The sequence below is a fragment of the Coregonus lavaretus genome, assembly GCF_964263955.1.
Source record: "Coregonus lavaretus genome assembly, chromosome: 19".
Lineage (NCBI taxonomy): Eukaryota > Metazoa > Chordata > Actinopteri > Salmoniformes > Salmonidae > Coregonus > Coregonus lavaretus.
In genome coordinates this window covers 17,788,011-17,860,099 of record NC_140006.1, presented here as the reverse complement: position 1 = coordinate 17,860,099, position 72,089 = coordinate 17,788,011, and the positions used below count along the sequence as shown (strand labels likewise).

At 42.6% G+C, this 72,089-nt stretch overlaps 2 protein-coding genes across 2 annotated transcripts in view; one reads left to right on the top strand and one right to left on the bottom strand.

The window, feature by feature from the left end:
- The window catches only part of wnt3a (wingless-type MMTV integration site family, member 3A), a gene marked incomplete at both ends in the record, with an annotated part of 30,108 nt that extends 25,697 nt beyond the window's left edge, over positions 1–4,411 (bottom strand). The window contains one exon of the mRNA XM_084182737.1: positions 4,317–4,411. Within this exon, the coding sequence (XP_084038863.1) occupies positions 4,317–4,411 (95 nt within the window). The remainder of the gene's footprint in view (positions 1–4,316) is intronic.
- A 13,512-nt stretch (positions 4,412–17,923) lies between these two features.
- wnt9a (wingless-type MMTV integration site family, member 9A) lies at positions 17,924–52,764 on the top strand. Its single transcript, XM_084182715.1, has 4 exons — positions 17,924–18,065; positions 47,912–48,171; positions 48,445–48,707; positions 51,312–52,764. Exons 1-4 carry the CDS (start codon positions 17,974–17,976, stop codon positions 51,798–51,800), a joined length of 1,104 nt encoding a protein of 367 aa, XP_084038841.1. The 5' UTR covers positions 17,924–17,973; the 3' UTR covers positions 51,801–52,764.
- Positions 52,765–72,089: the final 19,325 nt, after the last annotated feature.

The following is a 72,089-nucleotide window of genomic DNA, read 5'->3' as shown; positions in this document are numbered from 1 at the left end:
TCAGGGAACAACCCTCTCTGTCAGCATTGTATTAGACCAGTGCAAACCTCTCCTTAAGTAGCCACAGCCAGTTTTACTTACAGTGCCTTCAGAAAATATTCACACCTCTTAACTTTTTCCACATTTTGTTGTGTTACAGCCTCAATTTAAAATGGATTCAATTGAGATGTTTTGTCACTGGCCTACACACGATACCCCATAATGTTAAAGTGGATGTGTTTTTCTAAATTTTTACAAATGAAAAATAATTGGGAAGCTGAAATGTCTGGAGTCAAAAAGGATTCGGCCCCTTTGTTATGGCAAGCCTAAATAAGTTCATAATATTGTTTAATATGATTTTTAAATGACTACCTCATCTGTGTACCCCACACATACAATTCATTATCTGTAAGGTCCCTCTGTCGAGCAGTGAATTTCAAACACAGATTCAACCACAAAGACCAGGGAGGTATTCCAATGCCTCGCAAAGAAGGGCACCTATAGAACAAAGCAGGCATTGAATATCCCTTTGAGTATGGTGAAGTTATTAATTACACTTTGGATTATGTATCAGTACACCCAGTCACTACAAAGATACAGGCGTCCTTCCTAAGAGTTGCTCAAGAGGAAGGAACCCACTCAGGGATTTCACCATGAGGCCAATGATGACTTTAAAAACAGTTGCAGAGTTTCATGGCTGTGATAAGAGAAAACTGAGGATGGATCAACAACATTGTAGTTACTCCACAATACTAACCTAATTCACAGAGTGAAAAGAAGGAAGCCTGTACAGAATAAAAAATATTCCAAAACATGTGTCCTTTTTGCAACAAGGCATTAAAGTGATACTGCAAAAAATGTGGCAAAGCAATTTACTTTTTGTCCTGAATAGAAAGTATTATGTTTGGGGCAAATCCAATACAACACATTAATGAGTACCACTCTTCATATTTTCAAGCATAAGTGTGGCTGCATCATGTTATGGGTATGCTTGTAATCTTTTGAGGATAAAAATGAAACGCAATGGAGCTAAGCAAAGGCAAAATCCTAGAGGAAAACCTGGTTCAGTCTGCTTTCCACCAAACACTGGGAGATGAATTCACCTTTCAGCAGGACAATAACCTAAAACACAAGGCCAAATCGACCCTGGTGTTCCTTACCAAGAGACAGTGAATGTTCCTGAGTGGCTGAGTTACAGTTTTGACTTAAATCTACTTTAAAATATTTGGCAAGACCTGAAAATGGTTCTCTAGCAATGATCTTCAACCAGCTTGAAGAATTTTGAAAAGAATAATGGGCAAATGTTGCACAATCCAGGTGTGGAAAGCTCTTAGAGACTTACCCAGAAAGAATCATAGCTGTAAGCGCTGCCAAAGGTGCTTCTACAAAGTATTGACTCAGGGGTGTGAATACTTATGCAATTTAGATATTTCTGTATTGTATTTTAAATAAATGTGCAAACATTTCTAAAAATATGTTTTCACTTTGTCATTATTGTGTGTAGATGAGTGAGAACAAACAACAACAATTTAATCCATTTTTAATTCAGGCTGTAACACAACAAAATATGGAATAAGTCAAGTGGTATGATTACTTTCTGAAGGCACAGTAAAGGTCCAGTGCAGTCAAAAACTAGACTTTCCTGTGTTTTATATATATTTCCACACTATGAGGTTGGAATAATACTGTGGAATTGTGAAAATTATGATAATGCCCTTTTAGTGTAAGAGCTGTTTGAAAGGACAGCCTGAAATTTCCCCCTGTTTTGGTGGGATGGTGTTTTGGCCTTCCATGGTGACATCACTATGTGGTAAATTAGTTAATAGACCAATAAGAAAGGTATTTCCAAACCTCACTGCCAATAACAGCTAATTTTCAGTTTTCCCCTCCCCACTCAGACCACTCCCAGACAATCCTATCAAAAATCTTGTTTGAGAAATTGCCCTTTGCTAAAAAGCTATTTTTGTTTATTTTTGACAATTTTAATTGAAAACGATCACTATACAGAACTTAATTGTTACCCAGAAATGATTTGACATTGAGACAAAAACGGCTGCATTGGACCTTTAATTGATCTATTCTACTAGGCCACCTTGATTCAACCGATCAATGGCTTGATGATTATCAACAGTTGAATTGGGTACTAGTACTGGTATAGATCAAATAGGGGAACGTCTGGGGGATACTCAAAGAGAGGTTTGCGAAACACAGAAGTAGAACATTAGGTTTCTCCCCACAGAATGAACCCATCCTGATTTTGGCCAGTCTTTCCCAGCCCTGGGTCTAAGAGTAGGAGTGCTGATCTAGGACTAGAGAGCCTGCACTGTTTATGATGGATTTTTGTCCAGCTGAGCATGTAATTAGATTCTCATCAGTATTACCACCAGGAGACCTATTAGCTGAATTAAGTGCAGGACACAGCATCTTTAATATTTCATAGGAAAACATTGATTTGTTGAAGGATGCGGTGTGTGATTGGTGAAATGTAAATCTGTAGTGAATTTCTTGGGGCCGAGGATCTCTGATCTAGGACTGTGTCCATACTGTAGCATCCCCTATCCTCTGGCTATAATGCCTCTGAGCTGCAGAATTTGACAAATGTCTGCCCTCTCAAGGGAAGATCAGTTGTTCTACAAGAGGGTTCCACAAGCCTTTCTACGAAATCCATCCGAAAGATGAATGAATGGAATTCATATTCATTCAATTTTCCATCCTTTTTCAACCCACTGCCACTCATTAATTCCTCTCCAACTGCACCCTTCCATTATTTATTCTTTCTCAGTTTGATCAGCTGACTCAAACAGTCCACCCAATGCCCAATTGGCTCAAATCCCACTCTTTTCTTTCATCAATTTTTCCCTTTTTTTCCCCAACAGAAATCAATAATTTATAAATTAAAGCTCCTCTCATGGCCTAAGTCAGTCCATCTAATTCAATTCAAAATGTCACTTCAATCATGATAATATTATAGCATGCAATAGGCCTACTCAATAACTCAGAAAACAGTTAATATTTTGTCAAGAGATGACACCAGACAGCTCTTACCTTTAAAATAAGACATTCGGTCAATTATGGATTATTTACAATCAAATTCCAGTTGAAAATCTTCCACCCTAATTTCCACTGTCTGTGAATGGGCAATTGGGTTTCATTCATTTTTCAACTGACCCCCAACTCAAGGCTTAAAATCATCCCTCATTCTCCTTAGGCCTACTGTTTAACACAATAAGATTTCAAAGGGAATTGGACTGTTTGGGAAATTATCAACAACAGTGCTATAAGAAGACTAATAAATTACCTTTGGTTATGTGGCTATGGAGACCACCAAACAACTTATGCTAGGCTGTAGTTTATGAAGCATCGTTGAAAGTGGATGAATCAGTGGCTGGCTATATCCAAATTATTGTAGTGTAGCCTATCTCATGGGGTTACACAACTGCATTGGATAACATAACTGATAGGCCAATTTCAATTGAATAATTGGGAAATAATCTATATTCTTAATAGTGAAATCCGTTTATTAAATTTGTGTATAAAGGATTCATTACATGATATCGAATAAATCGTTGAGATTACTAGGTAATTTACATTTTGGGTTGACATTTTCTGATTAATGGGAAGGAAAGTAAACTGCACATATTATAATGGGAAGGAAAGTAAACTGCACGTATTTTATTGAATGATGATTCCACATTATTATATTATTTGATATTAGTCTCATTAAAATAATAACCTAATTCATTTTGATTGCCAAAAATGTACCGTTCCCTTTTCCCAGTGCCTCTCTCATAAACGAATGTATTCTGCACCTGCCATTAGGCCTATGTCTATCATCGAATATTTCATCAAGCAGAATGCAGCATGACCTCTTTTTAAGGTAATCAAATCAAGCTGAAACTAGTTTACACAAAAATCTCTTCAAATGTTTTTTTTTGCTTAACCAGTCTGTGTCGGTATTATACCCTTGTTTCCGCACTGTACGCATTTTGAAATCAATAGTGTCATTGACTCACGTGCTATTTTTTTTCTTCATACAATTTCACTTGACTAGCTTTGTAACCCATCTTCACGATTCGGTCTCAGTTGGTTAACGTCGATATCAAATGTCCGTTGACAGGGTCAATTAGACCGATATGATAGGCTACAACTTAATTGCCAGGGTGCCAAGCATTGGAAACCACATGCTGATATTAGCCTATCCTTTCAAACAAACGAACTGAAAGCAACAATAAATTAACATAAAGTACTGTATATTGTTGAAATAATAGGTAGGCATAACTATCATATGATATTGCAGAATTTGTTTAAGTTAAAAGTTGAGTGAAAAGTAAACTTACCACCAGATAGGGTAACTTGGTATGGCATGCGTAAGCCCACAAAGAAACAGGAAACATCCAAGGTATATCATCCTTAAAAAAGTTTCGCTAAACATCTTCACCAGATACACGCGCGCTCATACGCGCACACTCGTTTTTCAATGAGAGAAAAACTAAACAATCTGCGCTGCTTACCAAAACGTCTCACCTTGTCCTAAAACTAGTGATAGGCTAGAGAAACAGTATTTTGCGACTAGTCATGGCAGAACACAGGAGCCAAATATTAAAAGTTAAAACCAGCTTGCTTTTAGGACCCAATCAGCAGGTATTGCCAAAGGGGAAATTCTGGTGATAGCTGTTCGTTCCCTTGCGCGCGCTCTACGGCTGAGTCAGTTAGGCTGAACGCAAACACAAGAATGAGCCCATTTTAAGAAGATAATGTTTTAGTGCTCATTAAGACTTGGTCGCATTGGCATGCTGTGTGTGATATATAATGTTGTTTAAAGGAGAAGAGGGAGGGTCCGAGGTCTTTTAAATAGACATCGGAACCCCCGTGGATTGGGTAGCTATAACAACCTGTCCGGATTTCACTCCCTGGTTTGAAGCTGCTAAAATGCAGAAATAAATATGTGTGAATTGCTTGAGCCCCGCTATTCAGTTTTCTAATCCTTCATTTGTCCCCTGTATGTCATTATGAATGCATCTACATACACCTGAGAAGTTGTTTTGTAAGTGATGAGCTGAGTAGTAAAAACGTGGAACTTTAACTTGCAGATGTAGTTATATCATTACTCCTAATTTAGTAGCCCAAAGCATATTTGCATTATCCTTATAATGTTCCTGATAATATTATACCCATTCAGATAGCCTAGGTTATAGAAAAAATAATGTAACGAATTTGGGTTATTTTTGAAAGATGGAATATGTAATTATATCCATCAATGATCCATTTGATATGTCATTTTCTGCTGCATTTGACAACATGCTTACTTTTTACATTGTGATATCTGTTGAAATTACGATGTAAGGTTTGCTTGAAAGAATTTGGTTCTTATTGATTCACTTTCACATAATTTATCTAATTTATAATGACAAAAGTATAGACCTACAAGAGAGAAATTCATGCCAGGTGTACAAATACTATCATAAAATATCTGCAAATGAGGAAAAATCTAATCTGGAATCGAATATTGTTCACTTGACAGATTATAATATGATTTTACAAAATTAACTATTTTTTTTATGAACTGTCCATACGCTCATGCCGGGCTATCTATGTACTTAATGTCTTTGCAACATGAAGTACATATGGTTACCCGTCCCTAGCTTAAATGGCATGGTGTTGTATTTCCTCTCTCTCAATGTCAAGTGGCTGTTGATATGTGATCTAATAGGAAGTGGACAAGTCCTCACTCTCGATTGATATGCACTCACTGTTGCATATCTTCGTTCTAACTATATTCTTGCGGTGATTGTTTAAATTAATAGCCTACCATCGATCTATAGTTGCACGGACTGTCATGTTAAAGTAAATTCACACTGAAATAAGCTTTGCATTATCGAGAAAGGGAAACCAAGTTGTAGTAGGCTACAGCTGGCTAAGATGCCAAGCAAATAGATTAAACTCAAGTCCAATGTCACCCATTTAAATGACATATTTCCTGCAGCAGTTTTATACCGTTTTACACATTTTCTATACCCAATAAACACTCTGACATTTTTGAAACCCCTATAAGAAACAACATTTTTTTTGTGAATCCAACATGAATGACTTAAATGACGGACTTTATTCTTGTTCATCAATATAGTTTTTTATGGATGTATTGCATTATAAACATGTATGTAGTTTAATGTAATGTGATACCCAATCACATTCATCAATCAGTTGATTCATGAATTCATTAACTCCACCCCTCACTCACAAAATTATTTCATTATGATTTCAAAAGCCCCTAAAGCCCTAGCCATCATAAGTAGGATGAGAGTGGACTGAAGAAGCACTGCCCCCAGCTACGTTACATTCTCAGCGTGAAACGTTTGATTCTATCGCCATCTTGTGGACATTGAGCGTGCTATGAACTCAGCGCTTTTTTATAAGCAGCAGGAGGGGCACAACCACTCAGCAGACATACAGGGGACCAAATGGATCAACATCTTCTATCAGGAAGATAATGTCACTGTAGTAGGACCTCCAGACATACACTGCTTAGAACGGGCTGCATAAACGTTTGTCTTCTCAATGATTGCTCTTGTATGGATCCTAAACTGTCTTTATCCAGGACACTACAGTTGTCCACTTGATTGACATAGAATGCTTTGTTGTTCAGTTCTGATGAGGCAATGGGGTCTTGTTGATAGACAAGACAATAGGCCACAATTTATTCACAGGAAAGTCATTCCTTCCTTTACTACTATGTATCAAGACAATATAATTAATGTTGAAAAGTGTCGTTCTTGTTCTTGGCGAGTTATATTTAAATAAAAATACGTGATCAAACACTAGATTTCTGACTTAATACTTTGCAATACATCTATAAATAGTCTAACTCTGGAAATGTGGATCGGAGCCAAGGTGTTCAGCAGCTGCAGCTAGAGAGGGCTACAGGTGCGGAGAGAACCAGGTGCCAGAACTGCCTAGTATAATCTGGAAACAGGCAGAAGGAAGGGGGTACTGACCATATGTCAATGGGTACTGGCAGGGAGGAAGTGTGAACAATGCCTTTTTTCCAACTGCCGTCAGCATTGGCATGCGGGCAAAGTCGGGGGTGGTGAGGAAAACACATGTCTGCTCAGTTTACAGTAATAGTATGGCATGGCATGTGAATGTCTGTGCAGTGTTTATGCCCAGCCAGGAGGTGACGATCACACCATTTCTGTTCATGAAGTCTGTGTGATATGATTTGGCCATTATTCATCTTTAAGAATCGGCTTGCATACAAGCACAGCTAAATGTCAGATTGATGTCATGGTTGAAGTGTTGAACCCTTCAAGTCCTAGCTGCCTCTCAGCTTTACTAAAGAAAGATGATTGTTTCCTGAGTTGAAATAACAGATCAAATCATGTTTCAGATTACTGGTAGTTCTTAGTATAGTTAGCTACTATGTAGTTACTTTTTAATTACACCAATACACACAAATATACATAAACAGTATCTGTGCAAGTTGTTTGAAAGTGTGACCCTGTCCTCTCTTCCGAGGGTGTTACGTCCGTCTTTGCGGCTACTTCTCCGGCAGCAGCAGTGTTAGCCCATTCAGTTTTTCCTCAGAGAGGAACAGAGGGACATTGTGTCAGTTGGCCATTATGGCACCTCTACAGTGAGGGAAAGATGTATTTGATCCCCTGCTGATTTTGTACGTTTGCCCACTGACAAAGAAATGATCAGTCTATAATTTTAATGGTAGGTTTATTTGAACAGTGAGAGACAGAATGACAACAAAAAAATCCAGAAAAACACATGTTTTTTCTCTGAGGGAGATTGACAGTTCTTTTGTGTTTCTTCCATTTGCGAATAATCGCACCAACTGTTGTCACCTTCTCACCAAGCTGCTTGGCGATGGTCTTGTAGCCCATTCCAGCCTTGTGTAGGTCTACAATCTTGTCCCTGACATCCTTGGAGAGCTCTTTGGTCTTGGCCATGGTGGAGAGTTTGGAATCTGATTGATTGATTGCTTCTGTGGACAGGTGTCTTTTATACAGGTAACAAGCTGAGATTAGGAGCACTCCCTTTAAGAGTGTGCTCCTAATCTCAGCTCGTTACCTGTAAAAAAGACACCTGGGAGCCAGAAATCTTTCTGATTGAGGGGGTCAAATACTTATTTCCCTCATTCAAATGCAAATCAATTTATAAAATGTTGACATGCGTTTTTCTGGATTTTTTGTTGTTGTTATTCTGTCTCTCACTGTTCAAATAAACCTACCAAATTATAGACTGATCATTTCTTTGTCAGTGGGCAAATGTACAAAATCAGCAGGGGATCAAATACTTTTTTCCCTCACTGTATGTGGCCAGGGTGACCTCACTGCCATGATGATGTCATCCAGCATGATGTTAAGGCCAAGCCAGGTCCAGAGCAGTGAGTGACCCTGGCCAGCCAGCCCTGTATGTATCCCTGGTTGCACATGCCTCATTCAGCCTCTCGTTGACAAAAGACAGCAGCGCACACTATAATGACATGACTTTCGAAAAATCGAATCAATCATACTTTTTATTTTCATTACTAATGGAGAGTTAGACGTGTGTTAGTTGATTCCAATGACATACTGTACATATGTTTATATACATCATTGGTTTATTCTAACAACATGATTCTTTGCATTCATTCAGAGTGCCTACAGTCATTCAGTTATGCATTTACAGAACAGTGACATTCCACTGTTATTTAACTATAACTCAAAGTGTACAAATTTAAAATCATTGCAGTGAGGACATTTTTCTTTCTTTTCCCGGTTTTCATTTCTCTTTGCAGTTTGACGGTCTAATAATTTTAATGTTTTAGTCTACATTGACTCATAGACTGGAATATCTGCTTTACTTGCTATCCAGAGAAAATAACCCAATAGCTGGGTGGGCGATCTGGGTATTTTTGTAGTGTGCTTGAATAAGATTAATTGCGCAAGTATGTCAACCACTAGATGTCAGCATTGTGTAATGAAATTATAGTTTTACTTTTCATTGACAATTGTTCTGTTGTGTTTTCTTGTCTCAGGTTATATAGACTATGCTTAGATTACTGTCAACAATTATCACACATAAAACAAACAGATCTGACAATCAATAGTGGCTAATTCATTATTTGCTCATTTCCTGAAAGAGTATGTTTTCTCTAAGAAAGTGATAATAAAGTATATTTATTTTACAGACAAGATTACAAAACAAAAGGTCAAGCTACAAGTCTAGCCAAACTCCATGTCAATCACCAACTCCCAAAAATATGTTTCAGGTTCAGTTACAAAACCATGCTTATTCAAAATCAGCATTCAAACAATAACATTGACAACTACAACAGCAATTGACCAAGATGTGGTACTGTGCATTACAGAGTCCCATCTGACCTGTATCGGCACGGTCAAATGTTTCTTGTCTGGAACACAATCCCACTGTGTCCTGACTATGAGTGAGTTCAAATGCAGTCAACAGCAACACATAGCAGCGGGCCAGGCCAGGGAGACACAACCTATTGATTAAACACAGCCAGCTATTCCTCCAGCGCTGCTGCTCTGTTTACATTACAAAGTTCCCTATGAAAAGAGAGGAGGGAGTTAGCTGTGCCTTGATAAGTGTCAGTCTAAGTCAGGACATACCCCAGGAGAAGCTCAGCTCACACCTGGAAACTACCCATCAATTTCCCCTTCCCTTTCACAGCTCCAATAGAACTTGAAGACATGGGAAACGCTGTTCCTTATCGCAGGATAGGCACTGCCATTGGTGTTGACACCACTATGTCTCCCTCTGAGGGCCGGCCCTAGCCTTTTGGGGGTCCTAGGCGAGATTTGGTTGGGGGGCCCCTCTACCTTGCGGGCCAAACATTTTAGTGGCTACCCTCTTAATGGAGGAGAGAAACATTTTGCTATGGGGCGTAGAGAAAATGTTGCAGTTGTAAAGCAAGTGTTCGGCAAGTCTACACATTTTGCCATGGGGCCGAGAGAAAATGGTGCAATTTTATAACTAATTTTAGGCAATTCTACACATTTTGCCATGACTTATGCCATGTTAACAATGATATCTGAGTGAGATTGACTAATAAAATCAATGGGTGGCCCCTGGAGGTCAGGGCCTCTGGGTACGTGCCCTTCATGCCCGGTCGGTAATTCGGCCATAATTAAAGTTTAGATAGCTGGGTAGACTCATTTACTAATCTACATTTTTTTTTAGCTGACAAGGCCTAATTGAGTGACTGTCAGTGACTGACATAATATTAATGACACATCATTGAAGGTGACCTCCACTCTGGACACATCCTCTCTGGACAGTCTCTAGGACAGTGGAGTCACCAACATCTGTGGACTGGGTGTGTATGACATCATGCTATGTCAAGACGGATGGACAAGGTTGTGGCCATTGTACTTCCAGTTTCTGAGGACTAAGGACACAAATTGACAGGCAGGTGTGTGTGTGTGCGCATGCATGTGTGTATGTGTCAGGATGAGCTATGATCCAGATGGGTGGGAAGGGAGAGAAGCTCTAGGTAGCCTGTATAGCCTCACTCAACCCATTGCTGTGCCCTTCCGCTGCAACTGGCCTTAACCCATCGCTATGCCCTTTATCTGCATGTGTCGCCTTAGCCCTGGCCTTTGATCACTGGGCTCTTCCTCCAAGGCACTTGGACAGTTGTGTCAGAGCTGAGGTCACAGTTAAAGCAGTGGAGTGTCTGAACAGGAGAGTCAGTCAGTGGAAGTTTTGACATTACAGGAACACCCTCCCTGTCAACTCAGGACAGAATGGCTTTCATCAACTGCAGCTTGGCAGGATGGAGACAGGGAGCAGGGACACAGGGATCTCTCCTTCACATATTCTACCTCCATCTCTCTCTCTCTCTCTCTCTCTCTCTCTCTCTCTCTCTCTCTCTCTCTCTCTCTCTCTCTCTCTCTCTCTCTCTCTCTCTCTCTCTCTCTCTCTCTCTCTCTCTCTCTCTCTCTCTCTCTCTCTCTCTCTCTCCCTCTCTCCCTCTCTCCCTCTCTCCCTGCAGACAATGACACTATCTCCGGGTCATCCCAAGTCATAATTTCTGACTAAGAGAGACACACCAATGACCACAGCTGTTAGCAGATCTTACTTTTGTTATCCAAAAAGGAAAAATAAAACATCATCATGTCAACACCATAACCCATTCCAATGGATACACATTAACTCTATAAAATAAAATAAAATGACTTACTGTTTAACATCCCGTAATGTTCAATGCTTTTTCCTGTTTAAAAATGTACTTGGGTGCTCAAGTAGTAAAGGCAAATAGCGGATCCTGAAGATTTGTCACACTGTATACATGGTTTACCCTGAGTGTTCACTGTTTGCTTGGCAACCACTGGACTGATCATATCTTGTGGTTTTGGTGCATAATTGAATCATATCTAAGTCTGCTGGGGGTCAATGCAAATGACATACTGCACGTTGTGGGTTTATAATGCACAAAGAGTAACACCTGCTTGAAACTGAAGGTAGTCAATTGAGTGAATTGTCCATTTAAACAAAGACAAACATTGAGATATAGTGTTTTGTTAATAAATAGACCTTTGAAATCTGAGATCAACTTGTCAAATATACCTTGTGGTTGTGCTTCCTAGGCTAACCCGCATACAGTGTAATTCTCTATTGTCTACGATAATGTACAGAAATATGGAATTTGTTGAACTAAGATCAAACTTTACTATCATGAGGAAATGTTTAATCTTTTAATGTTGATTTTCTTATTATTTGCCTTGGAAGAATTACAAGGCAAAGAAAGGCAAGCACTTTCAGTTGAACTCAACCCTCACTCAACAACATTGCAGTACTCCATTAGTGAAGACTCCATAGCAAAGTGTCATTTAAACATAGATTTTCGAGAATGGACATGCCACTACATGCACTTACAATTTGGCTCAAGTATGTCATAACATTTCACTAGAAAATGTGCATGGACCATAAATTACATGTCACAAATGAAGTCTTGGGATTAAGTTCTACTAAGGTATTCTTTGGGACTGGAGAGCTCCCACTTTATGCTGCCATATAACCTACTGTATTATCTTAAAATCTATAGACAATCTATATACTATATATATATTTATATACACACTGAACAAAAATATTATTGCAACATTCAACAATTTCAAAGATATACAGTTCATACAAGGAAACCAGTCAATTGAAATGAATTAGGGATCTTTTATTTCAGCTCATGAAACATGGGACCAACACTTTACATGTTGCATTTATATTTTTGTTTAGTATATATATATACTACATGACCAGAAGTATGTGGACACTTGCTCATCAAAAATCTAATTCCAATATCATGGACATTAATTTGGAGTTGGTCCCCCCTTTGCTGCTATAATAGCCTCCACTCTTCTGGGAAGGCTTTCCACTAGATGTTGGAACATTGCTGCAGGGACTTGCTTCCATTCAGCCACAAGAGCATTAGTGAGGTCGGGCACTGATGTTGGGTGATTAGGCCTGGCTCGCAGTCGGCGTTCCAATTCATCCCAAATGTGTTAGATGGGGTTGAGGTCAGAGTTCTGTGCAGGCCAGTCAAGTTCTTCCACACCAATGTCAACAAACTATTTCTGTATGGACCTTGCTTTGTGCACGGGGCCATTGTCATGCTGAAACAGGAAAGGGCCTTCCCCAAACTGTTGCCACAAAGTTGGAAGCACAGAATCATCTAGAATGTCATTGTATGCTGTAGCGTTAAGATTTCCCTTGACTGGAACTAAGGGGCCTAGCCCGAACCATGAAAAACAGCCCCAGACCATTATTCCTCCTCCACCAACTTTACAGTTGGCACTATGCATTGGAGCAGGTAGCGTTCTCCTGGCATCCGCCAAACCCAGATAAGTCCGTCGGACTGCCAGATGGTGATTCATTACTCCAGAGAACGCGTTTCCACTGCTCCAGAGTCCAATGATGGCAAGCTTTAGACCACTCCAGCCAATGCTTGGCATTGGTCATGGTGATCTTAGGCTTGTGTGCAGCTGCTAGGCCATGGAAAGCCCATTTCATGAAGCTCCCGACGAACAGTTATTGTGCTGACGTTGCTTCCAGAGGCAGTTTGGAACTCGGTAGTGAGTGTTGCAAACGAGGACAGACGATATTTACACGCTACGTGCTTCAGCACTAGGCGGTCCCGTTCTGTGAGCTTCTGTGGCCTACCACTTCGCGGCTGAGCCGTTGTTGCTCCTAGACGTTTCCACTTTACAATAACAGCACTTACACTTGACCGGGGCAGCTCTATCAAGGCAGAAATTTAACGAACTGACTTGTTGGAAAGGTGACATCCTATGACGGTGGCACGTTGAAAGTCACTGAGCTCTTCAGTAAGGCCATTCTACTGCCAATGTTTGTCTATGGAGGTTGCATGGCTGTGTGCTCGATTTTATACACATGTCAACAATGGGTGTGGCTGAAATAGCCAAATCCACTAATTTAAAGGGAGTGTCCACATACTTATATATATATATATATATATATATATATATATATATATATATATATATATATATATATATATATATAAGCACTTTGTGACAACTGCTGATGTAAAAAGGGCTATATAAAATAAATGTGATAGAATTTGATTAATATACAGATGATACAGTACTGTCCCTTTTTGAAAAATATCAACAAAGACCTCAGCATACTCAGTATACTACATGTATAGTGAGCTACAGCTCTGACATTATTTCCAGTATTTGTTATTGTAAGATTTCCTTTTTACCTTTATTTCATGATGTAATACATGCCAGAAACCTGTACTGTGAATAAGTACATCATTGGGGAGTTGAGATGATGAGGTGAAGTTGCATGTGGGAGATCCTGGTGATTTCACTAATTAACAACAGAACTAAATACCTGTTGCCTGGCTGCACTACTCCAAATCCAGGCCACCTAGATTGATTACAGTATTTGTTATGATATTCAATCAAGTCTGCAGGTCTGTGGTTAAATAATGTGTAATTAACAGAGTTTATGAGGGTATCTCCCCTCCCCGACATAGTTACCTCACTTCTGCTCAGTTAGCAGTGTTGGGTAAGTAGGTGAGTTATGTCATTTAGAGTGTACCCAGGGACACAATCCAAACAATCCAGGGATTGACAGTGCATGTATTGCCGTTTCAAAAACAACAGTTACTTCTCCCGTTCCGAAGGAGGAGTGACTGGCTGGCTGGTCCTGAGAACTGCACAGTGCAAATGGTGCGACCCGAACAACCCGATGCCTGAAACAGCAGAGCAGTGAGCACAGACGCACCGTCAGCCTCCATCCCAAGCCACAAATTATGCCTGGGGCATGGAAAATATAATATGGGTCGGCCGGGCAGAGTAGGGGTGGTGAGAGCAAGATAGGAGGTTGGTGGCAGTGGTAGCAGAGCCGGATTGGACGGATACGGTATCAAGACAAGGTCAGAGCAAGGCTAATACGCAAAAGACTGGAAGTACTGTAGTAGTACTAGGACTCTATGTTAGAACTTCTCTGGCGTGTCCTGAGCTCACTGTTTCAGTCACAGGACTGACAAAGGACAAACTGTTGAGGGCATCTACTGTGGGCATCAATTATGTCTACAAAGGTGCATGTAGTCTATACATGTTAAGATATCTGGGACCATACATACATTGGCCATTGGGTTTAGGTTTAGCTTGTGCTGACGGAAATACCTAGAACTTCATCAACATCCTACTGCACATTCCAGCTCATTTGAACAGTCTGTGCTCAGAAGTGCTCCTAACCTCAATGCCCAGAGGAAACTCATTGTAATTGCAAAGAAATGCAACACTGCAGGCTAGCTCCTAATCCTGTCTGAGTATTGTAGTCACGCTATGAGTTGAGACCAGGTTGGCTTTTTCACAAGAAAAGACAGATACACCCGCATTTAGTTACGGATACCTTTCACGTGATATTTGATATTTCGACATACAAAATCATTTATATATTATTCACATACTAGGCATAACAAATTGATGAAAAAATTCAGTCAGGCATCATATCCGCCATATCAGAGGTGTGTGTGTGTGTGTGTGAGAGAGAATAAAGTCAAGAAGAGAAAAGAACAGAGGAGTAGGGTAGGGTAGTAGCAACACGTTTAAGGGAATGGTACTGACACACACACATGAACACACACCAGAGAATGACTGTTTTCCTGGTTTCTCAGCCTGGTGTAATGAGAAGGGTGAGCGTTTAACTTAAGCAGGGTGTGGGAATCAATTACCCCACTCACCAGACATGCAGGACCAGTGGGTATGCCTGCCAGGATTACTGTTCATTCTTGTCATGTAGCTGACAAACCCTCCAGCTGATCTCCTTTAAACCAGGTGATAATAAGAAGCAGACCAGGGACCTCTCTCTTACTGGGGTGCAGATTCAGAACTGAAGTGTATATTCACTGTAACACTGTAAAATGAATTCCTCTAAAGTGGGATGCAAGTGGACACCTGTATGGAGATTCGTTTTTAATATCCTGGAATAATGATGTGCTTCATTATAAAAGGTGCACAGTACTTTACCATATATGAGGGATGGGATTCAACAAATGTAATCATACCAAGCATCATACCAAACACTTCCGTGGACTAATTTATGTTTGTTGTCTGACAAATGTGCAACAACTAAAATGGTGACCAATTCTTACACATGTACAGTACTGTACAGCCCTTGAGCCTCACAGTAATCTATTCCATCTCTCAGGTGAACACAGCACAAATGATCTCATGTCACATTGGGCAACCCTCAGTCACTACATAATGATTTATGAAGCACAGTCACATACAGTAGGCCTCTAGATCACATGGATGATGCGGAACTCCTGTCTTCAGCATGATGCTGATCTTTGGTAATTCCTTTTCTCATTCACTCTTATCCCCTATTTGTGATGCTGTCTATCTAGCAGAACTGGCCATTCGGTAAACAGAAACTTGGCAGAAGCTTGGCTGTTCCTGGTACATGTGTGAATGTTGCTGTGATCTTTGTGATGAATGGGGATTTATTGTTTAATATGGGGGATGAATAGACTTCATCTTTGGTTCTGGCATGAGTTCTCCCCAGGTGTAGGCTATGAGAAGAAAGCTGGATCCTTCCCAAGTCCAGATCCATATCTATCTTTTACTCAATGCTTCATAGAGTAAGGTGTGCGAGCACAAGATGTCAGGTAGGAGGTTACTGTTAAAAATTCAAAAATTATCTTAATGTGTCTGAAAATCATGTAATGTATAGATTATATGTGTAAAATTATGACCATAAATGTTTATATTATGCAACTGAATACTATAGATCAGAATAGTAGTACCAGAACAAGCATAGACAATCTTTTCCTAAGCAGGCTTGCCAAAATCCTATTGATTTATGGCTTTGAGTATGAATTTGTGCTTACTAATAAAAGGTTCCATCTTCAGCTCTTGCAAAATATTAGCCTAAATAAATATGCTTCGCACATGCAGTTGTGAACTCCAAATGAACCGTACTTAGTTCAGTTCGTACTTAGTTCAGTTTTCTCTTGTGAGAAATACTGAAAAGGATATCCCACAAATGCTATAGGCACATACACTGATCTTTGACATATATTTAACCGAAATTAATGAATAATGGTTACACTGTCTGTGATATATTATGTTTTCGCTATACATATGCAGGCCAGCTGCAGGCTTCTGCAGGTGATCGAAACAGTGTTTCTCTCCATGTAGACAATACATTCACTTTTGGGAGCAGAGCAACATGGGGGATTATTTTTGTCCATAATGTCTTTTTGACAGATTTTCCCAGCACCAGAACACATTTTGGATGAGCATATAGTGCCAACTGAGTATACAAAACATTAAGAACACCTGCTCTTTCCATGACATAGACTGACCAGGTGAATCCAGGTGAAAGCTATGATCCCTTGTTTGATGTCACTTGTTAAATCCACTTCAATCAGTGTAGATGAAGGGGAGGAGACAGGTTAAAGAAGGATCTTTAAGCCTTGAGACAATTGAGACATGGATTGTGTATGTGTTCCATTCAGAGGGTGAATGGGCAAGACAAAGATTTAAGTGCCTTTGAACGGGGTATGGTAGTAGGTGCCAGGCGCTCCAGTTTGTGTCAAGAACTGCAGCGCTGCTGGTTTTTTCACGCTCAACAGTTTCCCGTGTGTATCAAGAAGGTGTTCCTAATGTTTGGTATCCTCAGTGTAGTCACTGCTACACAGAATACTGTAGCAATAGAAGTGATGATTCAGTGAAAAATAGGTAATGCATAAACTTTTCCAAGCCAAGCCATTTAGTAGTGTAGGCTACATGCAACTATTGCACAACCCCTAGCCCCTAAAGGCTAGCTTGCCATTCCAGAAATGACATGTCATTGACCAATTGGCAGTAAAAACAAAGGATATAGCAGGCTGACACCTCTGCTCAGCTGACCTCAGTTAGCATGCTGCACAACGACTACTGGACACCTTCCAACACAGAGGGACAGCTCATAAATGTCAAAATCAGCTGACTTCACTAGCCTATACTTCAAATGTCCTAAACATGCTCTTGACAAGATCACCCAGTTTCACAGAGTTCATTAGGCCCTACTGTCTTTCTGCAAGGAAATTACTCCATAAAAATAATATTGTTGGGTTATAATAAATACTTTTAAATTAGCAGGTCTATTGTCAGACTGTAAAGTAAGGCTGTGTTTGTGTGTGCGCACTCGTGCCTGCGCGCATTTGGCAACATTTGACAACATCATTAATATAAAAATATTTCATAATGTCAAATATTGAATATTGAAAATAATGTATATTTATAATCTCTAACAATCAGCTTCAGAAAACAAGCGCTCTTTCTCTTGCTCTCTCTTTCTCTGTATCGCTCTCTTTCCCACTCTCTCTCCCTCACTCAGACTTGCTCTCTGCTAATGGGAGGAGCGCAAAATTCCTCTCTGTATAAGAAGTGCCGAACGTACAACAAGGGATTTTACACAGCTACTCAGTAGAAACGAAATGATCTGCCTTGGAGCCGCAGCAAAATGCTGGATGGACACCTACTCCTGGGATGGTTATCGTTCACAGTTATAGTGTACCTTTTCAACTTGCCGGGACCGACCACAGCGTATTTCGGGTAGGCACTAGATCCATGCACATGTTCATGACACTGTCATTGATTTTAGTTTGTTACGAGATATGTCACGCGATTTTAGATCAACTTTGATAGAGCGGATAAATTACGTTACTCATATTAGCCTACCGTTCATTCAAATGTTTCAACTTTCGTATCGCGTAGTCCTAAATATGGCAGAAAATAATAAATAGCCAATGGCTCTCACGTTCATCACTGTTGATGTTTTCTCTAATATCAATGCGGTGCAAATGAATGAGATACTGGTGTCCTTGTAGCTATATTGTGATTTGTTTCAAGTAGCTGCAACATTGTTGCAAAGAACTGTCAGTTCAGCGGCAGTTGTGTAGCGCGGTAGTCTGTCACAACCGGTGGTGAGAGCAGGTTGACGTGAGATGATTCCGTCGCGTTGACGGACCAGTGACCAGTGTAATAGGTCAGGCTACCGAAAGTTTTTTTTTCTTGTCTTTGGGTTATATGCTGAAGCAGATTTTTAAGAGGATAGGGAGGGGTTAGGGGTTCTCTACACTCTTAGAATTAGTGGTGGCTGGAGGAACCCTGGAGATCCTCAAGGCACCCCTGGAGTTCCTTAAGGAACAATAGCTAGTCAGTGGTTCATATTTGCATCTTCGATTAGTTGAGGGGTTCTTGGAGGAACCTTAAATGTTTTAATGTAGCAAAGGGTGTTCCTGGAGGAACCCTGGACTGGATGCGTGCCTTAGTAGGGGTGTGGCTTTCAGATAGATCTATTTTGGCCACCCGTTAGAGTAAATGTCATTCCTGTTCTGTTGTATTGTCATTACATGTTAATGTTGAACACTGACGGTTTTGTAGCTTCAACATGATGCTTACAGCGGTATATGTCATTACATGTTGATGTTGAACACTGACAGTTTTGTATCTTCAACATGATGCTTACAGAGGTGTATGAGTTCCTATGCAAATCCCAAAGTTGGAATGGTTAATACTTTATTACTATGTAATCAGCATTGTTAATATTATATTAGAATATGTCATATGCATTAATATTCAAGGAACATTTAAATTTGCAATGTACAAACTTAACATGATGAACAGGAATTACATTCACTCTAATGGATGGCCAAGAATAACTATCTGAAAGCCACACCTCAAATAAGCCATGGTTCCAATCTTCTGATAGGCTGCCACCTCTACAATATATTATTAAAAAGGTTCAAAATTGAACCCCACCCATCACAAAAAGGTTCCGGTTTGAACCTTTACACAGGGGTTCCTCGAAGACCCTTTTCAGAGGGGTTCCTCGAGGCTAGTTTTGACAACCCATTTAGGCCCTAAGTGTTGTTCAACAGAAAGGTGATCCCGAAAGCGAGAGTGACAGGTACGCTCAGACATTGATACCAGGCATATTTAAATGACTGGTAGCAGACATCTGTGTGAATATTTGGTTGAAACACTTGTAATACTATTGTAAGTCGGCTCTGAAAACAGACATGGAGCGAAAGGTGAGTGTAGGCTTCAGTCGCAACAGCTGGTAACAATAAAGCAATGCAGCTCAACCGGTGGCTGAAACGTCTCTTCAGCTTGCAGAGAAAATTCCCCATCCAGCATAAACATCGGGATAGAGAGAATTCTGGTGTAGGGTTCACACACCCACTAAGTTTAAAAACAGTTTAAAACACACGTGAAAGAATGTGTCCAGAATGTACAGTTTGTTTCCAAATCTTATGAGATAATGTCATATCAAGGACAGTTTTTTATTCATTTAATGAGCAGTTAAAAACATTATTCCCACGGAACACCTTGTTTTTTTAGGTGTAGCCTGCATCTCAATATATCGAGGCTACTGGCAGCCTTTGTCCTTTCTGATGAATTCCATTCATTATGATTCAGACTTCTTTGGAAGACTACTAACCTGTCAAAAGATTGCTCTAATTAATGCAACATCAACAGGACCTTCAAAGCTCTTGTGTGAAGGATACAAGTAGCCTACAGCAGGCATGTTATAGCTTCGAGATGTTATAACAGAAGTCTCCTTCCCAGGTTGTGTTCTCTTTTCAGTGGCACCTGCAATCTCACAGCAACTATGAGAGAGTTCAGTCAGAATCTTGATATTCTTTTTAGGGATCCTTTATTCTACCATGAACACAGATATCATTCCCACATTCTGTCATACAGTATGCAGACAATAGATTGTTGATGCCGGAAGTAATCGATACCCCCTTGTGTTGCAAACAATACTTGTTATGAAGTTGAGGTGAGTCAAGCACACAAACACATTTGGACTACTGGCAGCACTGAAATATTGTAGCTGCTTTAATTGTAGAGTGAGTGATGCAGTAGTTCCATGGGTATTAGGCGATAAGGACATCATTTAGTTGTGAACCAGTGGGGGAATACAGGGACGGGAGGGGCCCCCCAGGACCTGTTGGACATTATGAAGCTGTAAACTGGTTTGATAGGCCTCCGGGGCAGCTGAATTGGATCTAGCCTTCTCTCAGATCTCATATAAGGAAACCAATAAATTAGGGAGGACTGGACAAAACGGACTAGGGTGGAAGGAATAGTGCTATTTGGAAATAATTACTTTTTGGATAACGTTAATGGTTTGAGTTGCCAGAAATTGTGTGATATGATAGGAATGTCCATTTAGTCCTAATGTGTCACTTCTCAAAAGTTATGTCCCCTGACAGGTACAGTATGTTGTTAGAGGAAGTTATTGTCACCATAAATCAGACATGTTATTACAGATAATAAACATAAGTCACCTCTTAATTTTAGGGTAACTGTCATTACTTAGTGTTTTTACTTTTCACTGTAGTGTTCAGACCTATTCTAGTTTTGACTGAAGGATCTGGACTGTTATGCTGTTTTGATGCGTGAAAATGATATGAGAGTGGTTCAGCAGCCCAGTACCATAGAAACCCCATCATCTCTAAGTCACACGTTATTCTGGAGCCTCTCTCTCTATCTCTCTCTCTCTCTCTCTCTCTCTCTCTCACCTCTCCCCCCCCCCCCCCCCCCACTCTCTCTCTCTCTCTCTCTCACCCCCCCCTCTCTCTCTCTCTCTCTCTCTCTCTCTCTCTCTCTCTCTCTCTCTCTCCTCTCTCTCTCTCTCTCTCTCTCTCTCCCTCCCCCCCTCTCTCTCTCTCTCTCCCCCCCCCCCCCCCCCCTCTCTCTCTCTCTCTCTCTCTCTCTCTCTCTCTCTCTCTCTCTCTCTCTCTCTCTCTCTCTCTCTCTCTCTCTCTCTCTCTCTCTCTCTCTCTCTCTCTCTCTCTCGCTCTCTCTCTCTCTCTCTCTCTCTCTCTCTCTCTCTCTCTCTCTCTCTCTCTCTCTCATCTTAGTGATAGTGGTAGATCATAGTGATAGTGGTAGATCATAACCATCCAGCAACATTACCATTGGCCTTCAATAACTAACCAGTTGCATACAATTAAGAAGTGCAAAACTGGCACTCCGTTTAAAGCATATCTACTTATTCAGTTAGTGCTTTCCAATTCCTTCTAATCAATCTGATCTGTGTCTGTGGCCTTTGAAGTGCAAAGGGTCATCTGGTATGAGGATACAAGTCCAGAGTTATGTCCTGAGGACAGAGGGAGAATATGATGGAGATGAGTGTCAGTGAATGATTTAGCCCTTTAAGCCAAAGATCATGAGACAAACAGAGAGACCCGGCCCAGGTCACATAGATACATGCAAAATGCTGATACTTCCCCAAAGCCAGAAACCGGACACCATTGACACAGTGCAACACACACACACACACAAACACATACACACACACACACACACACACACACACACACACACACACACACACACACACACACACACACACACACACACACACACACACACACACACACACACACACACACACACCACACACGCAGCCCTGGGCTGGCTGACATTGAGTGAAGTATACATACTAACACACACTTGTTCAAATAAATATCTGCCATGAGCACGAGGACAGCACATCCTCCGGCCCTCTTCCTGGGTACTGATTTACTCAGAATAGATGGTCGATGTTGCATACCCAATTTCCAGAGTGCGGTGGAGCGTAAGTGTAACATAAACACCGTCTCTGTTGCCCGTAGTCTGCAGCGGCAGAAGGCGGGGCGGGATTCCTAGTGTAGTCAAGCACCCGCTCAAATTGTCATCCTTTGCCACAAGAATGTGAGCACTCATTTACTTTCCCCTGTTTAGCCTGTTGTGGCAGGTGCTGCTTCTCACTCACAACCCAGTATCATTAGGCTTACCATTGGGAAGTTTGCTGCAGTTTCATTCTTAGGCTTTGACAAAACTGTAACTTGAGGGAATATTCTTTGTTGGGTGGTATTTTCAAGAAGGAAGGGAAAGAGTGAGATTGTTCACTTAGCTGACCCCGACTGAAGGGTTCAAGTTAAGGAGTTTCAGCAAGATGCTGTTAAACAAGCGAACTCCATTCATTTATATGCTACTTTTGGCCCATATACAGTGGGGGAAAAAAGTATTTAGTCAGCCACCAATTGTGGAAGTTCTCCCACTTAAAAAGATGAGAGAGGCCTGTAATTTTCATCATAGGTACACGTCAACTATGACAGACAAAATGAGAAAATAAAATCCAGAAAATCACATTGTAGGATTTTTTATGAATTTATTTGCAAATTATGGTGGAAAATAAGTATTTGGTCAATAACAAAAGTTTCTCAATACTTTGAAAACAAGGTTTTCACACACTGTTGCTGGTATTTTGGCCCATTCCTCCATGCAGATCTCCTCTAGAGCAGTGATGTTTTGGGGCTGTCGCTGGGCAACACGGACTTTCAACTCCCTCCAAAGATTTTCTATGGGGTTGAGATCTGGAGACTGGCTAGGCCACTCCAGGACCTTGAAATGCTTCTTACGAAGCCACTCCTTCGTTGCCCGGGCGGTGTGTTTGGGATCATTGTCATGCTGAAAGACCCAGCCACGTTCCATCTTCAATGCCCTTGCTGATGGAAGGAGGTTTTCACTCAAAATCTCACGATACATGGCCCCATTCATTCTTTCCTTTACACGGATCAGTCGTCCTGGTCCCTTTGCAGAAAAACAGCCCCAAAGCATGATGTTTCCACCCCCATGCTTCACAGTAGGTATGGTGTTCTTTGGATGCAACTCAGCATTCTTTGTTCTCCAAACATGACAAGTTGAGTTTTTACCAAAAAGTTCTATTTTGGTTTCATCTGACCATATGACATTCTCCCAATCCTCTTCTGGATCATCCAAATGTACTCTAGCAAACTTCAGACGGGCCTGGACATGTACTGGCTTAAGCAGGGGGACACGTCTGGCACTGCAGGATTTGAGTCCCTGGCGGCGTAGTGTGTTACTGATGGTAGGCTTTGTTACTTTGGTCCCAGCTCTCTGCAGGTCATTCACTAGGTCCCCCTGTGTGGTTCTGGGATTTTTGCTCACCGTTCTTGTGATCATTTTGACCCCACGGGGTGAGAGATTGCGTGGAGCCCCAGATCGAGGGAGATTATCAGTGGTCTTGTATGTCTTCCATTTCCTAATAATTGCTCCCACAGTTGATTTCTTCAAACCAAGCTGCTTACCTATTGCAGATTCAGTCTTCCCAGCCTGGTCTACAATTTTGTTTCTGGTGTCCTTTGACAGCTCTTTGGTCTTGGCCATAGTGGAGTTTGGAGTGTGACTGTTTGAGGTTGTGGACAGGTGTCTTTTATACTGATAACAAGTTCAAACAGGTGCCATTAATACAGGTAACGAGTGGAGGACAGAGGAGCCTCTTAAAGAAGAAGTTACAGGTCTGTGAGAGCCAGAAATCTTGCTTGTTTGTAGGTGACCAAATACTTATTTTCCACCATAATTTGCAAATAAATTCATAAAAAATCCTACAATGTGATTATCTGGATTTTTTTTTCTCAATTTGTCTGTCATAGTTGACTTGTACCTATGATGAAAATTACAGGCCTCTCTCATCTTTTTAAGTGGGAGAACTTGCACAATTGGTGGCTGACTAAATATTTTTTTCCCCCACTGTAAAGGCATTTTGTGGTCTTGTTAACTGCATTCAATGCAAGCCTTAAACTGACTAAAACAGACATTGCTTTTATTTAGTTCACATGCTGCGGCATATACAGGAATCCTACCTACAGCTATGCTATGTATGGTGAATCACCAATCACTATGGCATCAAAACTAGTGTTAATAGTGTTGTTTATTTCTGCAACAACTTCATGTGCCCTGCCCTCAGTTCAAGCTACAAAAGGTTATGTCCACCTATAGTTTTCAGCGTCAGTATTAAGACAGTGGTAATATGCCTAATACAATGTGATAAAACAGATTCATTCATAGCCTGCAATAGATTCACTGTGCTGCTTCTCTACAGTCTCCAGTGTTCAATCCTAGGCTTTAGCTCAGCGCGCTAACACAGTTGTGGTGGGCGGAAGACCCGGGTTCAAACCCTAGTAGGGTCGGTTTTAAGTGTTGTATGGAGATGAAACAAGAGGTTATAGGCTACTCAACAGCCAGTCTCCATTTAAACATTTCCCGCCTGCTCCCACCCCAGGCTGATGGTTAATGTGTGTGCTGCTGCTAGTATCCCAGTGCTTTATGGAGAGATGCCGGGTGATTACCAGTAATTAAGAGTGAGTGTGGGCTCAGGGCTGGCGTTGGCGTGGGGCTGGCAGACAGTGGTGGCGGGCTTCTCATTACAGATGCCTTAAGCACTGATTAGCCCTGACGCTAGGCTAGCTCACAGGCAGGGCGCAGGCAGGCAGGGTGGGGAGCGGCTCCCTGCCGGGGATAGAGGGATTTCCCAACATCAGAGGATATCCTGTGGCTGCAGCCACACCTCAAAGGGTATCACTTTACTGTGAGCCAAGAAGATAGGATTCTCTCTCACCGCTGGCTGCCTGGGGTTAGCTGTGATCACATGGAGTCTGGCTGGTGGTGAGATCACACCCCTCAAAACCTGCTGGAGGCTTAGCTAAAAGCCTTTGTGTTATGCCCTTTGTGAATACAGAGAGAGGGAGCTTTGTTATCTTTGTGTTTCTGTCCGTCCTGATATATTTGGCACAGTATTGTTTCAAGCTTGTCTTATGAGTTAGAGTTTGCACTGTGTAGTGTTAGGTCTTTGTCCTCTCAGGCAGCATCTGGTGAAAGGAGTGGTAGCTGCCACAAGGTGGTGCAGCCTCTTTGTGGAGCCCAGGATGGGTCTCAATCAGCACTTTATAACCGCTCTGTGTAACCTTAGGAGAGTGGGAAATGAGATGTGAAAACAGCCAAATCTAAAGGCACCGGACAATGTGCAAATACAAATTCAGGAAAAAATGGTATTTTTGTGTATGCTTAGTTGTGGTCAAAATGCATTATTTGATCCACTTCGATGTCCGATGTCTTAGAAGGGCTTTCATAGAAGCGCACTCATAGAAGGGCTTTGCTGTATTGTGCTGTGAAAGGAATAATTCATTTCACTCCACGATTTCTCCTTGAATAGCAGGTTAAGGCAGTTTGCCATGGAAATGGTTCCTCTACCAAATGTTGCCTGTTGGAGTGAGATTATATACAGTGAGGGAAAAAAGTATTTGTTTCCCTGCTGATTTTGTACGTTTGCCTCCTGACAAAGAAATGATCAGTCTATAATTTTAATGGTAGGTTTATTTGAACAGTGCGAGACAGAATAACAACAAAAGAATCCAGAAAAACGCATGTCAAAAATCGTATAAATTGATTTGCATTTTAATGAGGGAAATAAGTATTTGACCCCCCCCTCAATCAGAAAGATTTCTGGCTCCCAGGTGTCTTTTATACAGGTAACGAGCTGAGATTAGGAGCAAACTCTTTAAAGGGAGTGCTCCTAATTTCAGTTTGTTACCTGTATAAAAGACACCTGTCCAAAGAATCAATCAATCAATCAGATTCCAAACTCTCCACCATGGCCAAGACCAAAGAGCTCTCCAAGGATGTCAGGGGAAAGATTGTAGACCTACACAAGGCTGGAATGGGCTACAAGACCATCGCCAAGCAGCTTGGTGAGAAGGTGACAACAGTTGGTGCGATTATTCGCAAATGGAAGAAACACAAAAGAACTGTCAATATCCCTCGGCCTGGGGCTCCATGCAAGATCTCACCTCGTGGAGTTGCAATGATCATGAGAACGGTGAGGAATCAGCCCAGAACTACGCGGGAGGATCTTGTCCATGATCTCAAGGCAGCTGGAACCATAGTCACCAAGAAAACAATTGGTAACACACTACGCCGTGAAGGACTGAAATCCTGCAGTGCCCGCAAGGTCCCCCTGCTCTAGAAAGCACAATGAACATCTGAATGATTCAGAGGAGAACTGGGTGAAAGTGTTGTGGTCAGATGAGACCAAAATCGAGCTCTTTGGCATTATCTCAACTCGCTGTGTTTGGAGGAGGAGGAATGTTGCCTATGACCCCAAGAACACCATCCTCACCGTCAAACATGGAGGTGGAAACATTATGCTTTGGGGGTGTTTTTCTGCTAAGGGGACAGGACAACTTCAAAGCATCAAAGGGACGATGGACGGGGCCATGTACCGTCAAATCTTGTCGTGGATGGGTATTCCAGCATGACAATGACCCAAAACACTCAGCCATGGCAACAAAGGAGTGGCTCAAGAAGAAGCACATTAAGGTCCTGGAGTGGCCTAGCCAGTCTCCAGACCTTAATCCCATAGAACATCTGTGGAGGGAGCTGAAGGTTCGAGTTGCCAAACGTCAGCCTCGAAACTTTAATGACTTGGAGAAGATCTGCAAAGAGCAGTGGGACAAAATCCCTCCTGAGATGTGTGCAAACCTGGTGGCCAATGACAAGAAACGTCTGATCTCTGTGATTGCCAACAAGGGTTTTTTGGTTACTACATGATTCTATATGTGTTATTTCATAGATGTCTTCACTATCATTCTACAATGTAAAAAATAGTAAAAATTAAGAAAAACCCTTGAATGAGTAGGTGTGTCCAAACTTTTGACTGGTATTTTTAGAGATGATTAATTTGGAGGTTTATATACCCACACACCTTTGTTGTGAAGGTTTTAATGGATGGTGTCTGCAGTGGCTTGTGTGGTGGATAGTCTGGATACACACTGTGCAGTATAATGATATGGTTCCACTGTATATGTTGAAGATTACATTGTTATTGCATTTGGGAAGGTCTTTAAAATGTGTGTTGGCCCACTCACATCCGAAGGGCTTAAGGTTCTGGTATCGTCAGCATGTCGAGACCGACCACAGTTAAGAAATATTGGCTTTTAAAAGGAGGGAGCGGCTCCTGCTCCTATCCAGCCCTTACCAGTCAGCTGTGTACTTCATGGCTGGGTAGTCCGCAGATATGGAACGGAAATAAATGATCATTGGTAAGAGAAGGTATACAGAGTTAGACACATGATGTTCTTTACAGATGGGACTTGGGACATTGCCTCGACAAGGATAATTTGTAAAACAGGAAAGCCAATATAGAATCATAATACTTTTATTGGTCTGAGATTGCTCAGCTGGTAGAGCATGGCGCTTGTAACGCCAGGGTAGTGGGTTCGATCCCCGGGACCACCTATACACAAAAATGTATGCATGCATGACTGTAAGTCGCTTTGGATAAAAGCTTCTGCTAAATGGCATATTAATAATTAGCGGGTTTGCCATGTCATATGTTGTCCGTCCTTAACCGTAGGCCAATTTCCTCCTTTACCCTAGTCTGTGGGAGCATGCTGGTGTGTGTGTGTGTGTGTGTGATACATGAAGTCTTGCCATGCAGGCAGACAGCACAGAGGAAATTTATATTTTATTGGGTGTGTGATGATTCTTACCCATATGGAACACCATAAGAATCTCATTATGACTAGATTGAATGCAGGCGGATGTATGTAAGGTGAGCCAAAATTACATCTCTTCCAGGTGTAACCAAGAGTTACTACCTTGATGTTATACCCAGTGTGTAGCTACATGATGGTAGTTTATCACCTTAATTCATTCATTCATGTTTCTACTAAGACTATTATTTGCAGTGCAAATAATATACTGTACCACTACCACCCTTGGTGGCGTTACAGCTTGAGTATTGATTTTCCCTTCTGCTGTCTTTTCAGCCATTCTAATTTGAATTCGCCGAGTGAGAGAAGAAAGGAAACCTTGTAATCTTTCAGTAGCAACTGTAAATAACCATTAATAATATGACTAAACTTAGCCACTTGCAGTTACTAATGCATGGTTGAAAACAGCTACTGTTTTTTTGATAGTGGTTTGACTTTAAGTGCTTGGATTACCCCTGGGAAGTGCTCACTGTACAATAAGAGTAAATTAATAAATGTGTGCGTTACAAATCTAAAATCTACCATAACCAATTTATTGTTGTTCAGAGTATGTAAGTACACTTTTAAAGTACACTTTTAAAATACACGGGTTCCCTTTCTTTCTTACCAAATAGCGGTGGTCTGATTCTCATGGCTCGTGTGTGTGTGCGCGTGTTTGTGTGACTGGGGTGTGTGTGTCTGAATGGGGTGTGTGTGTCTGAATGGGGTGGGTGTGTATGAATGTGTGCCGTGGCTGAACGTGTTTGGTGCATCGGTCGGTCAGTCGGTGTGCTGGTACAGGGGTGCTCTGCGCTGCTCTGTGCCATGGCGTAGGCTAGAACAGGGGAGTCATGTGGACACTGTTGCGGCGCGCCCAATCTGTGCCAGTCACACAGTGACTACAACTGAGCCGCTGACCCTAGGAGACTTGAGTTCTCACATTGTAGTTAAACCTCTTACCAAGCTCCATGCTCCCATTCCCCAACCAACCCTTTATTCGTACAGTACCGACCGCTCAATGGCTAGGGTCTACAGTGCAGTCAGCACTCAGCATTGCACGTTGAACAGAGCCAACATTTCAGATCAGGGTAGCATTTTGAATAAATGTTTGGGAAAGAATACTCTGCTGATGTCTAGAAAAAGGTGATGTATTTAATTTGCTGGATTAAAAAGTATAGTTTTGGTTCTTAATGACTCTCTGGTAGGGGGGAGTGTCCTGACTGCTGTACAGATGTATGATCTTCATTTGAGCCAGTTTGCTACAGCAGGAAAAGAATCCTGCAGCAACAGGAAGTGTGAATTATTATGGGGATTATAATGAATTAGCATTTGTTTTTAGGTGTTGATAAATTTTCCATCAGGGTAAATAAAGTCTGACATTTTAAAGTGGAAATTACAAACTTTAGAAGCCTTTTTAAACCTTGAATACACTGCAAGTTTGCATTTGCTGCCGTGCGGAATAATTTTCAGCATTAAAAGAGTGATCAAAAAGAGTGATCTAAACAGATCCTACATCTGTATAGAGGGATGGGAAGGCCAGTGCAGTGCAGTGCTACGCCCTGTTGAGAATGGAGATATATGGCCTTCTTTCGCCAACCTTAGTGACACTGTTTCCATTTCACATATAATTTCAGCCAGAAATGGGGGAAAGAGTAAATGGTTATTGTGAAGGTAAAGCTAAGATTAGCCATTGGTTGAGAGAGGATTGAGTGATATGGTTATAGCCTGAGATTGATACTGTACACTTACAGGACACATGACAGATCCTCTCTGTGCCAAAACAGACCAATATAACTTTTACATTTCAGTAAGTCATTATCGTTTGAGTAATGAAACTTCCCGAATGGGGAAGATACTGTATGATGCATAGTCTGTTAACACTACACAATCTTGGGGTGGAAGTCCCCTATCTTCAACAGCTGACCCATAAAGGATGTGACCAAGCATGATGTCATCTCTGACCCTCTGGTCACTTTCCTTAATGGGACATGTCAGAACTGTGACTCAACTTGGACATAATGAGGCAAAGTATGATGACAACAATTACAAAGTAATGTTAATTGGTGGAGTTGGTAAAGATGTAACGAACCATGTGTAGTTAATCTCCACCAGTACAGATCAAATGTGGACCTAAACATTTTCAATGACCTGGATGCCACAGTCAAAACGTAGGTTTTTCCCGCTATTACTCAAGCTTCAGTTCAGTCAGTAGTAGTACATAGCCTAGGCAGCAGCCTTGGCTTCAGGCTGGGCCAGAGGGAGTATACCACGCTGACATTCCTACTACCTCTGGCAGGGCCTGTGAGACACCAGATGGGACGAGGGCTTGGGCAGGGTGGTCTGAAGTAAATCCAAAACCTTCTTTCTGAGGAGAGGAGGACACTTTTTTCCTGTAGGGAGCATTTAGCTAGAGCGTACTGTGGAGGAGGGAAAGGAAAACCAAGCAGGGGAATGGTAGGAGGGAAGGAGGGAGGAAGGGAAGGAAAAAACAGGCACACACATGGATCAGGGCAAGGTCACACCCAGCCCAGATTTTCTTTGCAAAACCCCTTATATCTTTGCAATAGCCTGGCTACCACCATAGGGTTTGACAACATTTCAACGTTTCTGAGGTGAGCATGGTGGTTTGTCCCTAACAGACAGGGGAGAAAGGTAAACTAACCCAAGACTTGTATTTACAAAGAGGAGTGCTGATATAGGATCAGTTTGGCCTTTTTGATCATATTGAATAAGATTATATGGACAGGGGGAGTGCTTAAATACGGGCCCTGGTTGTGTCTGCTAGCCTTGCACACTTTTCACACGTCTGTCTGGCTGGCTGCCGTTGTTTTGGGTTACCTTTAGTTAGACAGCTGGGTAGTTCGCTTTGTCTGGGAACAGGCTTTGTTTTGAGTCAACAGCTGGAGGGAATGATTGGCATTTGTTTAGAGTAAATTGGCCTGTGGGGGTAGGTAGGGAGGAGGAGGGGAGGAGGAGGGGGCAGGCAGCTCCGTGGGGGGGGGGAGTGATAGGGGAAGGAAGGAGATGGGAGAGCAGAGGGGGACGCAGAGTGAAAGAGAGAAGGGGGGAGATAGGAGGGTTAGGGGGGTAGTGAAGGAGAGGGAGACAGGGAGGGAGAGAGGGGGGAGGGAGTTGACCTTAGAGACACCAGCAAGTTGAGACTAGGCTTGGGCGGTATACCGTTTATACCGTGTACCAGGGTATTTTGAAAAAAAATAGTTGGGGGCACCACCGCTGCGTGGGAGTGCGTGCTACGCCACTGCTTATAGCTATAAGTGACGTATAACAATAAGAAATCTAAGATGTGTCAAATAAATTATATCCAGCTCAGGGCTCCATCTCTGCATTTGGTTTGCTAGCTTGCTAGCTATATGGCTAGATGTCAAGATCAAGCTTCTTGGTTAAAGCAGAAACATTTAATCCCCTCCTGGATCAACGTCCCTGTTGCCTAAATTGTTTTATAAGCCCCCTACCCCCCCAAAAAACAAAAAACGAATATACACTGCTCAAAAAAATAAAGGGAACACTTAAACAACACAATGTAACTCCAAGTCAATCACACTTCTGTGAAATCAAACTGTCCACGTAGGAAGCAACACTGATTGACAATAAATTTCACATGCTGTTGTGCAAATGGAATAGACAACAGGTGGAAATTATAGGCAATTAGCAAGACACCCCCAATAAAGGACAGTTTTGCAGGTGGTGACCACAGACCACTTCTCAGTTCCTATGCTTCCTGGCTGATGTTTTGGTCACTTTTGAATGCTGGTGGTGCTTTCACTCTAGTGGTAGCATGAGACTGAGTCTACAACCCACACAAGTGGCTCAGGTAGTGCAGCTCATCCAGGATGGCACATCAATGCGAGCTGTGGCAAGAAGGTTTGCTGTGTCTGTCAGCGTAGTGTCCAGAGCATGGAGGCGCTACTAGGAGACAGACCAGTACATCAGGAGACGTGGAGGAGGCCGTAGGAGGGCAACAACCCAGCAGCAGGACTGCTACCTCCGCCTTTATGCAAGGAGGTGCAGGAGGAGCACTGCCAAAGCCCTGCAAAATGACCTCCAGCAGGCCACAAATGTGCATGTGTCTGCTCAAACGGTCAGAAACAGACTCCATGAGGGTGGTATGAGGGCCCGACACCGTGCAGGACGTTTGGCATTTGCCAGAGAACACCAAGATTGGCAAATTCGCCACTGGCGCCCTGTGCTCTTCACAGATGAAAGCAGGTTCACACTGAGCACGTGACAGACGTGACAGAGTCTGGAGATGCAGTGGAGAACGTTCTGCTGCCTGCAACATCCTCCAGCATGACCGGTTTGGCATTGGGTCAGTCATGGTGTGGGGTGGCATTTCTTTGGGGGGCCGCACAGCCCTCCATGTGCTCGCCAGAGGTAGCCTGACTGCCATTAGGTACCGAGATGAGATCCTCAGACCCCTTGTGAGACCATATGCTGGTGCGGTTGGCCCTGGGTTCCTCCTAATGCAAGACAATGCTAGACCTCATGTGGCTGGAGTGTGTCAGCAGTTCCTGCAAGAGGAAGGCATTGATGCTATGGACTGGCCCGCCCGTTCCCCAGACCTGAATCCAATTGAGCACATCTGGGACGTCATGTCTCCCTCCATCCACCAATGCCACGTTGCACCACAGACTGTCCAGGAGTTGGCGAATGCTTTAGTCCAGGTCTGGGAGGAGATCCCTCAGGAGACCATCAGCCACCTCATCAGGAGCATGCCCAGGCGTTGTATGGAGGTCATACAGGCACGTGGAGGCCACACACACTACTGAGCCTCATTTTGACTTACATCAAAGTTGGATCAGCCTGTAGTGTGGTTTTCCACTTTAATTTTGAGGGTGACTCCAAATCCAGACCTCCATGGGTTGATACATTTGATTTCCATTGATAATTTTTGTGTGATTTTGTTGTCAGCACATTCAACTATGTAAAGAAAAAAGTATTTAATAAGATTATTTCATTCATTCAGATCTAGGATGTGTTTTTTTAGTGTTCCCTTAATTTTTTTGAGCAGTGTATATCTTTTTTAGAAATAACACCCCTTGTGTGCACATTCTGTAATACCGTATACCTCGGTATGGTACAGAAACGGTATGACAGTATGAAAATCTGGATAACGATTGAGAAACTGTTTCTTGATTTTGCTGATTGGGTGGGTTCCACTAGGGTTGAATCTTGACTTATTGGTATTGACTTTAGGTAGCAGCACATGCACCCACACCGACACAGACACACATAATGCAGACAAATGTACAATTGCTGCACACATGCGTGGCGCACACATACACATACAAACACAGACATGCACTCACATGTACACGCACACACACACACACACACACACACACACACACACACACACACACACACACACACACACACACACACACACACACACACACACACACACACACACACAGCACCTGTTGGTCAAGTGGGGTGGAGATGGTGAAAGGGTACACACTAGCTGCACATTTGTCAAACATTCAGTAGCCTATGTTTGATATATAGAAGCTGTTGTGAGCCTGACCTCAACTATGAAAAGCAGTGGAGTATCAAAGTACAAAAGATAAGCACAATGATTAAGAACAAACCTTTAACATACAGTATATGCCCCAGTTCATATTTGCTATTGTGCTCCTCACAAAACGAACTCCCACACACGTACATGTAGAAATGTGTTTATTGTATGGTCTGACATGTCAGCTTTGTTACAAAACATTCAACCAATGTTGCTGACCAACCAGTGCAACCAGAATAACCATGCATGTAGCCTAATTTTACAGTCAAGTGTAATTTGTAATCCCTTGTTCCAATCTCTATTGGAACTCTCAAAACAACGAATAGTGTGGAGTCTAGAAAAGCACTGATCTGATTGGAGTAGGGGGGTCAGTTATCATGTTTGTCTCTCAGCATCATTGTATGCCAATCAAAGCCAACAAAGCCTGACACTGATACTGAACAATCTGGAGATCTAAATAGCAATAGTCATTGTTATTGTCTCACGTTCATCAGTCATCATGTAGTTCACAACAGAAAGAGCATATTTGTTACAGAGCAATCAGTTTGTTGCACAGCAGCTCTCTCTGTCACAGCATGTGTTTTTTGTTAGTCCCGTGTGACTGTGTCAGAATTTGCACTGAGCTGCCCTTTTGACATGCTGATGTTGTGAAGTGTGAATGACAAGCCAAAATCTATGCATGAGTTTGCATATGTTTATAATGAATGAGTGATTACTAGGGCTGTCAAATAATTTAAAAAAATAATTGCGATAATTAATTTTGGCTCTAAAGAAAGATTTTTCCATTTAAAAAGCAGTGCATTGAGTTACAGGCATACTTTGATTGTAAGGGACGGAAACACAAAAGTATCCATATTAGAATGTTTTAATAGCGTTTTCACCATGAACGACACAAAAGTCACTGCAACATACAGCTATTAATGCTCCCAATGTTTAAGTAGGCCTACTCCCTCTTATCAATGTTCTTGAAGTTTAACACTTGCGCACAGAACACTCACTCACTCACTCACTCACTCACTCACTCACTCACTCACTCACTCACTCACTCACTCACTCACTCACTCACTCACTCACTCACTCACTCACTCACTCACTCACTCACTCACTCACTCACTCACTCACTCACTCACTCACACACACACACACACACACACACACACACACACACACACACACACACACACACACACACACACACACACACACACACACACACACACACATACCCTCTCTCTCTGTCGCGTTCTCTCTCTCTCTCTCTCTCTCTCACACACGCACACACACACACACACACACACACACACACACACACACACACACACACACCGTTTTAAGTACTGTTAAAGCTTCAGGCATTCTAAATGAGTAACTATAGGAAAAAATAACTGACTCTATGGACGTATACACTGACTTGGTGACTGGGTTCATCAGAAAGTGCTTAGAGGATGTTGTTCCCACAGTGACGATTAGAACTTATCCAAACCAAAAACCGTGGATAGATGGCATCATTTGCGCCAAACTGAAAGCGCAAACCACCGCATTTACCCGTGGCAAGGTGACTGGGAACATGGACGTGTACAAACAGACCTCCGTATGGCAATCAAAGAGGCAAAACGACAGTACAGGGACAAAGTGAAGTCACAATTAAAAGGCGTACAGAGACGTTCTGTACGTGGCAGGGACTCCAGACAATCATGGATTATAAAGGGAAAGCCAGCCACGTCGCGGACACCGACGCCTCGCTCCCGGATAAACTAAACACCTTCTTTGCCCGCTTCGAGGAAAACTACATCGAGCCTCCGACGTGGGCCCCCTCCACACACGAGCCTCCGACGTGGGCCCCCTCCACACACCAGAACTGTGTGCGTTATTTCTCTGTGGCCGACGTGAGTCATTTAAGTGTGTTAACCCTCGCAAGGCTGCCGGCACAGACGCCATCCCAAGCCACGTCTTCAGAGCATGTGCAGACCAGCTGGCTGGAATGTTTACGGACATATTAAATCTCTCCATATCCCAGTCTGTTGTTCCCACTTGCTTCAAGATGCCCATCATTGTTCCTCTACCCCAAAATAGCGAAGGTAAGTGAACTAAATGACTATCGCCCCGTAGTTCTCACGTCTGTCATCATGAAGTGCTTTAAGAGGCTAGTTAAGGACCATATCACTTCCACCTTACCTGTGGGCCCCGTGTAGCTCAGTTGGTAGAGCATGGCGCTTGCAACGCCAGGGTTGTGGGTTCGATTCCCACGGGGGGCCAGTATGCACTCACTAACTATAAGTCACTCTGGATAAGAGCGTCTGCTAACTGACTAAAATGTAACACCTAGACCCACTACAATTTGCATACCGCCCCAACAGATCCATGGACAGTGCAATCGCCATTGGACTGAACACTGCTCTATCCCACCTGGACAAGAGAAATACCGATGTAAGAATGCGGTTCATCGACTACAGCTCAGCCTTCAACACCATAGTGCCCCCCAAGCGACAAAACAGTGGTAGGCCTGATTACCAACAATGATGAGACAACCTACAGGGAGGAGGTGAGAGCCCTGGCGGAGTGGTGCCAGGAAAATAACCTCTCCCTTAACATTAACTAAATGAAGGAGCTGATCATGGACTACAGTAGAGAGAGCACGACCCCATCCACATCGACAGGGCCGCAATGGAGAGGGTCAAAAGCTTCAAGTTCCTGGGTGTGCACATCACTGACAACCTGAAATGGTTCCTTCATGCAGACAGTGTGGTGAAGAAGGCGCAACAGCACCTCTTCAACCTCAGGAGGCTGAAGAAATGTTGCTTGGCCCTTAAGACCCTCACAAATTTCTTCAGATGCACCATTAAGAGCATCTTGTCGGGCCGTATCACCGCCTGGTACGGCAATTGCACCGTCCGCAACCACAGGGCTCTCCAGAGGGTGGCATCACTGCCTGCCCTCCAGGACATCTACAGCACCCGGTGTCAAAGGAAGGCCAAGAAGATCATCAAGGACCTCAGCCATCCGAGCCACGGCCTGTTCACCCCGATACCATCTAGAAGGAGGAGACGGTACAGGTGCATCAAAGCTGGGACCGAGAGACTGATAAACAGCTTCTATCTCAAGGCCATCAGACTGTTAAACAGTCACCAATAGCCGGCCTCCGCCAAGTACCCTGCCCTGAACCTTAGTCACTGTTACTAGCTGGCTACCACCCGGTACGCTACCCTGCACGTTAGACACTGCTTTATCTTATGTACATAGTCATTGAACACTGGTCACTTTAATAAAGTTTACGTACTGTTTACCCACTTTATATGTATATACTGTATTCTAGTCATGGCTCATGCTATATAACTACTGCTGTACACACCTTTTATTTTCATATACTGTCCATACAAGGCACACCATTTATTTATATATACTATATACACTGTATACTGAACAAAAATATAAACGCAACATGCAACAATTTAAAAGATTTGACTGAGTTACAGTTCATATAAGAAAATCAGTCGATTGAAATACATTAATTAGGCGATAATATATGGATTTCAAATGACTGGGCAGGGGTGCATAGGCCCACCCACTTGGCAACCAGGTCCACCCACTGGGGAGCCATGTCCAGCCAATAAGAATGATTTTTCCTACACAAAAGCGCTTTATTACAGACTGGAAAACTCCTCAGCACCCCCGCCCTCCCTGTGTAATGATCATGCTGTTTAATTAGCTTTTTGATATGCCACACCTATCAGGTGTCAGGTGCACAACATTTGAGAGAAATACGCTTTTTGTGTGTATGCAAAATGTCTGGGATTTTTATTTCAGGTCATGAAACATGGGACCAACACTTCACATGTTGTGTTTATATTTTTGTTCAGTGTATATACTGTACATATACACACTGAGTATACAAAATATTAAGAACACCTGGCTTTTCCATGACATACACTGAACAGGTGAATCTAGGTGAAAGCTATGATCCCTTATTGATGTCACTTGTTAAATCCACTTAAATCAGTGTAGATGGGGAGGAGACAGGTTAAAGAAGGATTTTTAATTGAGACATAGATTGTGTATGCGTGCCATTCAGAAGGTAAATGGGCAAGACAAAATATGTAAGTCCTTTTGAACAGGGTATGGTTGTAGGTGCCAGGTGCACCAGTTTGTGTGAAGAACTACAACGTTGCTGGGTTTTTTACGCTCAATAGTTCCCTGTGTGTATTAATTTGGTCCACCACCCAAAGGACATCCAACCAACTTGACACAACTGTGGGAAGCATAGGAGTCAAAATGGGCAAGCATCCCTCTTCGAAAGCTTTTGTTATCTTGTAGAGTCCATGCCCCGACGAATTGAGGCTGTTCTGAGGGCAAATGGGGCAGGGGGAGTGCAACTCAATATTAGGAAGGTGTTCCTGATGTTTGGTATACTCAATATACAGTTGAAGTCGGAGATTTACATACACCTTAGCCAAATACATTTAAACTCAGTTTTTCACAATTCCTGACATTTAATCCTAGTAATAATTCCCTGTCTTAGGTCAGTTAGGATCACCACTTTATTTAAAAAATGTGAAATGTCAGAATAATAGTAGAGAGAATTATTTATTTCAGCTTTTATTTCTTTAATCATATTCCCAGTGGGACAGAAGTTTACATACACTCAATTAGTATTTGGTAGCATTGCCTTTAAGTTGTTTAACTTGGGTCAAACGTTTCGGGTAGCCATCCACAAGCTTCCCACATTAAGTTGGGTGAATTTTGGCCCATTCCTCCTGACAGAGCTGGTGTAACTGAGTCAGGTTTGTAGGCCTCCTTGCTCGCACACACTTTTTCAGTTCTGCCCACAAATGTTCTATAGGATTGAGGTCAGGGCTTTGTGATGGCCATTCCAATACCTTGACTTTGTTGTCCTTAAGCCATTTTGCCACAACTTTGGAAGTATGCTTGGGGTCATTGTCCATTTGGAAGACCCATTTGCGACCAAGCTTTAACTTCCTGACTGATGTCTTGAGATGTTGCTTCAATATATCCACATATTTTTCCTTCCTCATGATGCCATCTATTTTGTGAAGTGCACCATATCCTCCTGCAGCAAAGCACCCCCACAGCATGATGCTGCCACCCCCGTGCTTCACGGTTGGGATGGTGTTCTGCGGCTTGCAAGGTACCCCCTTTTTCCTCCAAACATAACAATTGCCATTATGGCCAAACAGTTCTATTTTTGTTTTATCAGACCAGAGGACATTTCTCCAAAAAGTATGATCTTTGTCCCCATGTGCAGTTGCAAACTGTAGTCTGGCTTTTTTATGGCAGTTTTGGAGCAGTGGCTTCTTCCTTGCTGAGCGGCCTTTCAGGTTATGCGATATAGGACTCATTTTACAGTGGATATAGATACGTTTGTACCTGTTTCCTCCAGCATCTTCACAAGGTTCTTTGCTGTTGTTCTGGAATGGATTTGCACTTTTCGCATCAAAGTACGTTCATCTCTAGTAGACAGAACGCGTCTCCTTCCTGAGCGGAATGACGGCTGCGTGGTCCCATGGTGTTTATACTTGCGTACTATTGTTTGTACAGATGAACGTGCTACCTTCAGGCTTTTGGAAATTACTCCCAAGGACGAATAAGACTTGTAGAGGTCTACACATTTTTTTTTAGGTCTTGGCTGATTTCTTTTGATTTTCCCATGATGTCAAGCAAAGAGGCACTGAGTTTGAAGGTAGGCCTTGAAATACATCCACAGGTACACCTCCAATTGACTCAAATGATGTCAATTAGCCTATCAGAAGCTTCTAAAGCCATGACATCATTTTCTGGAATTTTCCAAGCTGTTTAAAGGCACAGTCAACTTAGTGTACGTAAACTTCTGACCCACTGGAATTGTGATACAGTGAATTATAAGTGAAATAATCTGTCTGTAAACAATTGTTGGAAAAATTACTTGTGTCATGTACAAAGTACAGTGGGGAAAAAAAGTTTTTAGTCAGCCACCAATTGTGCAAGTTCTCCCACTTAAAAATATGAGAGAGGCCTGTAATTTTCATCATAGGTACACGTCAACTATGACAGACAAATTGAGGAAAAAAAATCCAGAAAATCACATTGTAGGATTTTTAATGAATTTATTTGCAAATTATGGTGGAAAATAAGTATTTGGTCACCTACAAACAAGCAATATTTCTGGCTCTCACAGACCTGTAACTTCTTCTTTAAGAGCCTCCTCTGTCCTCCACTCGTTACCTGTATTAATGGCACCTGTTTGAACTTGTTATCAGTATAAAAGACACCTGTCCACAACCTCAAACAGTCACACTCCAAACTCCACTATGGCCAAGACCAAAGAGCTGTCAAAGGACACCAGAAACAAAATTGTAGACCTGCACCAGGCTGGGAAGACTGAATCTGCAATAGGTAAGGAGCTTGGTTTGAAGAAATCAACTGTGGGAGCAATTATTAGGAAATGGAAGACATACCAGACCACTGATAATCTCCCTCGATCTGGGGCTCCACGCAAGATCTCACCCCGTGGGGTCAAAATGATCACAAGAACGGTGAACAAAAATCCCAGAACCACACAGGGGGACCTAGTGAATGACCTGCAGAGAGCTGGGACCAAAGTAACAACGCCTACCATCAGTAACACACTACGCCGTCAGGGACTCAAATCCTGCAGTGCAAGACGTGTCCCCCTGCTTAAGCCAGTACATGTCCAGGCCCGTCTGAAGTTTGCTAGAGTGCATTTGGTTGATCCAGAAGAGGATTGGGAGAATGTCATATGGTCAGATGAAACCAAAATAGTAAAAACTCAACTCGTCGTGTTTGGAGGACAAAGAATGCTGAGTTGCATCCAAAGAACACCATACCTACTGTGAAGCATGGGGGTGGAAACATCATGCTTTGGGGCTGTTTTTCTGCAAAGGGACCAGGACGACTGATCTGTGTAAAGGAAAGAATGAATGGGGCCATGTATCGTGAGATTTTGAGTGAAAACCTCCTTCCATCAGCAAGGGCATTGAAGATGAAACTTGGCTGGGTCTTTCAGCATGACAATGATCCCAAACACACCGCCCGGGCAATGAAGGAGTGGCTTCGCAAGAAGCATTTCAAGGTCCTGGAGTGGCCTAGCCAGTCTCCAGATCTCAACCCCATAGAAAATCTTTGGAGGGAGTTGAAAGTCTGTGTTGCCCAGCGACAGCCCCAAAACATCACTGCTCTAGAGGAGATCTGCATGGAGGAATGGGCCAAAATACCAGCAACAGTGTGTGAAAACCTTGTGAAGACATACAGAAAACGTTTGACCTGTGTCATTGCCAACAAAGGGTATATAACAAAGTATTGAGAAACTTTTGTTATTGACCAAATACTTATTTTCCACTATAATTTGCAAATAAATTCATAAAAAATCCTACAATGTGATTTTCTGGATTATTTTTTCTCAATTTGTCTGTCATAGTTGACGTGTACCTATGATGAAAATGACAGGTCTCTCTCATCTTTTTAAGTGGGAGAACTTGCACAATTGGTGGCTGACTAAATACTTTTTTTCCCCACTGTATATGTCCTAACCGACTTGCCAAAACTATAGTTTGGCAAGTCATTTGTGGAGTGGTTGAAAAATGATTTTTAATGACTCCAACCTAAGTGTATGTAAACTTTCGACTTCAACTGTATATCTATATATACACTACCAGTCAAAAGTTTGGACACACCCACTCATTCAAGGTTTTCCTTTCTTTATACTATGTTTTACATTGTAGAATAATAGTGAAGACATCAAAACTATTAAATAACACATATGGAATCATGTAGTAAACAAAAAAGTGTTAAACAAATCATAGTATATTTTATATTTGAGAATCTTCAAATATCCACCCTTTGCCTTGATGACAGCTTTGCACACTCTTGGCATTGTGCATGGTGATCTTAGGCTTGTGTGTGGCTGCTCGGCCATGGAAACCCATTTCATGAAGCTCCCAACGAACAGTTCTTGTGCTGACGTTGATTCCAGAGGCAGTTTGGAACTCGGTAGTGAGTGTTGCAACCGAGGACAGACGATTTTTAAGCGGTACGCGCTTCAGCACTCGGCGGTCCCGTTCTGTGAGATTGTGAATCTATCACTTCGCGGCTGAGCTGTTGTTGCTCCTAGAAGTTTCCACTTCACAATAACAGCACTTACAGTTGACTGGAGCAGCTCTAGCAGGGCATACATTTGACAAACGGAGTTGTTGGAAAGGTGGCATTCTAATGACAGTGGCAAGTTGAAAGTCACTGTGCTCTTCAGTAAGGCCATTCTACTGCCAATGTTTGTCTATGGAGATTGCAATGGCGGTGTGCATACTTTTGTATATCTGGTGTATGTATATTTGAATTCCGGACTCTGACATTGCTCTTTCTGATATTTCTGAATTTCTTGATAATGTACGTATTGTTTTGTATTGCTAGGTATTATTACTACACTATTGGAGCATTCCACTGCACCTGCGATAACGTCTGCAAATCTGTGTACGCGACCAATAAGCTTTTATTTGATTTGATGATTTGAGTCGTTTACACTCAGCCATCCTGTGCATTGAAACATTTATATAAAGTAAATGTCCCGGGCAATGGGAAGTGTTGACAGGTGGCGAGAAATGCGTAAACAAACTCCACCATTCGTTTACCCAGTGAAAGGTGCATGCAGGGAGGGAAAAGGCAAGGTAATGAGTGAGATTATTCTCGTTTGAAGTCTCGGTCGATGATGTCTGTGCGTGAGTGAGGAGTGTGTGAGTGTGTGAGTGAGTGAGTTTAAAAAGCAAAGCTGAGCAAACAGCAGTAAGAATCCTACCTCACGTAGGATAATAGTGAACTTTATTATGTCTCTGTTGGTGTTATGTTCCATGTGTGTTGCTGTGCCAACACCTCAAACAAAAACAACCTCCGAAAACGGTTCATGATAGAAAAACACAGGTCTACATGCTCTTACATTCTAATTTGCTCCCTACACTGCAACCTATACTCCCTTTAGTTCATATGCCTTACATTGTCAACATGTACACACTGTAGTTTGTACATGTTTCAGGACCATAGAGATTAAGGCATTGTGGTTAGGCTTTCCATTATTCCTCCTCAGAAGCTATGAGGTCCTGTGTCCAAAAAAGGATTTAGAATAAAGGCTTTTTGACCAAAGATGTGCACTGTACTCTCCTTTTGACTCCATCATCTGCTTTAAGTGAGTTTAATTAGTTCGCTCTGCAGAAGCCAGCAGTGCTCCTATTGAGTGTGTGACACTTGGTTCTGCTCAGCATTGTCTGAGTGGGTGTGACGTTGGGTTTCTTTTGGGTCACATTATGGAGGTAAGCTGATCTTTAGGGACCCAGTACCAGCTAGCTAGTTTACCTGTATGGTTTTGTGTTCACCTTCTTCGTCTAACACAATGTGCTTGTTAGGAAATATGCAGGAGCACAATTCATGAAAGCACTATAACCACCATTGTGCATGTTTAGGATAGTTTTAAGAAGTAAAATATCCATTTCCATCAGTGTTTTAAAACCAAAAAAATACAGCCTCCCTTCAGCTAGATATAAGAAATCCTTTAGAAGACGGGGAAACTGAAATTAAAGCACATCTGTGATACCATTTGACTATACACTAGGTCTGCCACAGAGTGGAAACATGCACAAGAGTGGAGCCACATTAGCTTCTTCTCCCGAGACCTGAAGAAGTGTTTCTCCATTCTCTCAAATTTCTCCTCCCATCCACACTTTGCCCCCCAGCCTTCTTGGTAACTGGCAAAAAATATGCCTTTGTGTGGAAGTCAGTAACAGCTAGGCAGGCAGATCAGTAGTCCAAAGGATTTGTGTTGTCTCTGGCCTCCCTCCAGCTTCAGAGTATATTTTTGTCTCAGACAGACAGATGTCACAGCACAAAGACGCTTTTGGGAAATGGCATTTTATTTTACTCTTGTTTTCGAGGGCCAGGCAGGCAGGCAGGCAGCCATCTGTGCTCTATGGAGATATAACACTAAGGAGACTGTGATAGTGACAGTAATGGTTGAGGAATGTAACACGTCATGGTGATAGGATTCTGAAAATTAAGACAACCTTTTTGTCTGTGGAGTTGCACCACTGTTGTTATTAATAATAATGGCACACCCATGTATATTTAGTGCATCAGGTAGTAAACATTCTAGAGTTATGCCATTAGCAACCATTGTACCTAACATAATTTAATTACTGTCTACTATACATTACATAGGCTATTTATCAGCACCCGGTTGCTGTTTCTTTTACTCTTACATACTTCAGAAGCATGATGCATAAAACTGTAAAATCTCTAGAAATTGTAAAATCAAAAAAAATAAACTGATGCTTAATTTACTGTGGCTGCCAAGCTTCATGAATAATCTGTTCCACTTTGCATATCCTGGGTAACATTGCTGATTTCATTTCTCCAGTGATATCTATGTTCAGTAAAGTTTGTATATTATTACATTTCCGGCATATATCATATGACTTGTTGAGTGATGGCTGGAGTTTACATTCTCTTGGCTCTCCTGATGACATGTAGAAATGAATTAGCCATGTACTCTAAATGGTGTTTCAATCATTCAAATATTGAGCCTCAGCCCACAGCAGAAATGTTGTGGAAATGTTGTCAATCACGATTACAACAGTTTGTCAACTGGTACAATTTGCTCTTGAGTTCCTTATTTTTCTCCTCACGGTGTTGTAGACATAGTGGATACACATAGTATCAAAAGGAATAACAATTAAGATGGATATATATAGCATTTGTATGTTTGGAGTATCTCTACAGTGCAGAATGGGACACAGTCAGGCCAGAGTACCCTACTACGTACTTTAGCTCTTTTCCTCCCTAAAGCCAGCAAGGAGAACCATTTCTGTCAAGACACAGCTTGCCAGGTTTCCATTTTAAAAAATCCATAGTGGTCAGACAAGTTAGGAGACTCCGGGAGACCTGTAATGTTACACATTGATCTTCCCTCGCTGATGGCGATGTACCCCGAAAACATATCTACCAGCCCTCTGGATTACCTATTTCCGAGAAACTTTTCCCTTCACCGAAGACAAATCTATAATCCGGAATGCCTTACCAGTCATTTCCGGCTATACGATGTGTGAAAATAAATGTAAATATCCAACTTTTCCCGAATTGACCGAATTCACACAATATCTCCCTGGTACGCTGCCATCTGAGATCAGGGGAAACACTTCACAATCAGTTATTATCAGTTCTGAAACATTTCTCTCTCTGTAACATGACCTCTGTGACCTCTTCATTGAGGCCATTTGGATCTGAATGGTGACAGAAGACAAATTAGGTAAAAGTGAACATGTAGCACCATTGACTGGAGAAGTACTCGCTGTTGGCTGGGCTCCCTGCCTGTGCCATTAAACCCCTACAACTTATCCAGAACGCTGCAGCCCGTCTGGTGTTCGACCTTCCCAAGTTCTCTCATGTCACCCCGCTCCTCCGCACACTCCACTGGCTTCCAGTTGAGGCTCGCATCTACTACAAGACCATGGTGCTTGCCTACGGAGCTGTGAGGGGAACGGCACCTCCTTACCTTCAGGCTCTGATCAGACCCTACACCCAAACGAGGGCACTACGTTCATCCACCTCTGGCCTGCTAGCTCCCCTACCTCTACGGAAGCACAGTTCCCGCTCAGCCCATTCAAAGCTATTTGCTGCTCTGGCACCCCAATAGTGGAACAAGCTCCCCCACGACGCCAGGACAGCGGATTCACTGACCACCTTCCGGAGACACTTGAAACCCTACCTCTTTAAGGAATACCTGGAATAGTATAAAGTAATCCTTCTACCCCTAGTATCTAAGTCGCTCTGGATAAGAGCGTCTGCTAAATGATGTAAATGTAATGTAAATTTAATGTAAATGTACACAGACGGGAGAAGTACACAGTAACTCTCTTGAGGTACAGACAGTGAATCAATCAGCATTGACATTCACTGCAACACGGTCTATGTCTGGGACATCTGGAAGGAAGCTCTATGGCTGTGATTTGGTTAATAGTTGTACCCAAATGACTCATGGGTTAGAAATGGAATTGAATAGGTTTCTGGTTCATTGGCAGCAGTAACATGCTAGCTAAATGCTAATCGTGTCTGACTGTCTGGCTGTGTCTTGCTCACTCTCTCTCTCATTAGCTTGTGTACTACTCTTACAGACCAGGCCTGAATCCTTCCTCACTGAAAAGTTACTGTACGGTTCATAGTTACTCATTAGACTAGCTATCACTTCCTGTTCTGCCCATGTGATTGGTGATGTCTGCATGGGCCTCTCATTGTACATGGCATAATCAGTGCATTGTTTTGTGAATGAGACACACCAGATTCACTTGGATATGACAATTAAACTAAAATAGGATCCTCTCCTCAGATTTTTGTCTGGTAACATGCTAAAGCAATTAGACAAAATAAACCTCTGCTGTTTTATTAAGATTGATGGACGGGAAGTTCACTAAAGCTCAACAGCATAAATGTCAAGATGTTTATGGCAGAGGCCAGAGACAGGTCACAGTGTGGCACTGAGCAGAGCAGTTAAGTTATATTGAGGAGAGAAGAAGAAACAACCAATCGTTATCACCTCCAGAATAAATCTAATATGTTTATCCCTTGTTTATGGTTGTTGTATGAAAATGTATGCACTCACTAACTGTAAGTCGCTCTGGATAAGAGCGTCTGCTAAATGACTAAAATGTAAATGTTGTCAGGACAACCTCAGATTGTTGTCAAGTATTAGCAGGTGTTAATATTAGCAGGGAAACGTTGACATTTAAAAGGCATCAAACTCTTTCAGTAATGGCATTATGTGCCCGGGCCCGTTGCAGGAATGTGTTTGTGAGTTCTTCTGTAAATCCATTTATTCTTCTCTTTTACTTTAACAGTGTAAAAGAGGCCCTGAAATTGCACATAATGAACAACTACTCTGCCAATCCTGTCAGATGGTGTGACCAAAATGGTCACAGGCTGACAGTCATGTCCCCTGCGTGTTTTTGAGAAAGTAATGCTTCTGCTTTCCCAATCCATCGCAACCTCAGAACGCTAGTCGGTCAGGGAGGGTTTTGCCAGCTATGTGGCAGACCCGGGGCTAGCTTGTGTGTTTTATATATGCTTCCTTTAAATAAGCTGACAAAAGGAGTCAACTCTACCACATGTTCTCCTATACCGTGTTTAGAAACTAAGCTTAGACTCATTATATTTCAAATGAATTGCAGCTTTAGGGTCCTGAATACTGGAAGTTTGTATGGGGATTCTACAACGAGTGTAAAGCCCGATGTGTGGTCATGTTTAAATCTATACACCGCTGGTCTCCGTGAGGGACAGTCACTAGTCCCCGGGATATATCAATATTAAGCAATGTATCTGTTGGTTGGCTACTATTTAGCATGCCTGTGGTGTGACGGTCAAATTGAATGTGTGGGACCATTGTTTTCAATCTCAACCCTACTCCGCCAGAGCGTCCAGTGTCCGCTCTGAACACTCCGAGAGCGAAACGCGCTGAATTTACTAACGGACAATCTGACAACATTCTGAATTTACACTCCTGAGTGAATTTACAAACGCACCCTTAATGTCCTATAACCAACCTGCGTCAATCTAGCTAGATGGCTAGCCAGTGATGCTATGACGAGCAACCTTATTGGTAGCTACCCTAAAAGAGACAAATCAGCACAGAATGCTCTTCAGCTGCTGAGAATGTGCTATATACACAGCATATCCTTTATTTATTTTTTTACTTTTACGTTATATCCAATTGGTAGTTACAGTCTTGTCCCATCGCTGCAACTCCCCTATGGACTCGGGAGAGGCGAAGGTCGAGAGCCATGCGTCCTCCGAAACACAACCCTGCCAAGTCGCACTGCTTCTTGACACACTGCTCGCTTAACCAGCCACACCAATGTGTCGGAGGAAAGCCCGGCCCGCCACAAGGCGTCGCTAGAGCATGATGGGACAAGTAAATCCCTGCCGGTCAAACCCTCCCCTAACCCAGACAACGCTGGGCCAATTGTGTACCACCTCATGGGTCTCCCTGTCACGGCTGGCTGTGACACAGCCTGGTCTGTAGTGACGCCTCAAGCACTGCGATGCAGTGCCTTAGACCGCTGCGCCACTCGGGAGGCCCAAACACGCCTATCCGATGGGGATTGTTGATCTCAATCTCTAGAAAGCGTTGCATTCAACTGCACATTAACCATTAAGTCAATTGCAACCTTCAAACAATTGCAGCCAAATTCCCTTGAATATTAACCAGCTCTGACTTAGACCATAAAGGTCAGCATTCTATATTTGGGACTTAGCATACCACTTCCTCATATTTCCAGTCCACTGTACTGACTGAGTGTTCCCATAAATTATTTTTCATTCTCCGAACCCTCCAAACAGTGTGTTACAGTACAACATCTCCCTCTCTCAGCCCCAGATTGACAGGTAATGCCTGTAATAAGCCTTAGGAAGACCTTTGGGTCGAAATGTTGCTGGAAGGAGCACAGCAGCAGCACCTGACAGTATCTAAGGGGTGTCTATTTCTCTCTCCCCAGATTGACAGGTAATGAACCCCTGTCCATCCTACCGCTGAGCTCTCAACCTGAGGAGAACGTGGGAAGGGCCCACTACAAGCTGTGTGACCGGCTCAAACTGGAGAAGAAGCAGCGGCGGATGTGTCGACGAGACCCGGGCGTGGCCGAGACCCTCATGGAGGCCATAAGCATGAGCGCCCTGGAGTGCCAGTACCAGTTCCGCTTTGAGAGGTGGAACTGCACCTTAGAGGGACGCTACAGAGCCAACATTTTAAAGAGAGGTAGGGAAAGAAAAGCATCCGAACTTCATATAGAAGTAATATGTTTTCAACTGACAGATAACTGGTTTCTGACTTTCATGGTTGGAGGTGGAAATACATTTTTGTAATTCCATAGGAGATATTACAGTAGAGAGAGGCCATAGTAGATGGCACAGTAGAAAGTTGTAGGGTATTTTCCCAATAATGACAACTTTCAATTGCTCATTTTGAGTGTCTAGTAGGAAGCTGGTAGCTTATATCTGATCCTTCCTCTTGCTCCACATCGCTCTCTAGGTTTTAAGGAGACAGCCTTCCTGTATGCTGTCTCCTCAGCAGGCCTGACTCATGCCATGGCCAAGGCATGCAGCGCCGGGCGGATGGAGCGTTGCACCTGCGATGAAGCCCCAGACCTGGAGAACCGTAAGGCCTGGCAGTGGGGCGGCTGTGGTGACAACCTCAAGTACAGCAACAAGTTTGTCAAGGACTTCCTTGGCAAACGCTCCAACAAGGACCTGCGTGCCCGCGTGGACATGCACAACACTAACGTGGGCATGAAGGTGAGTGTGGAGTGGAGCCATGTTGGATGACGCAGTACATTTAATCTTGTTGATTCATGGGATACACTAATAATTAGACCTTTGTCACAACTTTTGCTGTAAAAATAACTATGAATATTTTGGGGTTGGCTGGTTGATTGATTGATTGACTGACAGTGTAGTTTGCTATACCTGGGCCCTGTACAGCTAAGTATGTAGGCCTTTAAGTATGTAGGCCTTTAAGTATGTAGGCCTATGTTGTCCTCTCTTGAGATGGTTAAGCTCCGTGGGTGTATTCTAGGGTGAATATACTCTGAATCTCCTACAGACAACTATATAATTTAAGGTTGGTAAAATATTGTTATCTAAATGTACCTGTCTAAAGACACAGCAAAATGACCAGAACCAGTGAAAATGACCGGAGAGGAATTTAATGTGACCATGAGAGGAATAACAATAACATAATTTTTACAGCTACATTCCCCATGGTCGACAGAGAATCGTTTACCCACATGCTGTGGTTATTAAACAAATAATATAGATCCTCAAGCATCCCACTTAATGGTCAGATAAAAAACCAGCCTAAATCACTTAAATTGACTGCTTCATTCAATCAAATCAGAGGCCACACATCAATCAACCTTTGGTTTCCCCTCTAAAATTAGAGAGTTAATTGCCTTTTTTTGTGCCTTAGCGAGATTCAACATTTGTTTGTGGTGAGGGAGTGAGGGTGTTTTTTTCAGCTTGGACGTGATTTTAAAAGAAAAGAGAATGCTCTTAAACTGTCAAGCCAAAGCAAACTCAGAGAGCTTCAAGTTCCTTGGTGTCCACATCACCAACAAACTAACATGGTCCAAGCACACCAAGACAGTCGTGAAGACAGCACGACAAAACAATCTCGCTATTGTTATTTTTACTGCTGATCTTTAATTATTTGTTACTTTTATTTCGTATTCTTTTATAATGTATTTTTTTGTGTGATTTTTTTTGGTATTCTTTCTTAAAACTGCATTGTTGGTTAAAGGCTTGTAAACATTTCACTGTAAGGTCTACACCTGTTGTATACGGCGCATGTGACAAATACAATTTGATTTGATTTGATCTGCTACCTTTACTCAGATTTGTTCATATTGTAGCCATTTTCATTTTAGTATGAATATAAATCATAGCAGAAGCACACTTCCCCAAATGTTAGCAGACACAAACCTCTCCCCGAAGACCTGTGGTGTGCTCTTCCTTTTCAGCTTGGCTCTCCAAATCCATTCTCTCAGGTTATTTTATTTGTGATAAAAGATTTACAACACTGTTTTCGTCCAGGTTTTTTCTTATTTGCAGATTTAGTGAGGTGTACCACGTCCCATATGGAGCACAAATCTTGGAATGTGCCAGCCTCTGCATCCCTAGAACATTTTAAAGCTGACATTTTCCTGAACTAAACTGCAAGTGTGATGAATATGCAGCACTTCTTTCTTATTCCACGATCTGTTTCCCAGTGTGTGAGAACAGAACCGGAGAGAGACTGTCTGTCCACTCCATGCCTCCTCTGGAGAATATGCGTTATGGATTTTAACACAAAACCTTTTAACGTTGTGGTCGGTTGCTGCTGACTGAGCTGTACACAAATGAACCATTGCCTGCCACAGACAGTTCAAGCAATGTCGCAACGTGTACTATTCAAGGAGCCTTAAACGCACCCATTCACCCCCCAAAGTTAAAAGTTGTCGAACATTAATGGTCAGAGGTGTTCTCTCAAGTTCAACTGAGTCCATATTCCATGTCATCTGTTGAGTAGATCCCGTTATATGCATTATGAGAAATCTTCAGGCCTCAACATATTTTACGTAAAATTGATTAGTTTAGCGTTACAGTTGCTAGCCTAAGGTTTCCCCCCTACTGAATCAAAACTGTAGTGTTATGAAGTTGGCCTGGTGAAAGAGATTTACCTTGGGTTTTTTGTCTTCCACATACCTTAAAACAAACCAAGAACAGGGGCCAGGTTCTGAGTATTCTGTCTCCTTCTTTCCCATAGCCGAGGAACTCAATGGATCTTTTCTTCAGGAAAAGTGCCTCTCAGAGTATCCTCAACTTGCTATTAGTAATAACCATGATGGCTTTAATCAAACTCTATTACCGAAAGTTATCATAACAGTCCGTATCGTCCCTTCCCACCCACAAAGATGATCTTTTCAACTTTTGCTTATAGTGTACAACATTTTCTATTAAGAGTCTTTGGTTGGGAAGTGACAACAATGTGACATTGTTGTCATGTAATGTTTTATTATGTTAATTACAGTTTATCAGCAATAAGTAGAGGCTCTAGATAATCTAACTCTGTGGTATGTATGAGTATAAACAGAAAATATAATTATGGCCTCTGTTCTCATCGCATTTTAATATGTCCTGTGTATGTAAAGACTTCATATTGGAGGAATTTCTTATGATATTAGGACATTACATAGACCCATTGTGCTGCAGAAATTACAGGGGAGTCTAGGTTCTTTGAAACCTTGCTTACCATACAAAGTACAAAGTGGGCCAAAGTTAATATTTTGTCGTTTCAGGCAGTCCCTTTCATGCCCTGTGGTGGCTGACTGTCAGTATGTTCCTCTCCTCTCCCACCATCAGGTGATCAAAGCCGGGGTGGAGACTACCTGCAAATGCCATGGCGTCTCAGGCTCCTGCACCGTCCAGACGTGCTGGAGGCAGCTCTCACCGTTCCACGAGATCGGCAAGCAGCTGAAACAGCGCTATGAGACCTCTCTGAAGGTGGGCAGCTCCACCAACGAGGCCACGGGGGAGGGGGAAATCTCCCAGGCCCGGCCCCAACAGGAGCAGCCCCCACCGGGCCCCAGCAATGACCCGATCCCACGCACCATGGACCTGCTCCACATTGAGGACTCACCCAGCTTCTGCCGGCACAGCAAGTACTCGCCGGGCACCTCGGCCAGGAAATGCTACAAGGACAAGAACTGCGACGCCATATGCTGCGGCAGGGGCCACAACACCCAGAGCCGCGTGGTGACCCGGCCATGCCAGTGTCAGGTGCGCTGGTGCTGCTACGTCGAATGCAAGCAGTGTACACAGAGAGAGGAGGTCTACACCTGTAAAGGTTAGCCCAGTCGTAGCTTCCTGCTCGCCCCTTGTTGCTGTCAGAAAGAGAGAGAGAGTTCTGCGGCAGAGGAGAGAGCAAGACGATGGAGATGGAGAGCCTTTAAAAGCACTTTGAGGGATTTTCTATTCTGTGGGTTTTGTTTTAATGCCCTGTGGCCCCAGCCAATGGGGATTGGGGTTGCAGGAGGAGATTGGCCTTGTCTGACAACAGGGTCAACATGGGTCTAATGTTTTCTGGTTGCAGAGTTGGAGCTTTGGAGAAAGGCTACCTCACCTATTCAACATCCAGTCAGATCTGTCGGTGAGAAAAAGCAGCACTTGGCAGCTGTCTCTGGTGAGCATGCTGTTAATGAGGATCCAATACAATGACCATAATAGTAAAAGACTGGCTTTTGGGCCTTGCCCAATGTAGAAATGTGTGTGTGTGTGTTGGCGAGTGAGGGTACGGGGGGGGAGGGGGGGGAATTACAACTCATATGGCAATCATGGTAACCATATTCAGAAACTGTTAAGAAGACAGGGTGTAAGATTTGTTCTACACACACATATTTACATGCACACAGCATTGTGTGTATGCATATGTAAATAAATTAAATTGTATTATAATGATATTATATACACTTGCTACTTATCTGAATATGTTTAAACAAACCACTAACCACACAAATGTTTTGTTGTTTGTGTGTTCTCGCTCTCTTTTGCTTTTTATTTTGTTTTTTGACAAGGCCTTTTGGAAAGCAGCACATTTGTGTCCTTTGTCTCGCTCTGTGGATAATTTATGGACCCTTTGGGACTACTCCTTCACGAAGAGAGAAAACACATTCATTTGTCTTTGATTCTTTTACACTAGAGTGAAATTGTTGGTGAATACATTTTGCCAGTCATTTTAGGCTACTCTTGGCCTTGAGCGAACTCAACTAATGTTCAGGGAATAACTGAAACCACTATACCTATTTGGACTTACGGTAAAAAGAAAAAAAAGAAAAACTGTATGTAATGAAAGTTCAATGAGAGAATGACCTTGCTTTTCTGAGTTTAGTGTCTATTACTGTCACCGTGACAACAGGAGACCACCTGACCAGTGGAGAATGCATCTTCTAATCAGCTGAATAGTGCTCTAACTATAACAGCTTCTTGGTACTTAGTTAGCCCTCTATTTAAAAAAAGAAAAGCAAATCTTGCTAGTAATACTACTATAAAGTTGTAAAGAAACAGTAAACTGTGGGGAACAGGAGAAATGTAACCCCCATACCTACTCTCTCATATCCTTCCTTCCTCTCTCTACACCCACCATTTGATTGAAAAAGATGAATGGTTGAGGTTGAAAATGAACAGTATGGTCCAATGGAAAAATGGCTTAAACATTAACACCCTGAGGCAAATTTGGTATTTTAGATATAGTCCTGAAGCTCACAATAATAAGGTGACAAAATGTGTTTGCAACTACAAAGCAAATGTATGCTCTAGCTGTATGCCTATGCATTGTCTATCCATTATTTTGGGCATGGCTACCACAACTCCACGACTGCAAAGGTACAATCTCCTTTTGTGTTGTTTTGACAGTAATTCTTTTTCAGGCAGGTTACTGTTATGTTGTACATGACTAAAATGTAATATTGGATGTTTGATGCTTCAGATTACTGGTGGAAAAGGCAGAGCCAACCCTCTAAAACACCTACAATAACTCATGAGATACAAAGTCATCTTTAGATTCCCTTTAGATATACAGCCTTTGCCTGTTTTATGTGGGTGAGAATGAACTACTGAGTGAGGAACCCAACATTGTAAGATAGCCCCATTCACGCACTGAAGCCCCAGAAGCCCTTTATAATTTCCCTTTAAAGTATTTAAAGATCCTGTATTTATGAATATATACAGTGCAGATGTTTTTATTTTCCTTTTGTTTATTGTAAATAACAATGGTTTATTCTCCTGTGGTATAGAGACAAGAGTGAGGCACATGGTAAAATCTCACAGGCAAGTAAAGAGGAAGTTGGTAGCAATAAGGAGGTTAGGAACAAGACATGTGATGCTGGAAAGGCAAGTGGTAAAATATAAGTTGATGCATAAGGCTACAGCTAAATCATGAATATGGAGTGCATTGCTGCTGAAAACTTGATTGTAAGTGATCATCAGTAAGTGAAAAACATTAGTAGATAGCTGTGGTCCAAGCTATCTTTGAGGGCATTGGCATGCTATGTTAGATAGAAGCGGTGACACTCACAGGATTTATATCTGATTCAACACACCATGATTGATCAAGGAAAAGCAGCATGCTCTGAGAAGTGAGTCTAGCCTAGCGAAGGTTGGTTGGTTCATCCTCTAGAGCTGAATTCTAAACATGCCAAATAAAGAATGGTCAAAACATATACATAGAACTTTACACGCTACATGGAAACCATAATGGCTATGCTGAGAGCCTGAGCATAAATGCCTGCTTCCCACAGCTTCTGGTGAGTGTATTCTACACACACTCCTCTGCACAAGACTGGTTCTCTACAGTGGTAATTTATTGAACGTATACAAAAGGTCAACAGAGTCATGTTGAGAGGAATACAGTATGCACATTGCATGTATTTTGTATGTTTTATATTGTACATATACACACGATTTTCAAGACAAAGGACGGCATGATATAACGGTTGTTTTTCAATGTCATTGTCTTAGTCCTTCATATTCTATTTTTGAACTCATAGCTCTGCACTGTGTAGTTGTCAGTGGATCATGTATAAAAATCTATTTTGTAGGAAAAATGAAAATAAAAGAAAGATAAATTATTTTGAAATATTTTATGAGCATGTGTTTAATGTAAAGAACGTAAAGTCAAAACTGATTTTAAATACCTGTATTTTTTACTCTGTTTTTTTCTTTAGTTTTGTATGGGTGTTTTGCTTCTTTGGGGTGGAGGCTTCAAGAGGCAGTGTATTCTATAAAGTCAGCATAATTATTTTTATAGATAACTCATAACATTTGCAGTTCCCAAGCACAAAACAAATCCTTACAAATGTAGTAACTAAATACTTCTATTCCCTTTTTCAACTGTTATATAGAACACATATACAACACATCTAAAGGCAATTAAATGGATCATAATCAGCTTTTTTTTTTTTTTATTGACATTGCACAGTACTGCGCAAGTATTTTTTTGAGCATTCCGATTTGTAGCATGATCAGTTTGTTTAAGGGGTTGGTGAGAGGTATATGGGTTCTGTCTGTACCCCGTAACATAGCCATCTGTGCAGATAAACATACTGACCAGTGGTATTGGTGTGAACTCATTCAACTTTTGGTATGCTCTGATGAGAGGGTCACATTCACCGTGTACATTTGTGTTAGGATTTGTGCTGTGCTTGCCAATAAACAAAACAAACATGTTTTTCCCTTTGTGATAATACTAAACCAGCAAAGCTTTGTCCATGTTCACTTATTCATGGCTTATGGGAACCTAAATTATTGTCCTCTACCTCATGTGTATAGCTTGTAGGTATAAACAGATCACGAATGACTGGTAAGAATGTATTTAAGTTATTTAACATCTTTGTATAACAAAGGCAAGAAAACCTGAAATAATAAATGAATTTTTAAATGATTTGAATGTTTGGTCTCATTCATACCCAGTGGTTATATAGCCATTGCTAAGAGGAGCTTGGTCCAAGTCTAAGCAAGCAAACAGTAAAAGTTCTATACCACTAATAATCCAAATTTCCTTCTACCCATAACTCAAAGCAACTTGTTGATATAGGTTTCAATATGCTATGCGATAGCATTTCCAAGCTGTTCAGAGTTTTGGAGACTTAAGGGGTTGAGAGTAGTGAAACTAAAGAGACGGAGAGGTACACACCTCCGTCATCAAATTAAAGACAAGTACATTCGACTATTAGAGCCACTCTCAGTTGGAAAATTGCTGTACATCCCCTGTTGTGGAGTGATGTCACAGACAAGGAAGGTCATGTCTGCGACGTGTTATGTCTTGTTGAGATAAGTGTTTGTTAGAATCTGATACCGACTCCTGTTGGATTACCATATACATCATGGAGACTCACCCACTATTTGCTGTGACATTTCAAATGTCTTCCATCGAACCCAAGGGTAGCATTTTAAATCCATTATCAATCCCTACGACCATATTCTTTTATCGTACAGTATACATTTCAATCTGTCATGGTGTCCGCTTACCAGAAAGTCAAACACGTTTATTTTGTAGCTCATTAATATAGGATATCAATATAAACATTTCACTATATTTTGGTTTAGACAGTACGGGACACATTTGCCAAAACTGATACAATCTCCCCCGTTGAACTAGTGTTATTTAAACAAACTCAATTCCCCTACCAGATGTGTAAAGCATTAAGGGAATTTTCTTTCTCAACCACCTTCGTGAACGAAGCTTCTCATGGCTCAATGTGCACATGCCTGGAAGCCCTGACCTAATCCAAAAGAAAGAGACCTTGAGTCCCTGCATCTGTGTCAGTGAAAAAAAAAAAACTAAATCACAGGGAGTGTATCTGTTCTAATACCTCAAACATCACTGGAAAAGCCCAGAGATATCCTCAACACGTGTAGTTGTATTACCCAGCCACTAAAGTTACAAGCAGGAGGGCCCTGGTGTTAGATATGCCTCCCCAGGGTCCTACTCACCTTGCCCTGAGGAACAGTGTGGCCTGAATATTCCCCACTCAGCCCCACCCCTCAATACTTCCTGCCTAGTACCAGGCTCTAATACGAGCCGTAGCTCTGCGGTGTGCTGTAATCCAGAAAAGTTTTGACAGCTGTTACCATAGAGGAAGTGGGTGCAACTAGAGCACAGAATACGAATACACGCCTCAAATACACCCCGCTTCTTTCTCTCTCTCGTTCTCATCCTTCTGGTCTGCTGAGGCACACAATAGGATAGGCAGGTAGGCCCAAGGTGGTCAAAGCTTAGTGAAGGCTATGAGATAATGTTATTCACTGAAAACCCTTGAACTGCTGAAAATGGCATAAAAGTGTTTAATGCTTACATTCCATCACACCCGCCCCCACCCTACAAGAGGAGATTGTACTTCTTATAGTTTGTAGATGTTTTGCTGAGGACTGTTGATTGTGGTGTAGTTGATTCCTCTGTAATTAAATGCTGCTATTAAGTGAGCTAGTGCTGCTGGGTGAACTAGAATGCAACCTAAAAGGGACTGTCAAGACTGGCCAGTGACAGACATTTAACAATTAAATCAAATAAAATCAAATGTTATTTGCCACATGCGCCGAATACAACAGGTGTAGACATTACCGTGAAATGCTTACTTACAGCCCTTAACCAACAATGCATTTAGTTCTTAATAAAAAAGTAAAATAAAACAACAACAACAAAAAAGTGTTGAGAAAAAAAGAGTAGAAGTAAAATTAAATAACAGTAGGGAGGCTATATACAGGGGGGTACCGGTGCAGAGTCAATGTGCGGGGGCACCGGCAAGTTGAGGTAGTTTAGGTATTATGTACATGTGGGTAGAGTTAAAGTGACTATGCATAAATACACTGCTCAAAAAAATAAAGGGAACACTAAAATAACACATCCTAGATCTGAATTAATGAAATAATCGTATTAAATACTTTTTTCTTTACATAGTTGAATGTGCTGACAACAAAATCACACAAAAATTATCAATGGAAATCAAATGTATCAACCCATGGAGGTCTGGATTTGGAGTCACCCTCAAAATTTAAGTGGGAAACCACACTACAGGCTGATCCAACTTTGATGTAATGTCCTTAAAACAAGTCAAAATGAGGCTCAGTAGTGTGTGTGGCCTCCACGTGCCTGTATGACCTCCCTACAACGCCTGGGCATGCTCCTGATGAGGTGGCGGATGGTCTCCTGAGGGATCTCCTCCCAGACCTGGACTAAAGCATCCGCCAACTCCTGGACAGTCTGTGGTGCAACGTGGCGTTGATGGATGGAGCGAGACATGATGTCCCAGATGTGCTCAATTGGATTCAGGTCTGGGGAACGGACGGGCCAGTCCATAGCATCAATGCCTTCCTCTTGCAGGAACTGCTGACACACTCCAGCCACATGAGGTCTAGCATTGTCTTGCATTAGGAGGAACCAGGGCCAACCGCACCAGCGTATGGTCTCACAAGGGGTCTGAGGATCTCATCTCGGTACCTAATGGCAGTCAGGCTACCTCTGGCGAGCACATGGAGGGCTGTGCGACCCCCCCAAAGAAATGTCACCCCACACCATGACTGACCCACCGCCAAACCAGTCATGCTGGAGGATGTTGCAGGCAGCAGAACGTTCTCCACGGCGTCTCCAGACTCTGTCACGTCTGTCACATGTGCTCAGTGTGAACCTGCTTTCATCTGTGAAGAGCACAGGGCGCCAGTGGCGAATTTGCCAATCTGGTGTTCTCTGGCAAATGCCAAACGTCCTGCACGGTGTTGGGCTGTAAGCACAACCCCCACCTGTGGACGTCGGGCCCTCATACCACCCTCATGGAGTCTGTTTCTGACCGTTTGAGCAGACACATGCACATCTGTGGCCTGCTGGAGGTCATTTTGCAGGGCTCTGGCAGTGCTCCTCCTGCTCCTCCTTGCACAAAGGCGGAGGTAGCAGTCCTGCTGCTGGGTTGTTGCCCTCCTATGGCCTCCTCCACGTCTCCTGATGTACTGGCCTGTCTCCTGGTAGCGCCTCCATGCTCTGGAAACTACGCTGACAGACACAGCAAACCTTCTTGCCACAGCTCGCATTGATGTGCCATCCTGGATGAGCTGCACTACCTGAGCCACTTGTGTGGGTTGTAGACTCCGTCTCATGCTACCACTAGAGTGAAAGCACCGCCAGCATTCAAAAGTGACCAAAACATCAGCCAGGAAGCATAGGAGCTGAGAAGTGGTCTGTGGTCACCACCTGCAAAACCAGTCCATTATTGGGGGTGTCTTGCTAATTGCCTATAATTTCCACCTGTTGTCTATTCCATTTGCACAACATCATGTGAAATGTATTGTCAATCAGTGTTGCTTCCTAAGTGGACAGTTTGATTTCACAGAAGTGTGATTGACTTGGAGTTACATTGTGTTGTTTAAGTGTTCCCTTTATTTTTTTGAGCAGTATAATTAACAGAGTAGCAGCAGCGTAAAAAGATGGGGTGGGGGTGCAAATAGTCCGGGTAGCCATGATTAGCTGTTCAGGAGTCTTATGGCTTGGGTGTAGAAGCTGTTGAGAAGCCTTTTGGACCTAGACTTGGCGCTCCGGTAACGCTTGCCGTGCGGTAGCAGAGAGAACAGTCTATGACTAGGGTGGCTGGAGTCTTTGACAGTTTTGAGGTCCTTTCTCTGACACCGCCTGGTATAGAGGTCCTGGATGGCAGGAAGCTTGGCCCCAGTGATGTACTGGGCCGTACGCAATACCCTCTGTAGTGCCTTGCGGTCGGAGGCCGAGCAGTTGCCATACCAGGCGGTGATGCAACCAGTCAGGATGCTCTCGATGGTGCAGCTGTAGAACCTTTTGAGGATATGAGGACCCATGCCAAATCTTTTCAGTCTCCTGAGGGGGAATAGGCTTTGTCGTGCCCTCTTCGCGACTGTCTTGGTGTGTTTGGACCATGATAGTTCGTTGGTGATGTGGACACCAAGGAACTTGAAGCTCTCAACCTGTTCCACTACAGCCCGTCGATGAGAATGGGGGCGTGCTCAGTCCTCTTTTTTTTCCTGTAGTCCACAATCATCTCCTTTGTCTTGGTAACGTTGAGGAAGAGGTTGTTATCCTGGCACCACACGGCCAGGTGTCTGACCTCCTCCCTATAGGCTGTCTCATTGTTGTCGGTGATCAGGCCTACCACTGTTGTGTCGTTGGCAAACTTAATGATGGTGAGTGCCGCAGTGGTCTACGGCACTCCATTGCAGTGATAGCTGTGCCACTAGAGATCCTGGTTCGAATCCAGGCTCTGTCGTAGCCGGCCGCGACCAGCGTCGTCCAGGGTAGGTGAGGGAATGGCCGGCAGGGATGTAGCTCAGTTGGTAGAGCATGGCGTTTGCAACGCCAGGGTTGTGGGTTCGATTGCCACGGTGGGTATGAAAAATTAAAAAAATATTGTATGCACTCACTAACTGTAAGTCGCTCTGGATAAGAGTGTCTGCTAATTGACTAAAATGTAAATGTAAATGTGTTGGAGTCGTGCCTGGCCATGCAGTCATGGGTGAACAGGGAGTACAGGAGGGGACTGAGCACGCACCCCTGAGGGGCCCCCGTGTTTAGGATCAGCGTGCCAGATGTGTTGTTACCTACCCTTACCACCTGGGGGCGGCCCCTCAGGAAGTCCAGGATCCAGTTGCAGAGGGAGGTGTTTAGTCCCAGGATCCTTAGCTTAGTGATGAGCTTTGAGGGCACTATGGTGTTGAACGCTGAGCTGTAGTCAATGAATAGCATTCTCACGTAGGTGTTCCTCTTGTCCAGGTGGGAAAGGGCAGTGTGGAGTGCAATAGAGATTGCATCATCTGTGGATCTGTTGGGGCGGTATGCAAATTGGAGTGGGTCTAGGGTTTCTGGGATAATGGTGTTGACGTGAGCCATGACCAGCCTTTCAAAGCACTTCATGGCTACATACGTCAGTGCTACGGGTCGGTAGTCATTTAGGCAGGTTATCTTAGTGTCCTTGGGCACGGGGACTATGGTGGTCTGCTTGAAACATGTTGGTATTACAGACTCAGTCAGGGACATGTTGAAAATGTCGGTGAAGACACTTGCCAGTTGGTCAGCACATGCTCGGAGTACACGTCCTGGTAATCCGTCTGGCCCTGCGGCCTTATGAATGTTGACCTGCTTAAAAGTCTTACTCACATCGGCTATGGAGAGCGTGATCACATAGTCTTCCGGAACAGCTGGTGCTCTCATGCATGCTTCCGTGTTGCTTGCCTCGAAGCGAGCATAGAAGTGGTTTAACTCGTCTGGTAGACTTGTGTCACTGGGCAGCTCGCGGCTGTGCTTCCCTTTGTAGTGTGTAATAGTTTTCAAGCCCTGTCACATCCGACGAGCGTCAGAGCCGGTGTAGTACGATTCAATCTTAGTCCTGTATTGACTCTTTGCTTGTTTGATGGTTGGTCGGAGGGCATAGCGGGATTTCTTATAAGCGTCCGGGTTAGAGTCCCGCTCCTTGAAAGTGGCAGCTCTACCCTTTAGCTCACTGCGGATGTTGCCTGTAATCCATGGCTTCTGGTTGGGGTATGTACGTACGGTACATTACCTGAGAGATGCAGAGTTTTACCAGTAGGCAAAAGCACAGCACTACATATGACTTCAGACCGTTCATCAGAATGCTTCAACCGTACATATCAAGAGGAAAGGTTTGTTGCCCAAGGACGATCTCACGATGAAACAGGCAGTGGCCTGCCCTGTAAAAACACCTTAGCTCATACAGGTCTATGAATTTTTTAGCTCTTTGGGAAAAAGTTAGTTCCTGTCTGGAAAGTGTGATATGAGTGGTCTGTGCTAGGCAGTACTGCCTTAGCTCGCTCACTTCCTGCACCCTGCCCAATAACATCCCCTGTTTACAACTGTTTTTGATTGTTGTTAAGCATCTGTCAAGGTTCCCACTTGTCCCTCATGCCTGGAAAAACATGTGAGCTCAGCTTCTCTCAAAACAGGAGCAAAATAAAATGCACCAGGTGGAGGAAAAATACTTACTCATCTGGTTGTGACTCGTGCTAAGGTATCTGCTGTGAAGACAAGGATCCCTTTGTTAAAGGTCAAATGCTGGTGTGTTATGTGATAGAATTTGAATATTTCTGTCAGTTAGCTGTCTGAGCAAACTGGTAAATACTGAGCAATTTGGAGCTACTACCAACCTATCTCACTCATTGCACATGACACCATGGTAATGAGAATCAATAGTTAGTAAACACATGTATGATTAATGATGGGTGTTTTTTTGCCTTAATTTGTCATATCTTGAGAGACAAAGGTCCAAGGAAAGTCAACAGACAATTTACTTTAAAGATGTTTAGCAATGTTATTTTAGCTGTGTTCAACATAGTTAGCCTAGACAGTAAGGGCTCTCTCTATTCAATCCGCATCAAGGATGTTCAGCTTTACAGCGTGACTGAAATTTAAAGGCAAAGTTCCCGCTTTAGCTGAGGCTGCATTCACAGTAATCGCTGCCTATGTCGGCTTAATCGGAAATTGCCTTCACATTTCTATCGCGGAATCTGTAACGCTTCAGCTTTACAGATTGAATAGAGCCTTTAGTGTTTCCACTTGTAACTGCTCTGCCACTAGTCAGGAGGTCTGCTAGCACTTTCTTTTCCACCGTGAGGAGAATCCTAGCAGACGTTGTCTGAGGCAAGATGAGATGGATAATGATAATAACTGGCTCAGGAGGTTTTCAACCCTTGTTCACAGTCATAAAAATGTCAACTTCACATGACAAAGCCAATTTTTCAAAATCCCCACCTCTTTCACATGCTCCCACTCCTACCCATATCCAGGAGAATCATTCAATATAGAACATAAATTCTATAATATTCAGATGGGCCTAAGTCAACATTTTCCTTCAGGAAAACTATAATCATAATAAATAAACAAATTAATCTATAAATAATAATGGAGCATGTGTTTCTTTCATTGGCATACATACTTGGGGAGTGAGGAAAGCCCTGGAGATCCCATAGCGGGGTTTCTAGGGGGGTGGGATAAACACAGATCTGTGTAGAAGCCTTTGCGTTTGGCAGGGCTGATGTGCTCGCGATTGCACAGGGGGAATTGGTGCACTTGCCAGGAGAGGTGCAAGGTTAGCAACATTTTACTCTGAGAGGAGATTCCTTCTGTTACTCCATTATTCATCACATTCTCTGAGGGGTTGGAGGCTCTAAATGCTGTAGCAGAGACGAGTCCGAATAAAAACGCTTCATCCCCATGGATATCCAACCAGGAAATAGTGCATATTATATGTCAGAGCTGAAGGATATATGGGATACACACTTCCTATTGGCTTCATCACTCAATTGTTGTACAGTGCCCTCTTCAGAGGATGTGAATGGACCAACAGTATAGAGGTATCTGGGATAAGTATTGAAAAACAAGGACTATAACAACTGTTTACTATCACGAAAGGGAAAACTCCCTTCACCGGACCAAACATATGTTGTTTGCATCAGGGAGACATGAAATATTGACTAGTTGGAGAGGCTGTGCTTTCTCACAAAATCCACAGGTATTGTACATTAAATTACAAGGCAGGCCTGAACGAATTAGGTACATAAGGGTATGGTAAGGTTCAACATGGTAAACATTAATACTGTATTACACAACTTACTGCAAACATCTAGTCAAAATAAAATACAAAAACATTGGTGAAATTCTATACCCACTTTAGCATGTAGCCAATTAGTGAACATAGAATTGTGGCTCTACTCGCTACGTACATGATCATTGACTTTGGGATATCAGGTTGTGTCTATATGGGGGTGTCTGCTTGCAGCCTGTTGTACAGCCTGATGAAACAGGGGGTTCTGTGGAATGGGGATGGGGACGGTGAGATCCTGCTAACGTTTGTCCAGTAAAGATTCTCCAGCTGTCCCAAGGATTAGGCTGTGTGCTTATGTGATTAGGCTACATGGCACTGTGGCTAGACCAGGCGCCTATGGCCCACCCGGGGAATGTGTGATGGGACATGGGATGGGTGATGCCACCATGGGATGGTCTGGGATGAGATGGGATGGGCAGGATCGGGCACATCACACCATGGGGCTGGGCATGGGCACACTACGGCCCATCCATGGACAACACTAGTAGTAGTGTAACACCAGTCGGGTCCCTTGCCTTTGAAACCATGGAAAACACTTTAGAATGACAAACAGTTACACATCATACATGTTTTTGTTGATATTGAACTGTGCATCAATGCTAAAACATAATGCAAGTGTTTTATACTGCAACACGTTATGTTTATGCATTGTTTAAAGTGCTTAGGGTAAGCAAACTGGCTTGCACTAGTAGTGATGTGTAGAGTTGTAGTGACATGTTTTGGGGATTTAGAGATATCTGCCTATTATTTTGAATGCCAGAAAGGGAACAGAAGTATTTAATACACTGAGTACAAAACATTAAGAACACCTTCCTAATATTGAGTTGCAAGTCACTCATTGCAAACAAACACAAGGACCTTGAGCATTCTCTGTTACTGGGGAAGGGGTCTATTAGCTAATCACACTCTTTTAGTATGTCATATATTTGAGGATTCCATTCATTATTTGGTGTGTCTAAATCCAAAATGTCACTTGGTGTTAGTCAATTTAAATGAAGGGAAATAACAATTGTGAACAAAATGATTAATCATATCACTTTGATAAATTATTGATGACCTTAGATTTAAGCATTTGTGGCCTCCATTTCAGAAAATCCTTATTTACAAAAATGTGTCATTGGTGTTACCGTCATTAATGTTAACATATGGGAAGATGTACCTAAATACATTTCAATAAAATACATCTAGAAAAATTAAGTAAATGTTTTCTAAATGCTATGCCCAAATGCGACCGTAATTCAAGAACGACCCAGCCCATGCAGGCAGAGAAATCACCCAGATTAATGTGTTGATTTTAATATAGCACCTTTGCATACAATTAAACATCTAATAAATGTTCTCAATGAAGAGTAATTATTGTGAAGTTAATTGATTTCTACAAAAAGAACAACTTAGAAGGTCCTGATTGGAAGCATGGGAAAGCATTAAAACATGGGAAACATTGATGTTAACGGGAAGAACTCTAGCTTTCCCCCTATATCCTCTTACCGAAATGTGATAATGTTGGCTGGGGAGAGCTCAATTTTGACTGACATGTGGAACGACAAACAGTGTGACAGCATGGTGTGTGCTGTGAGCGCCGCGTCCCTCCAGCTCAGAGCCCTGCACAGCTGCCCATAGTGGAGGGAGTCCACACACACTACCAGACACTATGGCACAGAGTCAACAGAAACGCTGACCTCATGGGTCATAACCAGCGTTAGCTAAAGTAAGGTAGTGAAAGCATTCGAGTAGGCCGTAAAATCAGATATTCTAACCCAAATATTCTCTGCTCAACCTGTGAATGTGCAGTGGCTCTTACTTTAACTTGCTCTCTCTCTCCCTGTGCCTCTCCCTCTCTCTCTCTCTTTCTCTCTCTCTTCCTTCTCTCACTCTCTTCCTTCTCTCACTCTCTCGATGACTCTCAAAATCTTTCTGGTGGTCTATCAACAGTATTAAATGATATAAAAAACATTATTACTGTATAAGGAAAACCGTTGTAGAGCTGCAGCAGAACAGACATTTACTGTCAGGGGTGAGAGGCAGTGGGCAGACACCCTCTGTCTCACCAGCTGTGCAATTCAAACAGTCTATTTAGCTACCTACATTTATAGAGTGCCTCATGGAGCACTGTCACATTTGTACTCATTCGAGTCAACGTCAAGGTCCATGATGCCAATTCAAACACACTTTCAATTTACTGAATAAAACTTTGTCTTATTTATCTTCAACCAACAGTGTTATAGTTAATTATGTTGTTGTGCAAATAAGAGTCCGTCCCCTTGAGTTTATATTTCTTTCCCGAGTATTTTAACACCTTAAGACATACCAATAGTGAATGACATGATGAAACGTGGTAGATATGTGAGTGAGTTTGAGGAATGCACTGTGCCCTCCAGCCTTCCAGCCCTAGCTACTGTTGTAATCCCAACCACAAATGCTAGATAGCTTGCCTTAGTGCGAATTCCCACCCTGGCTGGTTTTGTCAGCCAGGCCCGTGTTTGCCAACCAAATTGAATCCCAGTGGATAGGGGGGTCTTGTTTAACCGAGAGGCACTTAAAGATCTGTCACAAAGAGCTCAACAAGAGTGGCTTGCTGGATTTCAATGGGAGCCTCTCATAAAGAAGGGGGAACTATTCTAGAAGAAGAAAAAACATGGAGAGAGGGGGCGGATCTCCATTTTGTGTGAATTTGGTCATTTGTTGGCTGAGGTCGGCCCCTTAAGATTAGGGGGGTGAAATGTGTTAATCCATTGATTTTGCAGGAGTTAACACACTGGCCCGGGTCCAAGTGAGACTTAAGTCACAATGAAGAGTGGAGGAGAGATATTGAGAGGAGATGGTGGGAAAGTTGAAATGCTGCTTTTCCTTGAGAAAAATAGGGAATTTGAAGATCAATCTGAAGAGGAAATTGGAACGATGGCCTGCGGTAGGTTTGTTTCACTCTAAAACCAACTCCATGGATACTCCTCCTCATCTCCTTCACCTGATCAATGCAATGGAGTTGAAAATCATTGTTACCGATTTAGTTAATGTACATCTTTATCATTACACGTTTACTTGGATAAGAAGTGTATATATAAGATATGAAGGGTAAGGTATCAGACAAGGTTGTCAGATGTCTATAATGAAGGTTATCCAAACTATGTTGGACTAGACTAATTGTCAAAAAGACAAATTGACTGAGGAAAAAATCAAGCAAACATTGCCATCTCTTACAAATATTTATTGTCAAAACATACCACCCATATTTTCCATAGCGATGCAAAACATTCAAACACTATCATCATTTGTATCAAACACAAACATAATGACGGATAATTTCATTTGGAGAGAATGTTAGGAACAAGGGGTGCATTGTCAAACACACTGACCCGTAGACGGATTGGGAGATTCTTGCAACGTGTTAAAACAGCAAGAGCAAACACATACATGGCAGACCAGAACAAAGAGACATTCCTTGTGTCAGTGGTTCTTGTTTTCCTTCACAATGTTTTCAATTACGTTAGCAGACCTGTTGAGAGAGACAGGCGAGATTACCATGAAAAAAACTCACAAGCCCGACAGCTATTTATGGATGTGCTGCAGTCACACAGGAATGGTCCTCCACCTTGACTTAGTGAATTATGGAGACTCTGCTGACAGGTTGAGCAACTGTCTCCCTCGCTGTGTGTTCCCATGTATTCACTTTACTCATCACTATTCCACAGCTGTCAGTGCCTTCTCTCTCTGTGCTCTCCATTCCTCTGGCTGTAACTATTTGGGACCAGGACCGGGGGAGTTTTTATTTTTATTTTTATTTTATTTAACCTTTATTTAACCAGGTAAGCCAGTTGAGAACAAGTTCTAATTTACAACTGCGACCTGGCCAAGATAAAGCAAAGCAGTGCGATAAAAACAACAACACAGAGTTACATATGGGGTAAAACAAAACATAAAGTCAAAAATACAACAGAAAAGATATATACAGTGTGTGCAAATGTAGCAAGTTATGGAGGTAAGGCAATAAATAGGCTATAGTGCAAAATAATTACAATTAGTATTAACACTGGAATGATAGATGTGCAAGAGATGATGTGCAAATAGAGATTATGGGGTGCAAATGAGCAAAATAACTAACAAGATGAGGTAGTTGGGTGGGCTAATTTCAGATGGGCTGTGTACAGGTGCAGTGATTGGTAAGGTGCTCTGACAACTGATGCTTAAAGTTAGTGAGGGAGATAAGAGTCTCCAGCTTCAGAGATTTTTGCAATTCGTTCCAGTCATTGGCAGCAGAGAACTGGAAGGAATGGCGGCCAAAGGAGGTGTTGGCTTTGGGGATGACCAGTGAGATATACCTGCTGGAGTGCATACTACGGGTGGGTGTTGCTATGGTGACCAATGAGCTAAGATAAGGCGGGGATTTGCCTAGCAGTGATTTATAGATGGCCTGGAGCCAGTGGGTTTGGCGACGAATATGTAGTGAGGACCAGCCAACAAGAGCGTACAGGTCACAGTGGTGGGTAGTACATGGGGCTTTGATGACAAAACGGATGGCACTGTGATAGACTACATCCAATTTGCTGAGTAGAGTGTTGGAGGCTATTTTGTAAATGACATCGCCGAAGTCAAGGATCAGTAGGATAGTCAGTTTTACGAGGGCATGTTTGGCAGCATGAGTGAAGGAGGCTTTGTTGCGAAATAGGAAGCCAATTCTAGATTTAACTTTGGATTGGAGATTCTTAATGTGAGTCTGGAAGGAGAGTTTACAGTCTAACCAGACACCTAGGTATTTGTAGTTATTTTGTAAATGACATCGCCGAAGTCAAGGATCAGTAGGATAGTCAGTTTTACGAGGGCATGTTTGGCAGCATGAGTGAAGGAGGCTTTGTTGCGAAATAGGAAGCCAATTCTAGATTTAACTTTGGATTGGAGATTCTTAATGTGAGTCTGGAAGGAGAGTTTACAGTCTAACCAGACACCTAGGTATTTGTAGTTGTCCACATACTCTAGGTCAGACCCGTCGAGAGTAGTGATTCTAGTCGGGTGGGCGGGTGCCAGCAGCGTTCGATTGAAGAGCATGCATTTAGTTTTACTAGTGTTTAAGAGCAGTTGGAGGCTACTGAAGGAGTGTTGTATGGCATTGAAGTTCGTTTGGAGGTTTGTTAACACAATGTCCAATGAAGGGCCAGATGTATACAAAATGGTGTCGTCTGCGTAGAGGTGGATCTGAGAGTCACTAGCAGCAAGAGCGACATCATTGATATACACGGAGAAAAGAGTCAGCCCAAGAATTGAACCCTGTGGCACCCCCACAGAGACTGCCATAGGTCCAGACAACAGGCCCTCCGATTTGACACATTTAACTCTATCTGAGAAGTAGTTGGTGAACCAGGCGAGGCAGTCATTTGAGAAACCAAGGCTATTTAGTCTGCCAATAAGAATGCGGTGGTTGACAGAGTCGAAAGCCTTGGCCAGGTCGATGAAGACGGCTGCACAGTACTGTCTATTATCGATCGCGGTTATAATATCGTTTAGGACCTTGAGCGTGGCTGAGGTGCACCCATGACCAGCTCGGAAACCGGATTGCATGGCGGAGAAGGTACGGTGGGATTCGAAATGGTCGGTGATCTGTTTGTTAACTTGGCTTTCAAAAACTTTCGAAAGGCAGGGCAGGATGGATATAGGTCTGTAACAGTTTGGATCTAGAGTGTCACCCCCTTTGAAGAGGGGGATGACCGCGGCAGCTTTCCAATCTCTGGGGATCTCAGACATTACGAAAGAGAGGTTGAACAGGCTAGTAATAGGGGTTGCGACAATTTTGGCAGCTAGTTTTACAAAGAAAGGGTCCAGATTGTCTAGCCCAGATGATTTGTAGGGGTCCAGATTTTGCAGCACTTTCAGAACATCAGCTGTCTGAATTTGTGTGAAGGAGAAGCAGGGGGGGGGGGGGGCATGGGCAAGTTGGAGCGGAGGGTGCAGAGCTGGTGGCCGGGGTAGTGGTATCCAAGTGGAAAGCATGGCCAGCCGTAGCAAAATGCTTGTTGAAATTCTCGATTATTGTAGATTTATCGGTGGTGATAGTGTTTCCTAGCCTCAGTTCAGTGGGCAGCTGGGAGGAGGTGCTCTTATTCTCCATGGACTTTACCGTGTCCCAAAACCGTGTCCCAAAAGTTAGTGCTACAGGATGCAAATTTCTGTTTGAAAATGTTAGCCTTTGCTTTCCTAACTGCTTGTGTATATTGGTTCCTAACTTCCCTGAAAAGTTGCATATCGCGGGGGCTATTTGATGCTAATGCAGTACGCCACAGGTTGTTTTTGTGCTGGTCAAGGGCAGTCAAGTCTGAGGAGAACCAGGGGCTATATCTGTTCTTAGTTCTGTATTTTTTGAATGGGGCATGTTTATTTAAGATTGAGAGGAAATTACTTTTAAAGAACAACCAGGCATCCTCTACTGACGGAATGAGATCTATATCCATCCAGGATACCTGGGCCAGGTCAATTAGGAAGGCCTGCTCGCTAAAGTGTTTTAGGGAGCGTTTGACAGTGATGAGGGGTGGTCGTTTGACCGCGGACCCGTTACGGACGCAGGCAATAAGGCAGTGATTGCTGAGATCCTGGTTGAAGACAGCGGAGGTGTATTTAGAGGGTAAGTTCGTCAGGATGATATCTATGAGGGTACCCATGTTTACGGATTTAGGGCTGTACCTGGTAGGTTCGTTGATAATTTGTGTGAGATTGAGGGCATCTAGTTTGGATTGTAGGATGGCCGGGGTGTTAAGCATATCCCAATTTAGCTCACCAAGCAGTACAAACTCTGAGGATAAATGGGGGACAATCAATTCACATATGGTGTCCAGGGCACAGCTGGGGGCTGAGGGGGGTCTGTAGCAAGCGGCAACAGTGAGAGACTTATTTCTGGAAAGGTGGATTTTTAGAAGTAGAAGCTCAAACTGTTTGGGCACAGACCTGGATAGTATGATAGAGCTACAGTAGATTGCAACTCCACCCCCTTTGGCAGTTCTATCTAGATGGAAAATGTTGTAGTTGGGGATGGAAATTTCAGAATTGTTGGTGGCCTTCCTAAGCCAGGATTCAGACACTGCTAGAACATCAGGGTTGGCGGAGTGTGCTAACGCAGTGAATAACTCAAACTTAGGAAGTAGACTTCTGATGTTAAAGGTCCAGTGATTCAGTGATTCCGGCAGAAAATCCGATATAGGTTCTGGGTCGATAACTCACTGTGCAGACTGGCCGATAATAGTCCAGGCTAGAGCTGGCTGGTAGGTAGTGCAGGCCACGGACAATGGAGAAAAAGCCGCTAACGTTGGCTAATAGCAAGTAGCTAGTTAGCTGGTTAGCTGGCTACTCCCGTCCGGTAGACAGAGAGGTAGATAGCCGGAGCTAGCTCAAGGCTCAAGGCTAACTGGTGCTACAGGGGCAGTGGTGATTAGCCTACAGCAACATCCATTCGACATCCATTCGGTTGCGGCTAGCTAGATCCGGTGTTAAGGTCCAGTGATTCAGTTATTCCGGCAGAAAATCCGATGTTGCATTGTGAAAGTATTGAATCCGATGTTCTGGGTGAAAACCGCTAACGGTGGCTAATAGCAAGTAGCTAGTTAGCTGGCTGGCTAGTTTCAACTAGAGATTCTAGATAAAGGTGAGTAAATAATATAATCCGTTCCACATTGAGTGAGGCGGGTTGCAGGAAAGTATATATAGTAGAAGGATGAAAAGTGTGATAGGGAAATATATACGTAAAATACAAAAATAAATACAAAAAACAGGCTATTTACATGGACACACAAGAGAACACGACGCACTGCTACGCTATCTTGGAATATTAATCTTGGAATTTATAATTAATAAAGAATTAATCTTGGAGTTAGCTGGGTGTACCTTGCATTCTCTGATCACAATGACAGCGGGTCATGATTTGGGTCAGCTCCACACAACACTAGTCAAATGATCTGGCTGACAAATGAGCTCTGGTGGAGCCATTTTGTCAATTTTATTGGGAGGAATGAAGTGATGCCTCAATGTAACAAACACTGTTGGAGGACTGGTTGATAATTTATTTATAATTAGAACAAAGGAATTTATAACTGACTTTTTCCAACATAACATAGGTACAGCGAATCCCCTTATTGTATGGGACACCTTTAAATGTGCCTTTAGAGGCCATGCAATTCAGTGCTCATCTCGAAAACAAAAGCAATTTAGGTCAAAAGAGTTTATACTAAGAAAGGAAATAGAAAGTCTAACAGAACAGATAGATGGCAATAAAAACTGTAACATAGAGGCTCAGAATAAATTAGAGGAAAAACAAAAAGAAATGGAGAAACTTATTCAAGAAAGATCAAGTGTAATATATTATAAAAATAAAGCAAACTGGATGGAATATGGGGAAAAATTCACAAAATTCTTTTTTAATCTTCAACATAGGAATGCTACCAAAAAGAACTTAATGAAACTGGGTACAATTGACGGAGTCACCCATAATTCACCAAATGATATTTTGAAGGAAGAAACAAAGTACTTTAAGCATGTGTTTTCTTTTCAGTCGCCTCCATCTCCTCTAACTGAAGCTAATTGTAGAGATGTTTTTCTATTGATAATGTCAAATTAACAGCCACACAGAAAGACTCATGTGAAGGTGAAATTACAGAGGAGGAACTTCTGGATGCAATTAAAGACTTTAAGTCCGGGAAAACTCCAGGGTTGGATAGCATACCAGTCGAGGTATACCAAACCTTTTTTGATATACTAAGAGGACCGTTATTAGCATGTTTTAACCACTCCTATGTAAATGGTAGATTATCTGACACTCAAGAAGAAGGTCTGATCTCATTATTACTGAAACAGGATACAAGTAGAAAATATAAAGATCCAGTCCATTTACAAAATTGGAGGCCCCTTACCCTTTAGTGTTGTGATGCAAAAATCCTAGCAAAATGTATAGCGCATAGAATTAAAAAGGTATTGTCGGATATTATTCATTCTAATCAGACAGGTTTTTTACATGGAAGATACATTGGAGATAATATAAGGC

What these genes read in the sequence shown, in the direction of transcription:
- wnt9a (XM_084182715.1), top strand. Translation starts at nt 17,974, where the DNA reads ATGCTGGATGGACACCTACTCCTGGGATGGTTATCGTTCACAGTTATA. An exon ending in CCGACCACAGCGTATTTCGG is followed by an intron (nt 18,066 to 47,911) that starts GTAGGCACTAGA and finishes CTCTCTCCCCAG; the next exon opens with ATTGACAGGTAATGAACCCC. An exon ending in AGCCAACATTTTAAAGAGAG is followed by an intron (nt 48,172 to 48,444) that starts GTAGGGAAAGAA and finishes ATCGCTCTCTAG; the next exon opens with GTTTTAAGGAGACAGCCTTC.